Below are 72,089 nucleotides of genomic sequence, written 5' to 3'. Positions count from 1 at the left end.
CCATGAGCCAGTGGTGTACACTCATGGCAAAGAAGGCCAAGGGCCTCCTGAGCTGAATTGGCAAAGCATTGCCAACAGATCAAGGGAGGTGATCCTTCCTCTCCACTCAGTGAGGCCACATCAAGAGTGTTGTATCTAGTTTGGGGCTTTCCAATGCAAGAGATATGCAGACACACTGGATCAAGTCCAGCGAAGGGCCAATGAGATGACTAAGGGACTAGAGCATCTGACATACAAGGAAAGGCTGAGAGAGGTGGGATTTTTCAGCTGGGAGAAGGCTAAGGGGGATTTCACCCGGGCATAAATACCTGATGAGAGGAAGTAGAAAAGACAAAAACAGACTCTTGTCAGTGGTGTCCAGTGGAAGGACAAGAAGCAAAGGGTACAAAGTGACAAACAGGAAATTTCCTTTAAACAAAAAAAACCAAGTGTTTTTACTGTGAAGGTGGTTGTATAGTGGAATGGGCTTACCATAGAGACTGTGGAGTCTCCATCCTTGGAAACATTAAAAATGTGACTTACACTGAGTAACCTGCATTAGTGAACCCTGCTTTGAGCAGGGAGGTTGGACTATCTGATCTCCAGAGGTCCCTCCAACCTCAGCAGTTCTGTGACTGCATTCCTATGGCGTTGCTGCTAGGTGCCTGCCCTGAGCCTCAGCTCTGCCCATGGCAGAGGAAGCAGAAGAGCGTCGTGGTCTCCCCTTCAGTGAACTTAAACTGTCATCAGTTCTAGTGGCACCACTCACACTATACAAAAATTTGATGGCTGAGGACCTCAGTGAATGATTCCTTCTGCTGTCCTTGTTTCAGAGAGGAGCCTCTGCAGTGATGGACCAGCAACTCTGCAAATCTCTCCAGACTAACTGATCAAGAGAATTTCTCTCTGCTTTGGACTGACACAAGGAAAACGACTTCATATGCTGATAAAAACCAAGAAGTTCTTTATCCTTTTAGCCAAGCTCTCTTTCAATTGTTGAGATAAGGTGGACTAAACCCAGAGGAATTGTGAATTTTCTTTCATTAGTGGTAAAGTCTAAGTTGTTGTTGGAAACATCAAGGGGATTTAATAGGCTTAGTGACGAGCCTGCTAAATTCCTCCGAAGGCCTGTGAATTTGGCGTCCAGATTTGTGAGAGCAGGGAAGCAGCTGGCACAGCATTAGCAGTCAGCTCGGCAGCCTTTGGAGAACGAAAACCATCTTTTTGTTCAACTTTGCTGGGCAGCTTGCCAACCTGATTTTTGCTCACTGTGTCAACTGTCTCTTAAAAATGTACTCTATGGAACAACCACAGCTTCAAAACACAGCTTAATAAGCAAGCAGCAACTAGGTGGGAATCATGTTATATCACAACATCTCTTCAACAGGCAGAGGCAGTTAAGCTCCTTTGACTGACATGGTGTCCGAACCACTCGCTGAGTTTTCTTTTGTGGCGTCATTGAAAGGCACAGAGTCCATCCAGTTAAGTTATTTGGCCTCTTTCCTTCTGAAAAGCTCTGTGAGGTGGGACAGAAAGCAAGGGGCAGGAAGGGACACAGAGGGGTAGTACAGAGAAAAGGACCAAGAGGAGAAAAGCCAAATAACAGGAGCAGGTGGATAAGCAGCTGGCAAACAATCTTGGAGCTATAAAATCCCACCTGCTTTATAGGCATTTCTGCCCCGGATGGATTCCAGAGAATAATATGGAAATTCCGTGGACAAAACTCTTGGCAGAACAGGTGGAAGTCTAAGGAAGCAGCTGCAGATACAGGAGCCAGGCAGAAGTGCTGAAACCACCTCCCAAAAGGTCAGTAGTTCTTCTATTTCTGTCCAAAGCAGGGGGATAGCTCCGAGGCTTCAAGAAGGGAAAACAGATATTATCATTATCATATATCATCATATATCAGCACAGCGGCAGCGAGAGCAGCAGGAGTGGAGGCTGACCAGCCTCCCCGGCTCTCCAGCCCAGCCCCAGTCTCTTTGCAGCTCACTCTTCTGTTCCCTGTCCCCTCTCCCTGGCTGCCTCTTCACCCGCCAACTCCTTCAGTTAATCCACTCCTCCTGCTTAAAATGTGGTTGAATCTGGACCAATTTCACAGTGTGACAGAGGGCCACATGCTGCCAGATTTCACATTCATGCCTAAAAGCACAGGGATACATGAGAGCTCACCTTTCCACCATATATTTTTCCCACAATGTTCTGAGTGTCTGAAGCGTCCTCCCAAACTAGTTTCAGTGTGACCCTGGGTAGTTCTGTTCACGTGGTTGCAGACTGATTCTGACGTTACCAGGTTCTCTGAATAAAGTTGTGTTGATAAATACAAAGTGTCTACACTTAATACTCTCTGAAGAGACATAGGATATTATATTTCCACATCAATTAGTAGTAATATTGAATTATAATCATAGCTGCCATTAGTCTTCCTCCTTCCCTTTAAAAATCCTGTATTTCCATTTGTTAAATTGGCTCTGGAGAAGGTGTAGGATACTCGGATTGCCAAAGCTGACCGAGGTTGGAGCAGCTCCCCCTGGGTCTAGCCAGAGACACCCATGGTACAGGAGGTGAGAAAAGAAAGAAATATGAGGGTAAAAGAAGGGAGAGCTCCCAGATACATTTCTTGCTCTGAAACCTGGAATATTTTGCAGTGGAGTGCTCTCTATTTGACCATGCGTGCAGTGCTCTGTATTAAACATGCATCATTTGCTACCCCATTAATCACAGTAAATGAAGCAGCAAATAGATGTGATGAATGTATGATGTGTGTCAGCAAACACTGATAAATTTTTCTAAACCAAACTCTGTCTAGCTCCAGAGGAAACTCTCCAAAAGAAAGTCTGCATACTCACAGATCTAAGCAAAATGTGTGTGAGAATCCAGGACTTGGCTGGTACTCCTGCGTCTGGGAATTTGGGTGATTTGTGACGCCTCTGTTTTTTAATTTCAAGTAGCAATGTGAGTTCACTTGTTCTACAGTAAAGAGTGTGCTGGTGGTGTTATTTCTTTTGAATACCCCTTCCATCTGAAATACAACTCGTGTTCCCTTTATAATGGCAAATTACGCTCTTTCTCTCCCTCTGGAGTTTGGAAAATTTGGGATGAGATTGCCAGTGAAATAGGAAAAGTGATACCCAAAGAACGGTGAAAAAGAGGGAAAAAATGCCCTTCACTGCCCCTTCCATCATCGGCTATAAGCCATCATCCTTGATTTCAAGATGTATTTCAATATAAACTCTTAGAAAATAGCTTCCCTTCACTGTATTTGTACAGTGCCCAGCCCAATGGCACCTCAGTCTTCACTGCTGGTTCCTCCTACTGCAGTAAAACTGTGTTTGAGCTTTTAAAAAAACACACATTCACATTGATTTTCACATGAGGCATCCACTGCAGTCAGTGGAACATTTCCTCTGCATAAGATAAATCCATGCATAGGTCTTTGTAGGTCTTTGATTTAGGATATTAAAAAATAATTTGGTGTCCAGAAAAATATTTTCTCGACTAAGCCTACTTTTGAGAGCCAGCCCATTTGGGAGTTTCTTTTAAAGAAGATAAAACACACAGGTGGCCTTCCATTTGCTGTGGATGCATAAAAGGAGAATTACGCAGATACTGAAGGAGAAATGGATGGGTCTGGCAGATGGCATCATGTTTAGGGTTAGCCAAATCCACTCTCAGGCACAGGAGCCCATATGGCCAAGCAGAAACACTTTCTGCCATGAACCCTTTGCATGAAAACCTTTGCAGCATTTCTGTGCTGGGAGTGGATGCATTTCATTCCACAAACTCACTGTACAAAACAAACTCAACATATTTTGGCAAAGCGTGTTCATTCTCAGGCCCTTCTTGGCCCAGGAACTTTCCTTCCCTCCTTTGAGCCCCTGCCTGTTTCGAGCGCTAATCCCGGCTCCTGTGCACGGTCGGTGTCACGGCTTTGCTGAAGGATGGTTTGCAAAAGGGACTAAAGAGCCTCCTGGCAGCTTTCTGCACATGCACTTCTACAGTCAGCAGGGTCTGCTGGAGGAACTGGGAGAGGAAGGATGCTGGGGGATGTAGCTGCTGCAGGGACTCAGCAAGGAGGAATGTTACTGACATTTGCAAAACACTCAATTGGGTACTTATCTGTACCCAATACAATACTAGTGGTGGCTCTAATGTTTTCCAGTTTGGCATTTCAAAAAAATCTGCTCTAATCAAATTCCTTCCTGTGCTGTGTGTCTCTCCTGCTCCTGGGTACTGCAGAACCACAGCTGGTGCTTGCGGGTGCATTGGCAGCAAGTAGCCTGACTGTGAATAAAGCTCGAGGAGATGGTAGAGAGGGGTTACAAAGCTCTGCTGGGGCAGACCTCACTCTCCCTGACACATCCTTGGGCTGCCCTCACTTGCTGCATTTGGTTAATGACGGCAGATAAACACATGCAGAAAGAGAGCAAAGGGACTGGGTAGAGAAAAGAAGAAAGAAGTAAAAGAAAACAAGTGAAAATGGGAGAAAGTAGTGGGGCAGGAAAGGGAGAGAGGAAGAGGAACTTGGATCAGAGTTAAGTGGAAGAAGTATCAGAAAACAGAGAGGATGATTTAGTAATTAGCTTCAATCTCCCCGTGTCCTTCACATTTCTGGAAACCTGGCATTGCCTCCTTTCTCCTCCCTGGTCTCCCATCCTCCACACAGACCGCTGGAGCCTGTTGCTGGTGGTGCCCACCCCATCCCCAGCTGAAGGAGTCTGGCTCTTGGGCAGACTCTTGGGCTGGGCCTCCGGCAGTCCCGCCTTACCTTCATTATGCCCTGATGTGCACATACTTCCTCTCGTGTTGCCCTAAGCCACTGGGAAAGCCCCTCAGATTCTTTCAGGAAGGTTCCTCCTCTATCATGAAAATGTTCAAACATTCACATCCTTCCTTTTCTTTCCTGGAAAACATCTCCTCCAAAAAGAAGATTTGCCTTGTGCCCTTGTACATATACTTACATCAGGAAAGAGCCCTTTGCAGTCCTCGCTATAGTTTAGGGACAGCACTGATGCTCCTGAGCCTCAGGAAGAGGAGCCTCCTAGACCTGAACATTGATCCATAATTAAATCATCAGAAAGAGCCAGGCCAAGGGTGCCACCCAGCACCACGTCCTGCCTCAAGTCAAGGTGAGCACAGAGCCAGGAACCAACCTGACAGGCTGTCCTGCTGCAGCTGTGTTGGCAGTAAGCAGGTTCAGCTACATGGGCACAAGCTGAACCATGCCAGGGACCTCAGGGCTACAGGACAGTGTTTTGTTTCCTAGAATAAATGTAGCTTCTGTGAAGAACCTTCGCTGTAGTCATACATTTGTAGACAGCAAACTCCCTGAAGCAAGAAACACATCGCAATCTCCTTAGTGAAGAGCAGTGTATACTGTGAGACACACTATTTTTCATAGATTACAGACAACTTCTTTCCAGGACTGAGTTAGGACAGTCTGACACCCACACAAAAATGAGGCTGGTAATTGTTATGTCTCCATGTTCCACATTCAGCATTTTATTACTTTGAGAGAAACACCTTCCATTCCATAGAGGAGAGCTCTGCACCTCTGCATTTCCAAGGCTTTTGCTCACATCACCTGTCAAATTCTTGTTGTACTCCTTCTCCTGACACCTCAATTTTTGCAGTTCTTCTGCACAGTTCCAAAGATCAGTCTGTCAGATCCTCATAGTCATATGTGCCAAGATTAAGTCTAACTTTAGTGTTTAGGATGCTGACACTAAAATGATGAATCGAAAGTTCATTAGGACTTTGAGAGAGTGGACTTTGGGAGGGCATCTCTCAGGACATGCAATGAAGGCGATTTGGATTCCCGCTGATGTGCTGAACTCAGCATAGAGGATTATCGGGAATAACAAGAGATGCTGAAAAACTTTCTGTGACTAAATCACATTCCTGTACTTTAAATGTTAGGGACTCCTGACAAGGAAATGGCATTAAGGAAAACAAACTTTTTTTTTCTCCAGCATATTGCCTGGAGACAAATCTTCATTCTCACTTAAAAAGTTGTCTGTCTATATGTAAACAGTAGAGAAAAACTAACACTGGACGATAGATGGAAAAATCCCTATTTTGATAATATTTATTCTGCAAACATGCACTTTTATTTCCCTCTTTGAGCATAGCCTGCTGTGTCTGAACAGCTCAGCAAGGCAGGGAATAGTCTTTTACTCACAAAATCCTCTTTCTGTTCCCTGCTGGCACATGCAGCAAATTCATCACTTCAGCTTGTTTCGGTTGAGGACGGTGCGAATGGCAAGGTGACAAAGGCTGTTTGTGACCAGGAACTCCACGACTGTGTGACTCCAGGGACTTGGACATGGCTTCCAGGCTCTGGAAGTCATGTGGAGAAAAGGCAGCACCCACTACTGTCCTCCAGGTGATGGGAGCTGGAAAAGCCAAGGAACAAGTCGGGAGCTTGCTCTTGTGTAAGTTCATGGATTAAAAAGAGTTGCCATCAAAATACCTAAGCAAGTGGAACATAAACTGCAAGGAGGTGCTGAGAAACAATAAGTTATAGTAAATGAGAGGCATACGTGTTCACTGGTTTGATGGATTAAATAAAATTAGGTCTTTGTTTTTTCCTATCTTTGAGTCTGAAAGCTCTGAGAAGTCTCTGGCAGTTCATTGAGCGCAAGCACAACACTGCCACTATCAATACTGTGACACTGCAGCCTGGAACTGTCTGGTCTCCTATCCATCTGTAAACATGAGCATGGGAGAGGGTACTGCTATATTGGGGAAAAAAAAAAAAAGGTTTCTTCCAAGACATTTAATTGTTGCAACTGCTGGTTGCTTTCCAAAAGCCTGTCACCCCCAGCATGGACAGCCCTGGGACAGACACAAAGTCTCTTTGTTTGTTCCGGGGCCCTGGGCCCTTCTGGGATCAGTCTCCCACTGAACTGCCTCCAATGCTCTTTCCTGTAGTAAGCTTTGAGGTTGTTCCATTCCACCCCACTTCCTTGGGGAGTTATCCTGTATATAAAAAACGCCATAGCTCTTTCACTGACAGGTCCTTAAGATATATTATAACTATATTTCATATGGATGCAAAGAGCCTCGCAGCATTAAATTCACATGGAGCCATTCATCACCAGAGGTTAGCAAGGATGAACATTATTTAATAGCAGGACAAAATTCATGTTCTGTTATTGCTGGAACCCCAAAGCCGTGGGCGAGAACTTTTCAAGCCTGACACCCAGACCGTGCCATTTCTGAGCAACAGTCTTAGGGACAGTGCTGGAAGAAAAGCTGACATAACGATGCCAGTATGACAATCTAGGGGGTAACTTATTTTCAGAATTTTTTTGCGTCTGCCTATATTATTTCATGCTGATCAAGGAAGCTGTGAGCCGAAACCAGATGGTACTAATTTGCTCAGGGTTATTGGTGGTCAAATGACACAGCACTGCACTCCATTCTTACAGACAGCTACTAAACTGGTGATTATGATTATTTATTCATTTGTATTTCAACAAAGCTCAGTTGGGAGTGAAGCCTCACTCAGCTGGGCACTATTCATATATACACAGAGACACAGAGTTATGGGTCTTTAAAGAAACTTAAACCTGAAGTGAAAAACTCAAGAGTCCCAGACACAGTGCCCTGACCTCAGGCTGTTATCACATACTTCTCTTTACTATTTCAAAACTCCTTTCTCAGCAATATAGTTCCCCTTTTTTCTTTCTTTTCAGCTTGAGAGTCAGACTAGATATCATCTTCCAGCAACTGCTAATCCATATTGACTGAAAAGATACTCTTTCAGAAACTGTCTGGACTGATGCAGCTCCACGGCTCTATGGTCTCTGATGGTGTTTGCCCCTCTTTTCCTCATCAAACCATCCTCTGTCACATTGCCTCAAGATGTCTACATCTCCTTCACCAGTTTGAGGGCTGTTTCAATAGGCAAAACTTACCCCAAAGGACCTGTGGATGCTCTCCTAAGGCAATGTTTTTCTCCTTACTAATAAGAAGAGGAACTGTATAAAGTAGTAATGAAATATTCCCCCAAAACGATTTGTGACAAATTCACTAGCCATCTCAGAATCTGCTGTGTTTTTTAAAAAACCACAGTGGTTTCACGGTGTTAAAGTAGTTCAGCAACTAAGCTTCCAGCGTGCTGGCTCTAGGGCAGGCCTAGACAATTTGAGGGGATGGATGGGGAGAAAAGAGCACTGCAGAAAGAGAAAACCTCTCCAGAGGACTGGAGAACTGAGAAATAGAGTCAAAATTCACTTCCGTTTCTTCACTTTTCAAAAGAACTCAGCCCAACGTAATCCCAGCTGCCTGCTTTTGTGAGGCCACATTGTTTTCTCTGTTAGCCCTGACTATTTTGATGAGCAAAGCCTTAGGTTTGGATAAATAAAATCTTACCTGCAGCAGTGACTGGTTTGGACAATATTACACTTTTTTTCCCTCAGAAAGTGCTACAATCAAAAATTAATTTGAATAAATTCTAAAAAAAAAAAAAAAAAAAGTTAGCTCAACTTCATTTTGAGTTTTTCAGTTCAGAAGACCAAAAAATATCTTGGTGGGAGTGGAGCTCTAGGACTTGGCAGTATGAAACTTAGGTTTATCCCATGGTTTTAACTGGTGCAGTTGAGCTTCAGGGCTGTGCCTGTACGCGTACCCATAACATATAATCCTGTGGATGGGCCAGGAACTGCCCTGCTTATCAGCAACATGGATGAGCTGGCTGAACTCCTCGCCACCTTCACAGTTCAGTATTTGACGGTTTGCCACAGGACATCTCTAGATGGGAATTCGGGGCAGCTGTACAGATTCCCCCAGGCAGCTCTTGCTATACCTAATCCACTTTGTATGCTTAAATTTCTTTCTTATCACCCTATTGGAACATCCCAGAGATTCCCATGCAGTTTTGTTGCAGAAGTGATCAAGTGGTACCTTGATAAGATGTTTGTAAATACTTGATACAAACTATTCCTGCAAATGTAGAAACAATCTTGCAGGATGGTCTTTTCTACTTAGCTAAGATATTTCAGACATGGTTCGTATGTAATTGTCTGGGCAAAACAGTCCAGTCAGGAAATATTGCTAGAGTTAATTTACTGCCAGCCAATGCAAACTTCAGATCACTGATTCAGATAAGGAAGGAAAGAAGAGCACAGTTAGACAAACACAGTCTCAGCATCCCTTATTTTCACCACAGTTACTCTCCACCCACCAAGATTCCTCTGGCGAGGTTAGGGGCAGCACGGGGGCTGGCGGCGCCGCGGGTCACAGTTTTCTGCTGCCCTGCGCCCTGAGGTGCCACACTTAAAGACTCCTGAGGCGCCGCGCGACGCCTGCTGCCTCTCTGCACACAGCGGCTTCTGCTGCTCGTCCGCAGCGTCCTTGCTCACCCGCGGTCCCTGCCTGGGTGCAGGTTGCCTGCGGGAAGCCATCCCCCCGTGGTGGGCTTTGGTGTGGTGTGTCCTCCTCTCCTCCAGACGGCCTCTCCAACCCTGGGAGAGAACAGGTAAAGAGAGAGCCAGCTTCTCTCTTGCATGCGTTGAGTGAGGGCACCACACGCCTCGCTCTGCCTGGGTAAGTTTGGCTCATTTTTGGCACGAAGGGTGTTTTTTGCCTGTTGTTTTCACTTGCCTTGGGGTGGGCTGGAACCTTCTTCAGCTGGCACATGGCAGTCACGGCCTCAACCCCGCTCAGCACTGCAGCCTGCTGCTGATTGCAGCCCGTAATGTCTGCTCCGTAGATACTATCAGCAACAGTGACAGATTATGCACGAGCCACCATGGTCATGCAGGGCCCCAGGGCAGCTTGCAGCAGAGCTCCTGTAGGCCCCTTGCAGCAGTGCCCAAACATTCTGCTTGAGAACTGATTCCCCCAGGAGCGAAACTTTATGGTAAGTTTCCAAAATGCCAGTTTTTGTTCAAGAAGCACTCTGCCTTTCAGTATTAGTGCAACAAGGGGACACATAAGAAATCACTACTAAAATAACTGTCTAGAACTCCCTCTAAAAGATGCTCTGCTCACTGCATCACTGTGAGCAAAGCCATGAGGGTTAACTCTGCCTATCAGCAGTTGGTTCACTTAAATCAGAAATTGTAGTAACCAGCTTAGAACTACAGCCAAAGATTATCGGAGCTGAGATTTTTGTTAACGCTGCCAAGTGAAGGCAGCCTGAAGAGCAGCGGCCTGTCCATCTCTCTAAAAACATTGCAAAGGAAACGCAGCAGCCTCATGTCTATAGAGAGTGTTTCTACTTGAGCATGAGTTTCAGTCCTTCAATTGCCCCGTGTGTGCTTGTGTAACCTGGGGAATAGGCCTAGAATGCAGAATGGAGTTCAAGCTCTTACCCTCAGTTCAGTGCACGTAGCTACCAGCCTCTGTACTCTTTTAAATAGAGACCGGAGGCTTACATTAAGTGTTTTTTTAAAAAAAAATTCTTTGTGAATACATTCTGAGCTGGGGAAAAGGTCTCCTGAATATCATTTAAGAGCTGAGCAGGGTTGGTCCAGCTGTGCTGAATTGCAAGAAAGGATTAAAAGGGGTTTAATCATGTGGGGTTAGGCTGCAAAACTTCTAAATTTGGGTGAATTCCATCCTTCTAGCTTCTGCTGACTTAGTTTGAGCTTTCATTCTTGGTTGCTTTTCACATGAACAATGTTATATCTGAAGGTACAGTGATTGCTATAATTTGATTACTTCATTAAATTCTGTTTTCTGATTAACTCCTGCCAGCTGCATTTGTATTGACCTAAGTTTATAAAGAGCAAAGTCAACTGTGATAGCCATCATAAAGCCTTCAAATACCCTGAGATGCTATAGTCTATAACTGGTGCTCTGTGAAATCCAAAGATTCTTTTCAGAATATGATTTTTCATGGAGAAAACCATGGCAGCTTCTCAGAGAATGCTGTTTGTCAGGCACTTAGTTTTAATGCTGATCCCCTAATCCTACTTCCAGTAAATCAAAAGTGGAAATAAAATTGCACTATTACACAATTGCAAAAGCAGTTAATTCTGCTGTCAACAGATGTGGTGGTCAAAGATCCCCTTAATCACAGACACATGATGTCTGTGTGATACACTACTTGGGTAAAGGAACAAATACCAGTGTACAAGCAAAGCAAGAGCAAATATTTGACGTAAAATTAAAATTGCTCTGTAGTGTGCAGGGTGCCTGAGTCATAGGTATGTGTGCTGTAACATCAGCTATTGCAGACTGTGAATATGACATCCTAAGAAGAAATTCCTTCCATCCCCTCACCTAGCAGGAACACCACATTACACTCAGCAACCTGCAGCACATTGCATTTATTGACTGCTATGGCAATAGTATTTCTATTGAATTCCTATGCGTAATTTATCTCAAGAACAAGTGAATAGTTCTGTATTTGGATCTTATTACTCTGGGACAGCTGAAGACTTCTACAGTCACACGACAAAGACTCCTCAGAGGGACTCTCATATTATTGATGTTTATCAGGGTAATTACTGTCTCTCTGTATGGGCCTCTCATCCATCAGACTTTGTAAACTGAGAGAGAGTCTGCCAAATGCTGAGTTTCTTTATGCTCTCTCAAACTCCTTTAAAGATGCTCAAACTTTTAACTGTTCTTTTCAGACATGTGGCGAAAGCAGTGTTCAGCCATCAGCAGTTGTTCTGATGCATCCGTTCTTCCAGAGCTGTGAGAATGGAGATTCTTTGAGGAGATATAAAGGTAATCTCTGACAAATTCTCAGCTGGCAGGTACTTTAGCACATAATAAATATGTGGAATAAATCTTTTTTTTTTTCCTGGAGTTTTAAGAGTACTAATCAAATTGAGAACCCTTGTGCTAAAGTTGATAGGTAAAATGGTTTAAGATCATTTTAAATATGGACTGTTTTCCTCTCTCCTTATGCACTCCCTTTGTTTTTCTCCCTAATCTTTCTTTTGACTCTAAAGTCTCCAGTCACATTTTCTTTGCACATGGTTATATATGTAAAAATCTGGAAACTGAGTATTTTTTTAAAGAAAATCAGGCTATGCACATGGGTAACAGTGAAACACATGTGAGTTACTGAATTCCTCCGGAAAGCCCTGGAAAGAGCAAAGGACAATGTGCTATAGCAACTTGTGCAAGGCTGTGGATGTCTATTTAATTAGTTTGATTTTGCATTTTTCTAGTCATTTGAGATGGGAAGCTTCGAGCTGCAGACTCCTAGCTTGACTAGGCTGTCATGCAATGGCTTTGATCAAGATATGTGGGGTCTTTCCTGCATTCACAGGGGAAGCTAAGCATTTTCAGGGCTGCATTTAGCAATGCCCTGCAAAAGAATACTTAAGACTACTTCTGGTTTAGATCTTATCTTTATTATCACCAACAATGCAGAATTTTCTTTCAGCAGCTGCAACTCAACCCTACACTGGTTCTTCCCTCTTTAGTACCAGATAAGTACAAGCACCATGTACAGAGTGATTGCACCTCTATTATAAAGCATGTGCAGCAGATGACCTGTAGTTAAAAATAGCTTTCAGAAAATGTCAAATCTCTCAGTATTATGGAAAACAAAAACAAAAAACAAACATGCATCTAAACACATATTCCTCTCTGGGCATATCTGCACTACACGTTCACTTTCTAGAGGAAACTGCTGGGGAAAAAATGCTGCTGTCAAGTTGCTGTCTAGCTGGCAGCTATCGCTTAGGGTGGGAGGATGTTATTTTGGCCTGGACACCATCCTTCGTGAATGGGTTCTGGCTTCATTGCTCAGTGGCTCCTGAACTTACCACGAGCACTGCTCCCTGATGCCTTGGCCCCTCTAATGCACACCGTGCACTTCAGCCAGCTGCTGCACGTGGGCCTCCCATCATCACTAGCGGTGCAGGATCTACAGGCTGTAGTAGGGATCAGGACAAAAACTGAGAGTTTTGCCTTTGGAGCAGAAGACTGAGGAAGCCATTTTTGCACTGCCAGAAAACTCTCTGATGGCTCCTTCACAGAAAAGGCAAGCTTGTAGCTGGAGGCTCAGGAAAAGACAGAAGCCTGAAAGGTCTTGAAGGATTTATGAACCCTGTTCCTTCTCTCTGAACTGGCAGCACTGCTCCATTAGTTGTAGGCACTCAGCTACCTAGTTCACAAGGTTAAGTCAACAGACTTCTGATTCATGATCCCTGCCAGGCAAGGCTCACAGGCAACCCTTTGACTCCGGTTCCTTGGCAAAGACATCAGCTACTATCTCCATGCCCATAAAATTGGGAAGAATAGGAAGCACATTAATTCGTGCAGCTCTCTGGAAACACACAGTGCAGTGCACTGCTGTTCCTATCCGATCCATGCAGTGCCCTGTATGCCAAGGGCAGCATTTTCAGAAATGCAGCAAGAAGCTTGGGAATGACTTGCTCATTTTCTGCCTCCGTTGTAAGAAGATTAAGTTGTGGAGCAGCAAGACGTCTGAACAGATTCAGCTCAGCAGCAGCCTTCAGACTGCAGAACAGGGAGTGGAGGCGATGCAGGGAAGGGCAGAGTTAGTCTGCGCACAGTATATGAATGACACACAGTCCTGAACGCCCCTTTCCCTGATGTGACTTTGTAACCAACTCTAATCAGAGAGTTAATTCATAACCTGCTGCTGATTCGGGTAGTCCCCTAGGAAAGTGAATGGTGCCTCTGAATAGAGGCAAAGTCCTTTCCATGGTCAGTAAGGAGGACATAGTGCCTGGAGTTTTTGACATGCCAACCAATCAAGGTAAAGAAGTGGGCAAAGTTTTTTCTTAACGACTCTTGGAAGTCTCTGGATAAGACTTCTGAGATCCTTTGCAGGATTTTAGCCTCCCTATTATCCACTAGAAGGGCACACAGTGGGAGGTAAGCAATGCAGGAGATGATAACTTCTTTATACAGGTACTGAATGGTCAAGCAGGGGTGGTCAGACAAAGAACTTGGCTGTGGATGTGATGTGATTACCATCTGCATGGTGATTACCATAGCAGCCTTTTCTATAGTGATCATGCAAGAGTGAAGCTTGAGATCTTGTGGGGAGGGAGACAGGCAAGTAGGACAGTTCAGACTCTGGACTTCAAGAGAGCAAATTTCATAGTTCGGGCACCTGGCAGGTGGGATCCCCTAGGAAGCAGATCTGAAGCACAGCATCTTCCAGGTACAATAGTCAAGGCAGTAGTCGAGCAGGCTTATCAGGAGACTAGCTTGTCTCCTAAAACAGGAACTCACGATGAGCTTCAATGCAACAACACAACACATGAGGGAAGGAAACAGATATGCTGCAAACCAGGAATTTAGAAACATTGATCAGCACATAGGTATGGTTAGGAAAGCCAAAGCTCAGCTAGAGTGCAAGGAACATCAGGGTAACAAGAACAGCTCCTATCACTGCACTAGTAGTAGAAGGCTGAACAAAGAAAGTACAGGAGCTTTGCTGAATGGGACAGGATTTTAATGACAGTAAGCACACAAAAAGCTGAGTAGTGTAGTGTGTAGGTGTGAAGTGTCTTCACCACAGCCTTCAGTGACAAGGTCTTTGGGGCCTCTGCTGAAAGGCGGTATTGAAGAACTAGGACCAACAGATGAAGGTCAAGGATGATTTGAGAGAACTCAACCTATCCAAGTCTATAGGACCTAATGGGATGCATCTGAGGTTGTGAGGGTCACAGAATGAGTGTGGGGGGAGGGAGGGGAGGAGGGGAGTGGAGAAGAAATGGTGATACAATTCACTCTTGTGCACTTCAATCTTATGAAATGAATAGTAATATGTTTTATTGATATGGAGAGTGGTTTTAATGAGATTCTATGGCAAAGTCACTATTATTTCCTGCATAGAGGACAAGCTTATACAAAATTACTAGGAAGACTCTCCCATTGAGTCATGAGGTTCAGATCGGACCCCCTTGCTCTCAAGACGCCCTCTCAGAGGAGCCTAGGCATGGCTGAATCCAATCTTAGTCCCAGACTTGGTCAACAGTTTATGTCTAAGGGGTTATGTGCGCAATCGGTCCTGGATACAATTGAGTAAAACCTGCAAAGTGTTAGAAGGTTTAGCAAGCTGTGTTCACTTACCACAGATCTGTCGCTGGTAAGAGGTCTCTCCACCTTGAGAAGCAACCTTGAGGGGCGTCCCTGTGCATCCTGCAGCCTCGCAAAGACAGCTCACCGTGTTCTGGATGAGGGGGTGGGCCCCGCTATTTATGGGATGAGATGATTAACTCATAGCCATTTTTGCATTATCAGATGAATTTTTGCTGCCAGCTTAGCTAGGCCTCAGCTGTGCTGTTGTTTTCTCTCTCTCCTCAAGGTCCACTGGAACTTCCTCCGGCAGGAAGCAGCCATAGGTTGGTGTTCAGGGGTAGAGGAAGGAGAGATGTAGGGAGGCCGACACCACAACCAGATAACATCACTGGTCATGAGCACCCGAACAGGGCATTGTGTGGGAAGCCAGTCAGGCTGGGAAAGGAGCGCACTCGTCACACTGGGAGACCTGGCCAATGTCATAGCAAGATCACTCTACCTGTTCTGAAAAATCACAGAGATCAGGAAAGGCACCTGGCATCTGAACAGACGGCACTCATCTTCAACAAGGGCATGGTCTGTCTCCCTTTGGGACCTTGAAAAGTCATGGAACAAGGCCTTTTGGATCACGTTTCTGAGTAAATGAAAAATATGGTGATTAGGATCGGCCTGTATGGTTTCTACCAAAGGTAAATCATGCCAGATCAACCCAATTGCCCTCTGTGACAAAATGACTGGATTTGGCTACGGGAGAGGGGACCATCTGTATGAGGGAAGAGAAGCAGAAGCTTGACTTTAGCCAGTTTCCCTTGGTTTTCAACATGGCCTCTCACAATAGCCTTGTATTCAAGATGGGGGTTGCAGTCCCATCTTCATAGCTAGACACAGATTAGTAAAAAGCTGGCTGAATGGTTGGACTCAATGATTAATGGGTCATACTACACCTGGAGATCAGAACAAGCAGAGCGCTGCTGTGGTCTATCCCAGGACCTGTTTATCATCTCCAGCAAGGACCTGAGGGTGCCACAGACTGCACTGTCATAAATCAGATGGCACCAAATTTGTGGCAGGGGGATGAGGAAGAACCAATCAGCATGCTCAAAGACACGGCCGCCATTCAGAAGGCCCCCGGCAGCCAAGAGAAATGAGCCAGCAGGAACCTTCTGAAAACCCTCCAGGACATACACAAAGTCCCACAACCGGGATGGAAGAAAACCCTGCTGGGAAGCAGGTTGAGCACAGATTGGCTGGGGGAGCTGAGAACCTGGGGGGTCTTTGCAGACAGCAAGGTGAACATAAGCCACACTGTGCCTCCTGCTTTCACCCATCACCCCACTGGATGATATTCTTACTTTTAAAAGATCTGTAAGACTCTGCAAAACAATAAAATTACAAATAATATAGACTAAAAATTCTTCTAATCTAAAAGCTCCTTGGATTTCTGATCTCGATGCAGCAAGAGAGAGAAAAATATTATGCTTCATTTCTTGTGGAAATAAACTACTAAAAAAATCTTGCATATAAAAGTTATTTACCAAATAATGCACGTGATCGACTTTCCATTAGACAGGTACACTTTCAAAATTTAACTGCATTCGTGGCATCAGCAAAACCTTCCAAAATTCATACACAACAGCATAGTGATGCAGGCATTTCTTATTTTATTCTATACTGCAAGGCCTTATGCCATGGTAATGGCATAAATAATCATAAAGTGAAAATGCAGTCCTCTTATCCTGTCCCCTGGCTGTCTCATAGAAGATAAGAATCTACTACTGTTTGCACTCCTGCTTTTAATGCTGATAATCCCAGCCCTTGGGGGCTTAATCAGAATTAATTTAATGGGTTTCACAGAGATATGATATACTGCCACACTCATGTGACATATAGCAGCTTTATCCATTATCTGAAAAAAAAAATCTTTCCATCAAATATGTAAACAGAAACAAGTACAGGTCTTTAGTGATATCTGAAGGAGTAAATTGTCATGATTTAATTAATCTATGCATTGATCAAGAAAAAAAAATGCTAAAATGTTGTGCTAATGGAATCTTTTGCTTTTGCTGAGTCAGAGCCCATGTTCGATAATCCTTTTTACTAAAGCTATAAGAGAGAAAGTTTGAACTTAGATTTGCCTTGTATAATTCAATTTTATACAGCAGCATAACAAAACAGCATCAATATGATTACACCTATTCTGTATCACTCTGAGAATCAAACAAGGCCTAAGTGTTTGAATTTGACTCTTCTTAATGCTATTAACACAAGTAAGTGGTATACAATTAGTATGTATGAAAATATGTATGAAATAAATCTAAATTCTGTGTTGAACTGCTTTGAAGAGCAAGTCAGAATTGAGACCTCCCAAGGTCCCTTCCAAGCTCAAAGGCGCTCAGTGATTAAATGACTTGTTTGAGATCCTAAATAAGATGGTGGGAAACAAAGTGGACTCAAGATTTCCCAAAATTTCAGCTCACCATTTTTAGCTTTTGATTCGGCTCCTTCCTCACCTCCTCTCTCATCAGCTCAAAATAACATAATGTTTTTAGAGATTATGTGTTCTAATTCCAGACCTGAGTCTGCAACCACACCACATCCTGACTATATCTGGAGCTCTCATAGCACCTCTGTGAGACTAGAACTTAACTGCAGCTCCTCTTTCCTCCTTGCCCCAGTCCTGCCTTGTGCACCACACATAATAATCCCAGTTACACCTCCTGGGAATTTAGCATATGGAGTAGATGTTAAACTAGGTAATTACCAGACAGAACACCAGTGTATCACCTTGTGAATTAAAACATAAGTTAATGTACAACTTGCTTATTGATTTCCTGAGAATCTTCTCTATGATTCATTGATTACTCCAGCAGTGTTTGTGTCAGACTTCTTGCTATATTCCCTGCTTCGGTTTCCATTAAGCTCGGTTTCCATTAAACTTCCTGTTTCTCTGTAAAAGAGACCATTGGGATTAACAAATGCTGTACAGCATTTATTAGCTGGCTGCTTGTAAATTTAAAACTTGTAATCAGAATCAAGCTACTATCAAATCAATGACCTTTGTGATAGTACAAGTTGGGTGAACATATAATACATACATAATCATAAATATAATGAGACAAAAATAAATCCTCTTAAGCAGGAATCTGGATTAATATCTACTACCATGGCCAGTTATGAGAGACAAAATGTAATTATTCAAACCATATGAGGAGGTATCTACTGAGACAAAAAAAAAATAATAATTAATGACATACATTCCAATTCCCCAGCAAGTAAATGTGAGAAGCAAGAACAATTTCCTCAGATAGAACGAGACAGTGATGAGAAAGTGAAAGTAATAAGGACCTATTCAATATAGAAAAAAGCAGCAGGGACTGTGGAAAGGGTCACACTCCACTTGAAATGGAGAACTGCCATAAGCCAACCTGGGTTTCCTGGAAATTCATTGTTTCAAAACATTTCTGGAATCATGATTCTTACGTGTCACTCAATGAGCTAAACAGCTGACTTGTTAATTCTGTGCTAAAGATTATCCCTTTTCCAGGTTTAAAACGTAATACTGCCAGAGAGATGATTATTGTTTCATCCCAAGCAATAACTTCCGTGCTAATTTGTCCAATAGATGTTTACCTCTAGATGTCTGCAATCTACTGCAATCTACTGTATCTATTTTCTTCGAAATCTCAGCATTAAACCCATCAAAGGACCATCCATAAATAAGTGTGGATTTCAGGGTGTGTTTTGTTTGGGTCATTTCTGGGTAGCACTGAGGAAGAAATGTGATAATAGGCAGGAACAGAATTCAAGGGGCTTGGCAAACCAGGATGAGATGCTGGGGAGAACATTCGGTGCACAGAGGCCCATGTTGAATTTCAGTTCAATGAACCTTATCAGATTGACAAACCCCAAATGTTGCCAAAGTGAAAGGAAAATCCAGACTCTGCAGGTAGCTGCTGGGTAGCTGCAATCCAAACGAAACAGTTCAAACTGGGATCCCACATTGATTCCTGATGCAACACAAGCTGTTAACATAGCAGGATTGCCATCTCTCTTCTTACTAGTCTCAGGCAGCTTTTACTTCCCCTCCTCTTCTCAGCACTTCTTGTAGCTCCTCAAAATTTGAGGCAATTTTTTTCTTTTTAAGCTTCTGGTGTGTACTAGTCAGACTGATGCATAAAGTTCCTCCCTCCTGCCATAGTAGGCTCCGATCTCCAGATTTCAATTACTGTTTAATTACAGAGTACTTAACTAAAAATAGGACAAAGATGAGTAAAGTGCTATTTAACAGAGAAAACAAACCAACCAACAAAAAACCCAAACCCAAATACCAATCATGGAAAACTCCATGCAGCTGTCTCTGGCATAGTAGATGTCTATATCTGTCTGGCTCAAAGCCTTTTTTGATGTAATATCACCTTGCTTCTACACACGTCCACAGCTGCCCTACCCTACTCCCACACATCTCTGCCCCAAATGACACCCTACACTTACACCCAGCGAGCATTTTTACGTCACGCTTCCTGCACACTAAGGGGATGAAGCTCCCCACAAGATGCAGCTGCAGTCCATTTCCTCGTGGAGAGCGAATGCACAAAACCACTGCCATGCTTAGACTCTTGCCCAGCAGCAAGAAAACTTGCCCAGAAAGAGGAAGCAGTGGCTGCTCCCGGCGTGTGGCTCTCGAGGGGTCTTCCTGACCATCTGGCTATGGGTTGGTGCCAACCCGCTCAAGTTTGTCTGCTGTAGAGAGCATTGAAGGGGGACTGAGGCTCCAGGGGGGAATTAGAACTTGTATCTAATCTGTATGATAAGGATTGCAGGGTAGCACTCTAGGAGGGGGGTCTACTGTTCCGGCGAACGCACATTGTACATAAAGTAGTGAACAATGTCCTGTGACACATGCTGCTATACGTACTACAACAAGGCCACTTAAAATATTTTTAGAGATCATTCTGTTTAACATCAGAAAGATCCCCTGCTCCCCACAAACAGTACACACACATACATATATATACCTATTAGTTCATCACTTCTGCAGTTCTCCACAACATTAGTCTTGTTCAAATCAGTAGAAGTACTTACGTCTTAAATCTAAGCATCTGATGAAGTTTTTAGACTGTTTCGGCCTGGGCTAATATCCTTAATTGACCTCTCTTGCTTTCATTGCTGCCTTAAGAAGCAATAAAATACAAGCCTAAAGATAGATTTCCACAAGAATATGCCTGTTTGGAAGGTGTTCCCCTCCGAGAGGACTCTATTTTCCACTCTGTGTCTCCTAGCGGCAGTTCAAACGCACGGGCAGCCAGCGAGCAGGAATGACTCTGCATGTGCACGCAGGGCGTTCTCACCTAGAGCTAGGATGACTTGGCACAAGGGCCCCGCGTCCCTCTGCAGCACCACAGCTCCTGCCGCGTTACGGATCCCCTTGCTGGCGGCTGAGCGCCTCCGCTCGCCCCAGAGCCTCAACGAGCTGCTGTGAAAGCAGGCAGCCTTTGAGGATCTCTCCTGATCCCTCTACCACCTAAATATTCACAGTCTTCAGTTACACTATGAGCAAGATCTTTGCCTGATAAATCTGCGAGCTCCTTTTGGGCAGAGTACAGTTGAAAAACCATGCATTTTTCTGAACCCTTAGTGCCATACATTTTTATAGCTCTCCAGTATTTTCTTTTTTTTGCCAGAAAGCTGTCTGTTCAGTACTTTGTACCCTCAGTACCATTCCTTCAGAAAGCAGAAATAAATTATTCATTTTTCCCCTCTTTTAAGAAACAGCCTACAAAATACTGAGCTGACTAAAGTCAGAGGTAGTTCAAGGTGAGGAAGCCTCCCTGGAGAAGCTCTGAATGTTACAGGGTCCATCCCAAGTAGGAAGTGTTTGAGCACAGAAAAGACAGTTCAAGGGTAAAGCTCACGCCAGGAGACTGAGTGGTGTCACAAGCTCTGAAACTGCAACTCCTAAAACTGATGGGTTGAAGCAAAATGCTAAGTGTCAGGGACATCTACTGCTTTTTTTTTTTTCAAATGTGTTGATACATCATGTGTTGATTTTGTTTTGCTTCGAGGCATTCTCCTGGAAAACAGCATAAATAGTACAGAAACTGACCAATCACTAAATGTATTATCTTCCATGTAGCCAGAACACTGAAAACAGAAATTCAGGGGAAAGCAGTGTTTTCCAATGGTTTAGGGGAGTGGGTGGCCTCTCTTTTTTTATTTTTATTTTTGTTATGGTTGTTTATGTTTGTATTTTTTCCTCCTGAATTAATATGAAGATAAAAATAACCTTTGGCTTGTTAGACTGAATGCAAAGTCCTTGATCACCAGAAAGTCATCTTTTCTCTTTCCAAGCCTGACCACTGTCATTTGGTCCTCAGGACAACAGTGGCTGAACGTTGCCTGTTTTTGTGTCTGCAATGGTGGTGGTGGCTGTTGTCAAAGATGCATTTTCACCTAGCCGCACAATTGTACATCTCATATTTGAGAGGGCTCTTTAAAAACGCCCTTGCAAATACACACAAACCAGTGCACTTAGTTGGAGGTCTCTTATCCCTCCACCTGTGCAAGGCTCAGTCATGCCCTACGGACACTGTTTGCGGTTGTTATTATATTGGAGCAAGGCTCTGGGGAGGATCAGTCCTCACCACGGGGCTAGACATGGTCTCAACTCCAGAGGGCTCACTCACTATTTATTCTTTTGCTCTGGAGTAGTAAAAAGTGATTGAACTGTGAAGGTCATTCTAGGCAAATGACAGTAAAATCTTTACAAAATGCCCTAATACCACATTTTTTTCTTTGGCCAAACATTGCTGGAGAAACTTCTGAGAAGTACTTCCGATTCCTAAAATACATTTACTGGAATTATTTCACTCTTCTTCCTGAAAAAGCCAGATACATTAGTTATTATGAGCTCCATTTGCCTGAGCTGAGCCTCAGGGCACAGGAAATTCTGTTTTGGAGGCAAAGAAAATAGTTTGTGCTTACTTGATTTAAAAGAAACCCAGACAGATTCTGGATGTTTAAAATGCCTTGGGAACCCTGATGCATGGGCAAAGCTCAGGTAACTCAGTTTAATATTTATTTTAGTTACCTTAATTCACTGCATCCCACGCTTCACACCCAACTCTTAGCTATCTGTGGAAGGTTATTTGATTTGCACATTAATTGTGCTGTGGACACACTCTGCGTAGCTCAGAAGTTATTAACACAGAGTGTTCTGGCTCAGGTTTAACCAAAGTTAAACAGGCTGCAGCGCCAGTTCAGATGTGGAAGCAGCTTCTGTGTGACCTGGAGCATGAAGAATCACCTCACCGGATCCAGTCCAGCCCCCATCAGTGCACGACTGGGCCACAGTCCAAACCCAAGATTCAGCAGTGCCACAGACACCCTTTATCTTCACGGCGCCCAGGAAAGCCACACAAGCCCCTCTTCAGCCAGACTGCTTCTAGGCACCTACACCAAATATCCACGCACGACCACAACCTGAAATCCACCTCTTGCATAAAGCAAGGAAAGAAGTCTTGCCGCCTGCCTGCAAAGCTAGCAATAGAAGCCCAAACAGAAATGCATACATTTAACAATGAATGTTTGCTGTTCCTAGGAAGGTATAAAGAAAAACTGGCTTGCTGTGAACTTAGTATCACAAAACCTGCTAAACATTTGAATGCTAGGAGCACCAAAGGCTGAATATCACTGATCCAGGAGCTGCATTCGTATAAATGCCTCTTGACAGGCTGGAGCTCAAAGCAGAGATGCTATAGCAGGGATTGATCAGGAACCTCAGCAGAGAGACCATTAAGCAGGATTTTAACATTATGTTAGAAATATATTTATAGATAAAAATTTTACATATCAAATTGCAAATAATTAGTATAGCTGTTCACCAGCGAAATCTGTTATCTCCTGTAAATAGGATTTTGCACTAGCTTTAACCTTGCCCTAGATACTAGATAAAGTTATTTTAGGTTATTTTCATATATATTATATTCAGTTATTTATATGGTGTGCATAACAAATTTAAAGAGTATTTTATGATTTAATCAATCAGGCATCAACACATGCCTTTGGATAAACTACAGGAGAGAAACAGTGGTGCTTGCTTCTTTTGCTGAAGATGATTTAAAACAATGTGTCATTTCCATGCAAGAAAATCCACTTCTCGCTGATCCCATCTGCTTGGGATACTATTTTACAAGATTTTTGATGGATACAGTTTAGCAATGAGAATATAATTCTCAAGCTAACTAGAATCTGCTTAGATAATACTAACATCTTAGTTATGCCCCGATTAACTTCTAGAGCCCCAGCCAGGTATCCAAGACGAAAGAAGGCTGCAAGAATCCACAGAAATTATTGCAATGCTGCAGACTGCTGTAGAAGGAAAGTCTAGGAAGGATATTAGCTCTTAATCTTGGAAAAAAAAGCCTCCAGACTCCACTTTTATTTTCCTCACAACTCCACAATAATGAATTGCAGGCAGCGAGGTGGAGAGTGACAGATGACGGATAAATTCCAGCAGTGTCAACCTGGTGCCCGTCACCGAGGGACTTCTTGTCAATCATTATAAGCTTAAACACCAGCGTGAGCACTCATTGCACCAGCCTGCATCAGACCTAAATCACAAAGGAGTGCAGATAAAACTCTCTTCTTTCATCTGTGTATTTTAATAAAATGACCATTACTAAAGGACAACCTTGGCATTTAGTTTGCCAGTAGGCTTTGGAATTATAACTGGGATGAATGGAGCAAAGGGGACTGGTTCAGGCTCAGGATTAGCAACTTAAAGAATGAGATCAAAAATGTACACTCTGAACATAACCATGGTGTGTGCAGAAACTCCAGTCACATAGATTTCCTGTGCAACTGCAAAATTACTCTCATAGCCAGATAAAACAAATATTGAGATTTCTTGATAGCGATCAAAGAGGCATATAATGTAACACCCATCTATATTTGACTGTCCTTGTAAAGCATCTCAGGCATCAGTCTGAAAACAGATTTGCAGGAGGGCTTTCCTCTGAGCACAGCAGCAGGCTACATTATAAACTCCATATTCACAAATGCTGACTGGGCACTTCTACTAAGCAGACTATCATTTATTATCAGAAATCCCTGGGGAGCAAAACATGTCCCTGCATTCATATGAGTCTATTAAACCTACTGTTAGAACTTTGTTTATTGAAAATATTTGAAATGAGTACCTCTAAAAAGCTTTTACATGCCTAAGAAGGTAATTACTGAAGAGTCCTGACTCTATCAGTAGGCTGCATGGTGTCAGAAATAGTTTAGCAGAACTTATATTTAAAATGAAGAATATGGTTCCTTCTGAAGACAGGAGTTAAACACATGTACATTACAAACTCTGGTTTGGATACACCAGGTGAACAGCTCAGTCAGCTTCACAGATAATAAAGCACAAATTCAGCACAGGCATCACGTGTTTCAGGTCCCTAGGCTCATCACTCCTCCTCAGTGTAACTACACTCCCACCATCTACTGCTGCAAGAGTCGGAGTATTTAATTTTTGCGAAGTTTAAAATATGTTCTCTTCCCCAGCAAACTGATTTAGCATAAACAGTTTAGCATAATAGTGTCTTCTGTTTATACTCTGAAGTGTCCTAACATCACAATATTCCACTACAGATAAAGCTTTAGATGTGTTCATATGAGCGAAATTAAACCATTGCTTAAGTTCTGGCACGTTGCAAGATAAAATAATGGACCAGGAGGGAGAGGGGGGAAGATGCTGTTAATTAAAAATTCTGTTTGAGCAAATCATCATTGATTACGCTATCAAAGGCCTGAAGATATATCAGCAGAATCTTGTAGCATGAAATGTCGTTTAGAAATAAAACAAACCATGTAAAACTCCCCAACTTTTCTGATTTCTTGCAGTCAAGATTAACATAAGTTAAAAGACTGATATTATTTTTCTATATGAATCACTTATAATAAAAGAGTCTTTCAAAACAACAACAAAAAAAGAAATCTTCTCCTTTGCCATAGAGAATTTTCACTGTGAAAGCATGCAGAACTATAATGTAAGTAAGATCATGGAAGCAAGTTTCAGGACAAAACAAGGGAGAGCTGCATATAAAGACTATGTTATTATCATGTTCTTACAATGATGAGACACCCTGTGACAGGAACCGGTCTTCAGCAGGAACTAAGGAGTCGAGGCCAGGCCACTTCAGAAAAAGCCTTTCAAATTCAAGAGCAATGTGGGAGGACAGAGGGGCTTGCTACATTGGCATATAAGAAGCATTTTAAGATGAGTTTTACTAATGGAAAAGTATAGACCGAGTGGGCTCTGCAGCAACAAACACGAGGAAAGGAGAAGAGCTGCACAGAGCTGAGAAAAAGAAACTGGAAATTACAGTTGTTTCATTGTGGTGGGGAAGTCCATGTAGAGAAGGCCATTTCTTGTGTAGGGCCTGAACCTACACAAGTGGAAGTGGGAAATTTAAGACTGAAGAGGTTAGAAAGACTGGAAGTTATTGCAAGTTCATGGTGGAGAGATTCTGTACAGCTCCCTCACCCAAGCCATTGCAGCAAACAACTTAAAACTGCTCTTTGCAATTGCTACCACAGGCCTGTGTTTGCCAAACTGCACACCGACAAGCAGTACAGGAGAGGCATATAGGAAGCTCCTATATGCAGCTTGCTCCCAACCCTCAACTGCTTCACTGGCATTTTCCTGCTTCCAAGGAATCCCTTCCCTCCTGAGGAAAGCACTGAAGGTAGTTTCACACGACTTACAGTTGGTAAACATGGGCATTTACTTTCTACTTTGCTAACTGGAAATAGTTTAGTAGCAAATAATCACTCTTAAACAAAAGACTTGGTACATCTCATATAAATTGACATAAATCAAGGACGTAGAGAATCCGAGAGGGAAACACAAGCGTAGACAAGCAGAGCCTGCCGTTCACTTCCTCGCAGGACCGGTGTCTCACAGGGAGACCCCGAATACCGACGCCTCCATCCTGACCTCGCTCTGGTCACTTTGCGAGCCCTCTGTGTCTTTGTATGTTATTGCGGACATAGGTCGCAACCCGCCGCCCCCGCCCTTTCCCGTAACCGCCGCCCGACAGCAGTAACGGCCGCCGAGAACCGAAAGCAGCGCCGCGCATGCGCACACGCACCTCACGCGCGTGCCCGCCCGCCGGGGGCGTCACCGGCTCTGCCGAGCCGCGCGCACGCCCCGCCGCGGCGCTCCTGGCCAATAGGAAGAGAGAGCGCATCGGCCGCCCCGTGACGTCACCGCCCGGCACCGCCCCCTGCTGCTCTCGGCCCGGGATCTAATGGTGGAGAACGTGCAGGACGGGGCGCTCCCCCGCCTGGCCCCTACGTCACCGGCCGCTCCGACCAATCAGAGCGCGCTGAGCGCCGCGGCCTCGCCCCTCCCGCCCCGTGACCTCGCGGCACCGCCCCCGGGCGCCGAGGAGCGGGTCCAATCAGCGCGGCGGGCAGCGGCGCGGCGGCCCCGCCCCCCCGCCGTAATCCTTGCGGCCCCGCCCCTTCCCGGTGCCCTCCCCTCCCCCTCCCGCGCTGCCCCCCGCCCCCTCCCCTCCCGGAGCGCCTGGCGGCGGGAGGCGGCGCAGTCGGTCCGTGCCCGCGTCCGCGCCCGTGTCCGCGCGGGCGGCGGCTCTTCGGCCTCGCTCGGCGACATGGAGTGCGCGGCGGCGGGCGCCGAGTTCAACATCCTTCTCGCCACCGACTCCTACAAGGTGGGCATGGAGCACGGCGGGCGGGAGGGAGGGAAGGAAGGAAGGCGGGGGGCACCTCCGCCGCCGTCGGGGCGCCCCGTCCGCGGGGCCGGCGGCCCCCGTGCTCCGCCGGCCGCTCCGCTGTGCCCGGGGCCGTTGGCGGTCGTTGGGGTCGACCGTTGGCCCGGGGTGGCGGGGATGGGGCGGGGGGGAGGGGGCGCAGGCCCGGGGGCCTGCGCGCGGCCCGGCCGCAACCGCCGCGAGACAGAAAGTGAAAGCGGGCGCGGGGGGCGGCCGTGGCGGGCGCCGCGGCGGAGGCCGCCGGCCCGGGCAGAGCATCCCGCGCTCGGCCGCCTCCCGCACGTGCTGCCGCCGCGGGGCCGGCCGGGCGGCGCGGGCGGCTGCTGCTGCGGGGCTGCGCCGCTCGCCTCGCCCCTGTGCCGGCCCCTCGCTCAGGGCGCGCTGCGGATCCGCTCGCCCCGAGTGGGTGTTTTGTAGTCCCGTGCAGTGTGCGGGCTCGCAGGCAAGCCGCCTGCGCGCCCCGGCGCTGGCGGGCTCGAGCGGCGGTGAGCAGGCGCGCGCAGCCCGGCCCGCTCCGCTCCGCTCCTCCGCAGGGCTCGCTCGGGGCGCCCCGGCCACGTCCCGCTCCGGCCCCGCGCTGCGCTATCGCGGACGGACCCTCTCTAGGCACGGGGCAAGGCTGGCACGGGACCCCTCGCAGATGTGCCCTTCGTCACCTGCGCTTCCAAAAACCCAACTCTTTTTTTCCTTTGGGTGGTGAATTTGCAATGTCAGAAAGGTTGCTGGTGCTCTAAACAAAGCTGGAATAGATGCCCTAAACAAAGCTAGAGTAAATCTGCACTTTATCATTATCTTTATGGAGTGTTTATTAAAGATCTGAGCACTTAACATTTTTTTTTGAACTCTTTCTGGGCAGAATAGTAAACAGAAGGAAGTGGCCAGGTTCTATGACTGACTAATGACCCAAAGCACAAGCCTCAGAAAGATGTCCCCATTGCTGACTTGCATGGCTGTATCGTTGCCAGCTCATCTTTGATGACATTAGTGTTGTCTGATGCTACATAAGGGCTTTATTTTTGTGAAGAAATTCTTAATGCTTATTATTTTTTGAAGGAGTGTGTGTTGAAAACCTGGAATAAACTGATCAATCTTGAAGCTGTGCAGTCAGAGCATCTTCACACTGTTATTGAGGGCCAGGAAAACTGCCTTCAGTACTGAGAGCACTCATTCCCCAAGAGCAATGGATAAGTGCTCATTTTTAAGCTTGTTTCAAGTTTGGAAGGGCCACTTTTTCCTCCATGTATAAGACTAATCACAAGTAGGCCTTGCAAACACTACAGCCTGGAAGACACGAAAACATGAAGTGCTATAGGCTTGGGTTTAAGCATTATTCATTTTAAATCAGATTTGCATAGCACTTTTGTTAACTTTGCTTTGAGATCAGTAGCACTGAGGAGCACTGTTTTGACAGGTGAGAGGTCTGCTTCCATCTTGCTTGTTATTTCAAATCAGGGGGGGTTTTGGTAGCATTCTGTGACTGGTAGAAATCTTAAAGAGGGCAAGTTAAAGGTCTAACATCTTTCCTAACCCGAAACTGAGTTTAGATAAAGTTTGCTATGACAGTTTGGAGTATGTGTCCTTGTATTAAGAACAGTTGGAAATGACTGCTTAATCAGAGCCGCGTAGAGTGTCTTGTTCCCGATCTCAAAAGCTCTAGGTGCTTTGAATGGTGCTTAAACAAGTAGCTTCTTATATCTTGTTAGGTAAGGCAAGCAAACATCACTTATCTTCTCCCTGGATGATAAGATCAGTTCGAATCAATGAAACATACTTAGTGAAAGCACTTTTCAGTAACAGTTGCACTAAAATACCTGGTAGTTTGCAACATCAAGCCCTTTTTTTTTTTTTTTTACAGGAATTACAAAATACTCTGACTAGTATTTAAAAAAAATGAGAGAGAATTGATCTTGCCTCTTTTTTCTTTTTATAAATATTTTGGCCATATCCACAATCTTGTGTGTGCACTACCATATGTAACAAACAAAATGTGAGGAGAAACTTGCATCTGTTTTTGAAAATGCACATGGTGATTCTACTGTAGTAGGTGGTATCCATACAAAGTAATGTCACTGACAAAAGTCACGTGGAACAGCTTGGAAAAAGAATTTGCAGGCTGTCCTAAGCAGTACTGCCCTGCTCCAGCAGCTGTCCCCAAGGAAAAAATCTAGTATCTCAGGGTCATGTCTCTAGTAACTCCTAAGTCTGGGCCCAAACAGCATTAGCTTTGGTGATCCAGTTCTGTGTTGCTATAACTGGAAATGTGGGGACAGGAGAAAATTGGTTTCTGGTTCTGTGTCTGTATAGAATTGAAAATAAAGCACTGTAAGATTTATTAATTTGGTGGCTAAATAATGTTCCATTGACAGTTAATCCAGCGTGCCCTCCTTTCAAACCATCTTCCTATCTGCTCCATGATATTGATATAACAACATAAGTATTTTCCCAACATTTTTTTCTCTGTACTTCATCTTATTCTTAGGCTTCTTCAGTTCCCCAACAGGATGATCTCCACGGGTACCAAATGCTGTCCTCTGTCGTCTTACCATACCATTTCAAGAGAGTCTCTGAAATAGCAAGTGTTGTGTTCTCTCATCCTGGATCCTTAGGTTCTCTGTTCATCTGGTATTAATCCCTCACACTCTTTCTTTTCTCTCTGATGTCCATTGCTCTGGTATTCCATGTTCTCAGATCTATTTTTTTCTGCACAGGCAAAAATCTTCAGGGTATCAATAGTCTGAAACTATACTAGAATCAGCTGGGAGGATCAGCTTAGGAAAACTGTACTGCTCAACTGGAAGGTGTTAGGGACTGCTGTAAGTCAAGGCTTTTACAGAGCTCACTGAGGTTACTGCACCTCCTGAGCATGTGCCTTGAAGCTCTATATTCTCCTTCCCATTTTTTATCAAAATCAGTGATTTTCTACCCAGTGAAGAATTGAATGTTCTGAAATTTTTGGCCCACGCTGGCTGCAGCGTGAGCTGCAAGTGAGGAGGTACGATCAAAACGAGGACTGAACATTGTTCACTAAAGCAATAATAGCTTATTTTGCTTTTACCAGTAAAATGTATCACTGCTGCTTGGAATGTTTTGTAATTAAGTTGATAGCTGTAATAAGTTGCTGTGCAATTACCCTGGAGGAGGAGCTGACTTGCTATATAGACTATAAATGAGATCTTTTTCTGAATTCGATACTTTCCAGATGCTTCAGTGGGACTTAAAGGATATTTTTTAACACTGTATATCTTGCATTTTGAGTTTAAAATATTTATCGTTTTCATGGATCTTTATAGTCTGCATGGAAGTTAGAAGAATCGTTGCTTCTGAAGCGTTCTGTTTGTGTGTGTGTTTATCCTCATGTTTCCGATAGCTTGTGTTTATTTAGAAAGCTATGCGTGTGCAAAGGAAAGACATGAGCATTCTTTAATTTGTTATGATTGATTAGTACTTAATGACCATAAAATATTCCTGTTCAGATGCAGTCTTTAATTAAAATCTTTTGGTGAGGATATGAATATGTTCTTGGATCTCCTGTGATGCTGTCAGTGGAAAACACTGGAAACTTCTGGGACTGGCCTTCCCTACAAGAAATTGCCTTTGCTGTATCTAGGTCCAGTATCTTCCACATTTTGACTTAACTATTAGGTATTTAAGCCTTTTTCACTCTGTACTGTTACAAATTCCAAGTCATTGCTGTAAAGAAATGCATAGAATTGAAACAATTGTTAAATTAATGGAAAGTCCTCCTTTTTCTTTTTTTTTTGAGTCAGTGCAGCTTTTATTGTAGAAAAATTGATGTTTTTCCACATTAGTTAAGAAAAAGGAAATTTGTAGCAATATATGAAATAGTGCAGCTGACTTCACAAATGTGTAAACAGTAAACATAAGGCATTTTGTCATCTTTGTTATGATCATCTTGGATGCAAAACAGGAATTTTTGGTGGCAGAGAGATCTGTCAAAAAGCGTTACCTTTTTTAAAAACATTGTATGTTCTCTTAGCAATTTAGAATGCCTTTAGTTCTAGTGCTTACTCTTGACCTTGTTTTTACAGTGAATGTGAATGTGGTCACTTACAGCATCTCTGCTGATATGTGCAACTTCCATAGAAATTCAGGTGCTTGCATCCTGCCCTCATTTTTCTTAGTACCGCCTGATATCTTAACTTTTTTCTTCCTCAATGCCCTTATCTTTCATCTTATATATAAGAAACGGTGCATGGTGGTAGAACATAGATATCAAAAACAGTGCAGTGGGATCAGCCTTCTGTCTTGCATAATCTGCATCAGTGTGTCCCTTTCGTCTCATAAGAGCAAATATCTCCCTGCTTTCACTATTAAGTCTTCAAAAGTTTCTCAGTCTGCATTTTATTCATTTGTGCTGTTTCAGTAAGCATGCTGGAGGTCTCTGTAGAGCTACCTGTCTATGGTAATTCAAAGCTCGTTTATGACCACGATAGTAAGATTTTACTTGTTTTTTTAGTGTTTTGTTTGTTTGTTTACACTTGCACTTTTGGCTTCACTTCGTATTGTTGGATAACTTTTTATTGACTTCTGAAAAATTGATTCTTCTAGATTTCCTCTTGCATTCAGACAACCGCATCCTTTAACCCTACTGACTTCTGCTTTGGTTCTGCATTTCCATTTGGGCTTTGTGATTGCTTTGGTAACTGCAGTAGCTGCAGCTTCACTGTTGAATAGAACTGCTGGTCATTTCCACCCCCTCCAAGGGGGTCAGCAATTTGCATTACAACTGCTACAGTGAGGTACAGCTGAGAAAGCCTTCCCTTTGTTCCCAAATCCTAGTCTTCTTCTATGGTGTTGACAGTGTAGTTCTCCTTATAGGATAGGGCAACCTTTCCTTTCAACCGCTCTATTGGTTAAACCTTTACCAGGTTTAGGTGAGACAGTCTTTCAAATTGTGGCATCTTTCTGCAAGCATTTCAGATATGCCCTTGCCTTCCATGATACGTGTTTTTACACATAGATGTGCCCTGCAGAAGCATATCCGTGTTAATGCCAGAAGCACAGCTCACTAAGTCATATACCTTAGTAGGTTGCATATGGCAGGAAGATGTCCCATGTACTTCAAGTACTAGTTCTTTCAGCAAGCTGTTCTAACATTGCTTTAGCACTCATCTTTATTTGTCACTCTTAACAGCCTAAGGTCAATTTTTGCACACTGTGGAATAAGCTATTTCCATTTCAGCCTACCAGAAAGGTTTGCACTGTAGTGACCGGTCTGTAAGTTGAGCCCTAATTACTCACTGCACAGCCCAAAGTGCCCCAGCTGAGTGGCTGAGCTACCAGCAGTTACCAGTCTCCTGGATGAGGCTCCTTCGGATTATTTTCATCCTCCTCCTCCTCCTCTAATTCTTTGTGCTTCTGGCTATCCAGTGCTTTGGTTTTAACTTTTTTTTTTTTTTCCTGTACACGTTTTGCACTAGGAATCTTTTAATATAACTTCAGAAAGTTCAAATTTCATTTGATTTGAGCTGGTATTATTACTTGTAGAGTTTCAGTACATGCAAAATCCTGCTGGCTAGATATTTTGGGGTCTCTTGTTTGTTCTGTTGACCTTTTCCCTCTCACTGTAGAAGATCCCTGAAGCATCCTTCTAGTTGTTCGTGTTAAGCATCTAGCAGACCTAGCTGAGCATCAGGAATGAAAAGGAACTTGGCCACACCTGAGTTCTCTACTCATGTCAGACCTGCCTTTCATATTTTCAAAGGGTTGAGATGTATAGACTTTAATAACCTTTTAAAGCCGTTTCATTAATATGGTTGCAATCTGTTGCATAAGGCAGCTTGTAGATTATAAGCATAGTTTTTTGTGCTAGAAGTTCTTATCTAGCTTATAAAGTGCAACCTCTATCTCAATCTCTCTTTCTCTTTTTTTTTTTTTTGGGGGGGGGGGCAGGTAGATGAGTACCTGTTAATTCCTTTCCTCCCAGAATTTAACTCTTAGATGTTTGGTGGCATTTTCTTGGATGGTTGATCAAAATGGAATTTATGCTGCAAGTTTTTGCCAACTAACTGACTTGGTTTAATTAAGTAGGTGTAGTCCCATTGGAGACACTCTTTGTTCAAAGTTCAGCTATATTTTGATTAAATTTAATAAGGAATAATGGACAACTGGAATAATAATGCTCTATTTCAATCATAACATAATCTCATTGTAGATGTCATTCCATGGCTGTCCATTATGGCTTGACTTGCGTAGAAAAAAATCTAAACCACAGTCTTCAAACTCAGTATTGAAAAAGCCACTGAGCTACTCTGGGTTTTTGTTTTCTCTTGAGAATCTCCTAGTGTCAGTTAGGGCTGGGGTTTTGAGGAGGGTTTTCCTGTTAAGTTTATGGTATCAAGAGCCCATCTGTACCAGTCCTGCTTCTGTCACCCCAAACTGAAAGCGTTGATTTACAACGTCGATAATATCTATGAAATGTATTTTGAATATTGCCCATTGTCACTAACTTGTCTTGGTACTCTTGCTTGGAATACAGAAAGATGCAAAATTTCCTCTGCCAATAAAAGAATTTCAGGCATCCTTATAAACATAGTTTTCATTGTCTTAAATGCCTTAGAGTTGCATTTCAATGGCAGCCTGTGTCTCCTTTGGGAAATGTTTCTGTCCCCTAGGTCTTGAGCTTTCCCCAGACTTCTTTTTTTCTCACTGCATTCCAAATCTCCGGAACATTGCTGTGGTAGGTGCATGGTATTTCCCCGCATCCCAGTAGTCCAGAAATCCTAGTTAGCAGTTGGAGTTGCCGTAGTGCTTTTTAGATAGATGTAGCCTACTAGGTGTGGTGCCTGTGCCCAAGTGCTCGAAGGCAGAACAGATAAACCAGATAAGTAATTTCTGACTGACAGATGAGGAGGTGGGATGTAGAGGGGAGTGATTTAGCAGAGTAGAAACCTGCAGTGGAGTTTGGAAATGAATCTAGGGAATCTCCGTTCAAGTAAAACACTTTAAGAACTCCTTAGAGTAGGTTTATGCTTAATTTCTCACATACCTATATAGTATGCCTGGTATAAGTGGAAGTTGGACAGTAAGGTTTTTTTAGTGGGTCTTTGAAAAGACCCACTTTGTGAGTTTGTGAGAAGTCTTGCAGATATATCCTATGCCCCAAAGGGGGTTATGATTTTACAGACAAAACTGATAGCTTTGTGAATGTCAATGGAAGCACCGGTTATTTAGAATTACAATTCTAAAATTTGCTTAGATGTGAAATATCTTAACTGTTGCGGTGGCATGTTTTTCACTGTGCTTAAATAGATTAAAATGTTGAGGAATAAAATTGCATTTTACAGATATAACTGTTGGAAAATTAGCAAACTGTCTTCTTTAAATATTTGAACCAGTATAATTGATAAGTTGACACTTCTGTCGTGAAGTAGGTTTTTTTTTTTTTTTTTTTTTTTCTCCCCTGGACATCTAATTTAATAGGTCGGAAAAAGAAGGTAAATCTGTGACAATGTCTGTGGGACTTGGGTAGTTTTTAGGTTGCTCGACTGGCACTTTGGGAGCAGTTGGTAGCGTTCCAGGCCGATCACAGCCCAGGCACCCTCTTTTGTTCTCATGCCTCAAGGCAGCGAGGATGGCGAGTCCCTAGGGAAAACTGCGGTGAAATGCATCGGGAAGGTGGCACTAATTCCTGTGTGCACTGTATACTGTAAGCTGTAATCTGTTATAGGTAGGTGTTGGCTTCAGCCATGTGAGCTGCCTTGTGTGAGCTTCATCAGAAGGCTGAGTAACCAGTCTCACGTGGATGGAGTTTTCAATGTTTTTTGTTTGTTTGTTTGTTTGTTTTTGTAGGGGGCTCTGTGTGCATGTTCTTCCTGCCATTAGTTAGGAAGACATGTCAAATACAGCTTGTTTTTTCAAAATGCCTCATAGGGGTGTGTGGTTTGTTTGTTTCTTTCTTTCTTTTCCTTCAAGTCTGATAACATCCTGGAAAGAAATCTCTGTGTCCTGGCAGTGCGATTTACCCATTTGGAAGTTCTGTGTGGAACTGATGTGTTACAATTTATGAAAGAAGATGTTTTCTTTGCACCTAGAAATGAAGCTAAACTCAGTTGGTGTCTTTAGGTCTAACATTATTAATAGTAAGAATGCTGCTTTTGGAGTGATTATGGTACTGAAACAGAATAGCTTTCTGCTCCATTAAATGTGTCCTCTTTGCAGTGCTTCGTTGGGAGTAAAGGCAGATAACTTGCCATGACAAGCTTGGTATTTATTTCATTGGCCTTGAAAATTTCATGCAAGTAAAAATAACGAAAAGATTTTAAAATTGCATTTTTTTTATTATTATTATTTGAATGTTTCCTTCCATCTTTGGAAACACAAACACAGCTGCATTGTGCTACTATAGGAGAACCAGAAAATGCAACTGAGCAGTCTAGTTCATGGTCCAGTATGAGTGAATTGTTAAATGTAAACAGCCCTTAAGAAGAAGAAAACTCTTTTTAAAATTTAGATACACAGTTTTAGTAATACAGGTAAGGGAAACTTTCAAATATTTTATTTTGAAAGTGTCAGAGGTACATTTAAAAAAAAAGTCAGGAGAATAAGGAAGAGTTTTTAAAACTATCTGTTTTTAAAGCTATCTGCTTTCTAGTTTCTCATGACATTAGAAGCTACAGTTTTGGAATAAGAAGCAGCAACAAGTAACTTACTATGATCTCCTGCTGGAGCCTGTGAGTCTACCAGGCTTTACAGAAAAATTCTAATATGCCTTTCACACTTCTGAGTTTTGCTCTGATGTGTTATGATGCCTTAGGGACAGTTTTTCCTTATAGAATGTATAGGAGTTTTTTGTTTGTTTGTTTTTGGTCCTAATTTAAAAAAAAAGAACAAACACCTTCTGGTAGTTTTTCTTCTGGGGATAGGTTAACCTGATCTATGTATCCTATAAGTTATCAAATTTGTGTCATTGTGTATTTGCTTTGTGTGATAGGATTGTGGATTTTGCATGGATTTTGCATGGAATTTGCTTTTTACCTGTTGGGGGATACCAAAATTCAAACTGTGTTTTTTAGAGTGTAGTAGTTTTATGCAGTGTATTATCCTAAATCTGTCTTTGGGTAGGTTTGCTAGTTAGCAGTTGCTAGTTACAAGCTGTTATGGTTGAATCGGCCCATAACATCATATGTTTATACGACCAATTTTCATGTAACATAAGCTTTCAAATGGCAACTTTCCTTGCTTGATTTATGCCTAATGTGAACTTTTCTTGAAAAAGAGAAAAAGGGCCATATACCACCAATCGTTGTGTGAACTTACAATCTCTGATAGATTTTGTAACAACGTTACCAGCAGTAGCAGGTTCGTGAACTGGCTTTGACATAGTTGAAGTTGGAGAAACCCCCTGCCCTGGCAGTAAATGTCATTTTCAATGCCTTACTGAGCCTCGGCGGCTTTTTTTTCCCAAGCCATAGGACTGCTGCCTTCAAAACTGCAGCAGATCCTCCCTTTGGTAGTGACAAAGAAATTTTTACTTCTGTTGCTCTTGGGTTTGGCCAGGGCGCAGCAGGGAGGTGACTGTCCAGGCCTGTCTGCGCTCGCGGCCGCTTCCGCAAATCCTGGCCAGGGCCTCTCCGAGCTAAACCAAGTGAAGGTGTCACAGGAGCGCAGGAGCTGGGAATGGGAACCGTTTACTCCAGGGAAACGCCTGACACTGAAGCAAAGTATAATATGGTAGAGCCAGTCTTTCAGACTGAAAACTGGAGGGAGATAAAAGAAGGGGAAATACCCTAAATAGTGTTTGGCTCTCTAGAATGTGAGTGGGGGAATGATAATAGCTCCAAAAAGTTTGAGTTACTCCAAGCTTTAATATACAAGGATAGAGCTCTGCAGAAACTGTAATGTGCCCAATGACTTTGGATTTCTTCTGTGCTTTATAGTGACGCTTTGAGCTCTTACTGGAGTTTTTCTTAATGTAGGTTACACACTACAAGCAATATCCACCTAATACAAGCAAAGTATATTCCTACTTTGAATGTCGTGAAAAGAAGACTGAAAACTCCAAATTAAGGAAAGTGAAATATGAGGAAACTGTTTTTTACGGTTTGCAGTACATTCTGAATAAATACTTAAAAGGTAACTCTTTCAAATTCCAGTAACACTATACCTATGAATTAATACTTTCATTTTTCTCAGCTGCACTGGAGTCATGTAGTTGAAACAAATCCCAGGGTATTTGGTTACAGGGTAGGTGCTGATGTGCCCAAAATACTGTTTATGTGATTCTGAAGCTGAGAGATGCCCACCCTCCTATCATGGTCCTGACCTCTAAATTCAGACACCTCTCCACTGTGCTTCGTTATGTCAATGGGTTAATAAAAATGAAGAGGTGGCCGTATCTGAACTTCAGTGGGCTAAATGGGAATAATGGAAATGGAGTGAGGCTGTTAACAGAGTCACATATCTGAAGATTGGAGAGAGAATGTATTTCACACCTTGGAACATGAACTGTAGCCCGTGTTTGCTGATTTATTTAGTGTATAAGCTAATAAGTGTTTAATTAAATCTCTCCTAAGTTCCTTTTGCCACTCCATTTAGATCACTTATTTTTATTCGTAGCTGCTATATTATTTTCAGTACTGGCAGTTTTAAGAGTATCATCTAAAAAATTCCTTGGTGCCATTTAGTTTTATTTGCTTTTAGCATTATGGGTAAATATCAGCTGTTCTGACCTGAATGTGAGTTGCCTTGTGTCAAGCATTAGAAAGAACATTTTAGTCATAATTCATGTATGTTTACCTTGATCCAGACCCACAGATATCTCTGCCAATTCCTATCCAATGTTGACATTAGAAGAAAATCAAAACACATGAAAATCTTCTTTTGTCTTTAGCAATCTTAGTTTTTTTTTCCCCCCACTATTTCAAATGACGGTTTCTCCTGAAGTAGTAGCAATACTTATTTGAACAATGTGGTTAGTCAGACAGTTCTTATCACGGGAGTGGTTAATGAGAGCTTGGTTGCCAGCCCTCTCCGAAGGGATTCTCCCTGGAGCAGAGCAGCCTAACACTTGTGCCATGCAACTTAGAGCTTGTTGTGCACGCTGGAATATACAGTCATGGCACTCCTCTGCTCTTAATACTGAAACTACTAATTCTTTACAGATTACTGACCAGTTGTAAAATGGTAATGATTCCAAAATGTTCTGAGTAACTTGCAAACCACAAATTTATTGCCCTGTTGATTTTCCTAATCTGCACAATAAATTAAAGTAAAAATTGGATTAAGCATAGCTAATATATTCTGTTTGACTTAACAGCTTTTTAGGTCTGAACCTTTTTATGTTATTTATTCTGTAAATTGATCTATATTGTAAGTTGTTGAGCTTTTTCTATTTCTGAAACTACAGGTAAAGTGGTGACCAAAGAAAAAATCAAGGAAGCCAAAGAAGTGTATAGGGAACATTTTCAAGATGATGTCTTCAATGAAAAGGGGTGGAACTATATTCTGGAGGTAAAAATTAATGAAAATATTAAGAAATAATCCCAAAGGGTTTGTGAATCAACTGTAGAATAAATATAGTAGTTTCTCTGTTAAACAAAGCTGGTCTAACCATGATAGTAAGAGGTGAGTAAATTTAGCTTTTATATTCAGCCTACAGGGAGTAGCAGCTGTCAAAGAATAATGATGTAATTGTAAGTCCATAGAGAAAAATCTTTATCCTTTCAGATGCCAAATATGGCTTTGCAGGTAATAAGGTTTTACTGCTGCCTTCAGCCAGTTGGAATAAGTAGGGTCTTGTTGGCAAGTCTCTATATTATATAGTGCTTAGTAGTTGGTTATGTCATTTATCTTGCTTTCTGTAACTAATCATAACCATTTTTCCTTTAATGCAGAAAGCGTTGCAACTTCTTGCAAGTTTAAATAGTTTAAGAAAATACACATTTTATTCAATGGTTTCTATGTTTTTCCAGCAGTACTTAGGTTCAGCCTTAGGAAATACAAGGCCCAAGCACTTCTGACACACAAAGCCTCCCAAATTTAAGTCTTTTCACATTATTCCTTCCTCTTTTCCTGTTGTTTAAAAAGATGTCATTCTGCAAGTAATTATGAACATCTCTCCTCTGTAAAAGCAGCAGATTCAGACTAATAACATTCATCAGAGCTGTTCTGATCCCCACAGATTAATTCACTGTAGTCTCATTGTGGGTTCTAGCAAATACATATGTTTTGCATTTGAAAAAGCAATTTTTACTCCCTCATATTCTCCTCTGAATATCCTGACCAAATGTAACTACAGATGTAAATTCAAACCAAATTCATATTTAAGCTGCATTATACATTGGGAACTGCTTTCATTAGTAATTAAACTAATCTTGATCCCTCTTTGGCTGAACTAAATTAACATCCTTTTAATGCTGCATGCCTGTCCACCCTGAGTTTTAACGTAGTTTAACTAATCCCATTTGAACTCATGCTTTTTGAATTTAGTCGGAATAGAGTTCCCAAATACTTCTGTACACATAGTCTATTCCTTGATTTCTTTAGTCACTGATCAGATTTTCTTTCTAAAATAATGCAGAAATATTAAAACAAGTATCATTTTGCATCTTGATCTAAAATACTGCCTCTCAAACTGCCAGTGTGCCTCTCAAAATGGACATGTATGTCCTCGTTGGGTCCTTGTATGCTCCCATAGGCACACTGGATTTCTGTATGTATTCACATACATACTCGTCACTGCCTGCTCCCTGACTCCACTCTCCATTTTGCAGGCCTCACAATTATCTTTAATCCAAACTAGTCATCTCCACAACTAACAGCTAAATCTTGCTTCAGCATATCACTAAGAAGCTTTTAAAATGTAGTTTTGGAGAGACTTGTGATGGGCACTGGAGAACATCATGCTACTTAAAAATCTGTCAAAAAGTATTGGAAAACAAAATGTTTTAGGTATTTTTGCCAGGGCTCTTAAAGATTGCTTAGAAGGTTATGATTACTGATTTATTGTTTGCAACTTATTCTTTAGCCTTTCATTCCTGAAAGGCTATATTTGACAAGAGAATGAAGTTCAAGACTGTATTTAATGAATAGCTGAGATAAAATAGTCTATAAAATAGACTATTTGTTAAGTGGATCCCACTCCAATAAAATAATAAAATATACATCTAGTCTAAGCAAAAGTGGGATATTTGAAAGGAATCATTTTTTGTTTTGCTTTTTTTGAGACCTAACAGCTGAAATTTTCTAGCTTATCTCATGAGAAGGGCCTAAGGAAACTGAGCAGCAACCATTTCCTCCTCTTGTTTATGGAGCATATCTGTTTTTATAGAATAGTTAAGCCTTCCTGAATCAATTTGCACAAGGAATAAAAGCGAAACCATCATTCAGTTTGAAAAGGAGACTTTTTTCAGATTACAGGGTTTGGTTCTGTTTTTGACAGAGTTTTATGATAAATACTTGGGTGGCTATATAAGTAAACCAAATTAATTTGGGGACTGAAAGAAAGAAAGAAAAGGAAAGCTACATTCTCCTGAAAATTACAGCCTGACTTATATATGCTGCAGTCAAATAAATCAAAAACTGATTCCGATCTTTCCTGCTATCTCTTTCTCTCACAGAAATATGATGGTCATCTTCCTATAGAAATAAAGGCTGTTCCTGAGGGCTCTGTCATTCCTAGAGGAAACGTTCTTTTCACAGTAGAAAACACAGATCCAGAGTGCTACTGGCTCACAAATTGGATTGAGGTTAGTTTTGGAAAGTTACGATGTGTTTTTTCTAAATAAATTTATTAATGCACTTAAACCAAAAATGTATTCATGCTTTTAACTTAAGGGGAATATCTGGCAGCTTTCAGTTTCTGCTTTAAATAATCATTGATTCTTGAAAGATTTTTTTTCCAATCCAACAAGTGTTTATAGTAGTTTTAGGGAAAAAATGACAACAGTGCTTAAATCCACAAGAAGAGAAGGAGGAGGAAAAGAGGGAAGTGTTGTGTGTCCATGAAAGTGATGACTCCTGAGATGGTCACCACCCTGTATCTAAAGCCCAGTTACTTAAACCCTAAAGCAAACTATTGCAGGCCTTAGTACTTGCTCAGCAAGTGCTGAAAATAGACCTTTTTGTGCCTGATTAAATGCCATGTGGGGATTTTGGAGTCCTGAGCAAATATGTACCTAATAATGTCTTGTTTTTTGTTTTAGACTATTCTTGTTCAGTCATGGTATCCAATCACAGTTGCTACAAATTCTAGAGAGCAGAAAAAGATTTTGGCCAAATATTTGCTGGAGACTTCTGGCAGTTTAGAAGGACTGGAATACAAACTGCATGACTTCGGCTACAGAGGAGTTTCTTCACAAGAGGTAAAACTAATTGTCTAACAGCTTGAGAAGCCTAATCCTTCTTAGGTATACTTTAGAGCATTACAGCATGCAACTGTTAACCATTGTATCTAAATGCAGAAATGTATCTAAATGTGAAATTATGGGTTTACAGGGCGCTGTATCTGTAATTCCCGTGTGAGGGAGAGGAGAGAGAATGTTGGAGAGGGGTGCGTGCACCTGAAGTGTATCTGAGTACTAGATAGGGACAGCTTTTATCCTTATGGAAAGTCTTTCATCTAGAGGTGAATGAAGAGTATACGAATGAAATGGTAACTGAGTTAGAATCTTGCTGTTTAGAACTGGCATTAGGCAGCAGTTGATTTTTAGCCTCTATATTTGGTGTAGCAACTGAAAATCTGATCTGTTTCAGACTGCAGGAATAGGAGCCTCAGCTCACTTGGTGAACTTCAAAGGAACAGACACTGTAGCAGGAATCGCGTTAATTAAAAAGTACTATGGAACAAAAGATCCAGTTCCAGGATATTCTGTTCCAGCTGCTGAACACAGGTAGGATTTTTCAGCTAAAAAACTTCTGATAGTTTGACCAAATACAATTTGTTTATCCATCTTTGTATCCAGAAATATCTCTTTCAGTCCAAAGAAAGAGGCAGGCATAAGCTATTTCATTTATATCACACAGTCAGTATTAGTGATGAGTGATCCAGCTGTTTAGGCAGAAGTTCAATTTGCTGGCTGCCCTTATGCCGTCTAGGGGCACAGTAGTGGCATAGTTGTTTTTTGGCTATAATGAGTCTTCTTTTCAGGTCGTAATTAAATGTAGAGGTTTCTATTTACAGTTGACTTGTAATCTTACAGATATCAGATATCAATTGATATTGATAATGGAAAGAGCTGCAAAGAACTCTTTAAAAAAAAATTTAAGCATAGCATCATAAATTGAAGAGTCAGAGTTTGCAACTCTAGGCTTTGCCAGATCATGTTCCCTCTCCAGAAGAGGCAGTTGCACTGAAGCCCCCTTCCCCTTTTTTCTCTTCTCTGAATCCCGTACAAAGTTAGGAGTGAACAGAAATCTTTTGAATTTCACTTACATGTTTATACACTGAAAAGAAAATAATACAAAGGAAGGGACGTTTGCTTTTTTATTAGCAAGAACAAAATCTAGTGTCTTGATCTGGAGCGCTGGTGTAGAGCAACTCTTGAGCTCCCAGTTGATGAGTAGAAATAACAAAAACAAGTAGAAATTTCTGCAAATGACTGAGCAAGCATCTATGAAATTAACTGCAATGAAAGAAAGAAAATACATGGAGCCTTTTCTTGTGTACAGCATACTGAAGTGGTGGCAATGGAGCAAACAGCTTAAATTGTCCTAGTTAAAGTTCACATTCACAAACTGAGACTTCAGTGCCTTTTTTATTTCTTCCAAAGCACAAATGAATCTCATGCAAGTGATCCAGAATGTTCCAGGTCCTTGAGATGATGTTGGTGTCCCTGCTTGCCCCTTCCACACCACCAGAGTTGTCATACGACTGGCCAGGCCTCTTTGAGAACTTTCTTCTCTCTCTTCACTACGGAAAGCTACAGCTTGTCCAAACAGTGAAGCTAATGGTAGCATGTTATGGTATAAATCTAATGCACACTAGCTCTTACTGCACATCTTTACTTTGTGCAAGCAAGTTTTTTAGAGGTTCACACATGAGTTATTAGTGTAAGTTATATGAGCTGCTTTGTGGTAGCCACATGCAGATGTCACCGCTGATCAGCTGGCATGCAGTGACTTACTGCTTCTTTTAGCAACTCTGTTGTATGTGTGTGCTTGTACCCATGTACTAAGGGGAACACTCTGCATTCTTCTCAGAAGGGCCCTTGTATGAGTGGACAGCACCAGCACAGAGGATTTAAATCCATATATATAAAAATATATATATTATATATATATATATGCATATATATATATACACATACGAAGATGAATTGAGTTTTCTTTAAATTTTTTGTAACTTGTGTGCTAGTTTTCTACTTCTCAATCTGTAGTCTGTAATTTGGAGTGGATGTCTGTAATCATGTTGCCTTTCATTGCCTTGACCTATTGCTAATAAGAAATACTGAATGTGTGATTAACCATTTGAATCCTGCTCTAATATGGATTTTTCATTTGACTTTACAGTACCATAACAGCTTGGGGTAAAGATCATGAAAAAGATGCTTTTGAACACATAGTGACACAGTTCTCTTCAGTGCCTGTATCTGTGGTTAGTGACAGCTACGACATTTACAATGCTTGTGAAAAAATATGGGGCGATGACTTAAGGCAGATAATTGAAGCCCGAAGTCCAGAGGCACCCCTTATTATTAGGCCAGATTCTGGGAATCCTCTCGACACTGTTTTAAAGGTAATATTTTCTTACAGTCATTTGTATGCAAGATTTGGAATGGCAGTTGTTTTCATTTTGTAATGATTGACTAACACTGAAACATGTGCATAACATATAGTTTGTGTTGAATGTTTTAGACTTCTGTAAAATCTAAACGTTTATGACATTAAATATAGGTATGGAAACTCCCTTTTTCAGTCTACATAGACGATCACTTTTTTTCAACAAACTAGTTCTTGCATGCTGTACTTGAAACTGCTGCAATAGTGATCAGTTCTGCCCTCTAATGAGGGTGGATGATTCTGTGGAATCTATATACTATGTCTCTCATCATATAACAAATAAAACAGGAAACAGCTCAGGTATTGATAAATACCAGGCAAATAAAGCTTCTTACTGCTGAAGTTGGGTATCTAGAGTCTTGTAATAATGTATGTTACTGTTTTATATTGCAAATACAAATTGAGCTCTTCTCCATTTTTAAGACTTGCATTTAGGTCAGTGGCATGTGACTTTGTTGGGAAACATTTCTTGCCTTGTAGCTTTTGAGTTGTTTTTTTTTATTGTGAAAAGTGATGATAACTCTGAATTAGAATAACACTCAACACTGTTTTAATAAGAAAGTAGAGGAGATAGCTTACACAATCAGATTTATACAACTTTAACTTATCATTTGTAACTTTCTTTTTTTTCCTTTGAGACAAATGACATATAGCAAATAGAAGCTTTGAATAATCTTTTTATCAGAGCCGATTAAAAAATATCGAGGTTGAAGATTTTTTTTTTTTTAATTATTGCTGGTTAACAGAAGCCCCACAAAAATGAAAGCCCCATGTGCCATCTCAAAGGAGGTCAAAGAAAGAGCAGGATGTTATCTGACATGTTAATAGATTTTAGCAACTAGAGAGAGAGAGGAGGGAGGCATGTTTCTGATTAGCTCTTGTGGACAAGTTTGTAAGTGCCAGATGGACTGTGCCTGCTTTATCTAACGGCTTCCAGCACAATGACTGGCTTACTTCTTGTTTGTGTGTTTATGTGGATATATTTAGAGCAGGGTATGTGGGTATATTTATGGGTTTGCTCTTTTAGGCGCATGACTCAAGTGTGGAAATTGTGTTTCTTTGAGGGATTGTGGATTTGGAGTGGGGAAGAATGGGGTTTTGTTTGGTTTTGGTTTTTCAATGTCTCCTTTCTGTTCTCAATAGGTCTTGGAGATCTTAGGGAAGAAGTTTCCCATTACAGAGAACTCAAAAGGCTATAAGTTGCTGCCACCATATCTCCGAGTTATTCAAGGGGATGGTGTGGATATCAACACGTTGCAAGAGGTAGGGGATCATGTTCATGTGTCACAGTGAAGCTGGCAATGTTGCAATTTAATCTGGAATCTATCACGGCTAGTCGGTTGCTGCAGCTTCGCTACCCATCCCACCCTGCCCTTCATTCCAGACCCAGGCAGTGGTGTCCTAATTCATCAGAATTCCAAAGAGCATTATTAAGATGCATCAATCACTAAAAGGCATTTCCTAATCTCACTTTTGTAATGCTTACCCTCCCACTGTCTCTCCTTTTGTTTACTTTCATCCTTCTTGTCAAGCCTAATTCAGATCAAGATCTAGCAATGCCTGGTCTTTTCACTGATATCTAAAGTAAATTGCATGATTGCTGTGCTGTAGCAATAGTAGTAATTAATTCATTTGGTTCAGTAGTGGCATCTGAAGTGTGCTTGCAATCGAATTTCGAGGGTGTGGTTTTTGAAGATTTTTCAAAACAAGACTAAGGAGCCCATTGATTTGGCAACTAATGGAATAGGCATTGTTGAAAACCCAGACAGTGTGAATAACAGACTAATCCACCGTTCGAGTCAAATTGGACTATCTTGGGACACTGGCACTTGAATCTGGTGAATACATATAACTTTTACTAATCACGCTAAAAGCACGATTTTAGCAAGACAAAAATTAATTATTTAGCAGCTACTGCATGCTGGAAGCTAATGATAAATTTGCCACAGTTGGCTAGAGGAAGCTCCTAGCTAATATAATCCAATCCAAATGGCACAGGCTGCAGTGACTAGATACAATGAGGGTATGCAAAGGAAGACTTAACTTCATAATTTTTTTTCCTGAATATTTTCATCATTAGCTATAGTAGAACAGTATTACCTGTTCAAAGAACAGAAATAAGTTGGATAGATTTAAGAATAATTTTCCTGTGTTTTATGGATACTTGTCTTAGTTTCATAACAGCTAGAAAATGAGCTTGGTGTATCTCTTACTCTTGAATTTGAGAAGTGGAAAAATTCAGCTTTGTTAAAAAGAACCTAAATTGCACCTAGAAACCTATCTGTATACTTAACATGAGCACATAATGTGAACCTAAACCCCAGTATTCTGGAGATGCTCGTTACTCAAATCTTAAATGAGCAGTTAATATTGAGATTGCCCCCGATACACCAACCATAATGTAGTCATGCACTACACCCTTGCTCCTGCTCCAGTGGTTCTGAAAGCAAATTTGATTTTCCTGTGACTTTTTTTGAGACTATACAAACGTGCTAATGTGTTTAACGGAGCACAGGCACAAAAGGTTAGTAGCTGGAAGGAAAGTCTTATCACTAGATACCAAGGGAAGAAAACTTGCTTGATTTTTATAAACTATTTATTCTCAAAGACTGTTAAACAGAATTTAGTTATGAATTGATACCTGTATTAGGCAAAACGTGTCCTTGTTGAGATTTTCATGAGTCTGTGACAGCAAACAAATTGGACTGCTAATACGTTCTTGTAAAGAATTTGAAGATTGCCTTCTCTAAGTTATACTTGGCAAAATTTAAGTAGGTAAGCTCACACAGCATTGATTGTAATAATAATATTTAAGCTCATATTTAAAGCTTTTACATTGCAGAAAAGTCACTACTCTGTGTGTTCTCAGTTGAGTAGGGAAATAATTCCATCAGCTGAAAGGACAGAATGTGAATGGAAGGAGTAGTTCTTTGCTCAGATGATCTACCTGTTTACATATTTTTCTCAGGCAAACTATTACTGGTTATGAAAGCAAACCTACCTGTAATATGTAACAGAAAATTGCTGAGCATCTTGTTCCCCAAGACTCATGGAGTGACCTTCCTATCGTCTTCTCCTAACTCCAATCTTGCTGCACATTTCATGTCAGTTTTGGTCATTAAACACCCTAATTTAACCACAAACGTTGCAGGAAGCTAATTCAACCGGTCAATTTTTTTATTGTTCAAGTGACTGATTTGGCCCAGGAAAGGGTCCGGTAATCATCAGCCCTGTACAGGAGAGAAAACACACTTGGTTGGAGTTGGGGGAAGCAGGAAGGGAAGAAAGAGACACTGCTCATTTGGCAGTGGCAAGTTATGTTTGAGCAGATGACCATGAGCTTGCAGCCTGATTTTACTTTCACTTAACATTTTATGGAGCTGCTCTTACTCTTAGGTCAGCGTAGTCGAAGTTATCATGCAGTCTTTTAGAAGACTGTACAACAGGATGGTGTTTTAAAAAAATCCTGAAGTAAAACTCTTCCTTTTCAAAAAGGAGTTGACATGAACAAAAATCATGACCTTTTTTACCCTCCCCACACTGTTAAAGCCTATGCAAGTGGTTGTTTTAATTTCCATATCAGTCTTGGACTTTAGACGTGATCTGTTGTTTTAGATCAGATCTGTGGTAATGGCTGTGGTAGATAAGCGGAATGAGTATTGACTGAGCAGTCTCGTTTAACTATCCAAACTAGCTGAAACAAAAATATAGAAAACAAGTCGGAGTATAAACTGGATTTTAAAATTCTTTGTTTTAATAGGGGATGCTGGTAGAACAGGTAAGGAACCTTTTCTGACTTTCTTCTGGCATTTTCACTTTTTAAAATCATTCCAATCTGCTAACTCCACAATATGCTACACTTCAAAGGATATTCTTTGAACATTCAATTTCCAGCTGTTTTTAAATTATTATCCAGAGAAAATCCTCTAATCTGGAGTCACAACTGAAAATCATACCCAGAATGGTCAGAGAGGAAGGTGGTCAAAACCTGGTCAAAACCTTATACCCTTTGTATAAATTTGGAAGGGTGATACTATCAATTCTGCTGCATGGTTTTCCTTTAAGAGAACTTCAGTCATGTTTGGGATCTTTCTCTTTCCTTCCTTCCTATTGCTGTTTGCCACCTCTTCTCCTTACTTGCAGAATGTGTAATTGGACCTCTGTTGGTACCTTCAGAGCGTGTTTCAGCTCTAGCCTCAATATTCCTTCCCCGCTCCCACCCCTTATCATCCAAAGATCGGTCTGACTACAGAAGTTCCCATGGGAAGGAGTGGACAGTGGAAGCTTAATTCCTCACCCAGGTGAAGTCTGTTGTTGTGCATATGGCAAGAGATGGGCCGGCTATGTGTAAGGCAGAGCAGGAAGCCTGGCTGAACGGAGTCGACATCGCTTCGCATGCAGACAAGGGGGCTGAGCAGCCCAGCTGCTCTGCACTAGCATCTGTTAACCTACAAGTGTTAGTGGACATGAAGTCTAAGCCTTAGCAAGATGTTGTTTTTGCCATTTTTGTTTGTGCTGCGTCTCACGAATGCACTCAGGCAAGTTCTGCTTGTGAGCATTAGTGCAGCTTGGAGAGGAGAGCAACATCAGACCTGGTCTGTAAGACCTGATCAGTGCAGAGGCAGGACGTGCAGGCTCAGGCCTGGCTAGCAGTTTGTGTGGCATCAGGGTTGATCAGTCTGGACAGAACTCGCTCAGAATTTAGGCAGAGTTTACCTCTTTTTGGTTTCTCTAAAGATAGGGTAGATAAGCATAGTCCTTATCTAGGCCCAACTGAGGCTGGTTTCTTACTGTTCTTTTGGACCTTAAACTTAAGGAGAGGGGATAAAAATCCCTTTTCTTACCTTTCATTTATCACCTTTAGTTATTTCAGCTTGCTTAAGGAAGAATCTCATTCACCTATTTGCCCTAAATCCTTTATCATCTCTGTGTGCCCCTTTAAAGCTAGTTTCAGGGAACCTACTGACCTAAAAATACAGATTCCTTCTGTGCAGGGTCGTTGTCTTGGAGGATATGATGGCTGCTGCCAAAATTCACAGCATTTTCATGTATTTATTTGTTCAAGATGCAGAGCCTTCTAAGAGTTCTCTTAAGTGGAAACCATGGCAGAGGGAAGGCAGGTCGAGAGGTCTTCTGCTTGCCTTGTTGGTGAGGCTCAGTGAGCTGGCACTGTGAGGGAGACTCATTGGTGAGATCTCTCTCTGGGAGATGGCTCTGCTCGAAACCTTGTGGGAAGATGTTGATGGGCTGTGGCTCTGCAGGCCACCTCTTCTGTGGGCTGGACTCTGCCAGGCATCCAGACTTTGACAGTATCTTTCGAGAGATCTACGTGTGACTAAATAAACAAAATACCAGTAGGCATTTTTGTTTACATTATCTACTAGCTCGCCACTCTCCGTGTTTGAGGGTGAATTGCCTCTGTTTTTCTTAGGAATCTTTGCCTTGGCCAACCCTTAAGGAAATGACTTGACCTCAGTAGCTGCTAAAACAGTGCTGCTCAGTGTTCCCTGGCATTCCCCTTTATACAGAGAGGCAGCGAGTGCACAAAAGATTGGCCAGATTTTTGATGCTGTTGATTTCTGAAACTCTGCACAGTTCTTGGATTATCTCAGTCCATTCTGCTCCTCAGCTTCCTTCTCCTGGATGGTGTGGGATTTTGCTGTTTCACCCACTGTAACGTTACTCACCCTCTCTTGTTAGTAGAATATTTATAGATATAAATTCAAACACTCTCCTGTTGACCATCTTTTCAGGCCTTTGTAGGAGTAACAGGTCAGGGAAACAAATCTTGACCATTGATGAGTATGATTAAACCTGCATCCATGACTCCAGGCTAGAGGATGACCCGTGTTGCTGTGGCTAGAGTCAGGTAGAGAGGAATGGATACAGTGGGTAATAATCTGCTTGTTGATGGGCGTGCAGTCCACAGTGATCTACACCTGCCTAGGAAGGTGGCAAAACAAACTTTTCGAGTACTTTCTGGTTGGCTTATTTTGTTTATGGGAATCAAATGAGAAAATACGTGCCTGCTTTTCCCATCCTGTAAATTTTGAATGCAGCTATTTCTAGTTTCAGGAGAACCTCTCTGTTGTGGTCATTGATCAAAGTGGGCAGGTCTCCTTCTGCAGTGGCTGTGCCAGATGTTTCCTTTCTGTCAGGATGTACATTATATTTTGAGGCCTGCCCGTAGTTCTGAGCAGTCAGAAAGCTCAGAAGTGCTCCCACTGTCAGCTGCTTTCTTCGGTGCTTCCTTGTCTGGGCACTTAGTTATTTAGCTACCCTAGTTTGGGAAGGAAAAAGTGATCTTTATTGCATATGCCAGCCTGGTAACAGCACTACCATGTGATATCATAAATAGCACATGCTGGCATAACAATTCAAAAAGTAAACAGCATGCCAAATATTGTCAAAATTGTTACATACATCTCCTGGAAACTGAATGTTAGTTGGTTTAATTGTCTGTAAAAACATCTTTTTTAAGTAGTGTATTTTTTTTTTTTTGAAAAATGATATGGGTTTTTAAAAAAGATTCTATCATCATTTTCTTTTCTTTATTAGATCGTGGAGGGAATGAAGAAGAATAAATGGAGTATTGAGAATATTGCCTTTGGATCTGGTGGAGCTTTGCTGCAGAAACTAACTCGAGATCTCTTGAACTGTTCCTTCAAATGCAGTTATGTGGTGACCAACGGTCTTGGGGTACGTCCTCTACTGCTTCTACCACCATGTTTTCAACAGAAGGCTCCCTGCTTGAAAAGCTGTTTTACGTTTCCTGTTACATTACCACCATCTGCATAAAGTACAGCAGCCCCACCAAGCTCACTCCTTTTATAAGACATTCTTCTGATTTTTAGGTAAATGTCTTCAAGGATCCCGTAGCCGATCCAAACAAAAGATCAAAGAAAGGCCGACTGTCTTTGCACAGGACACCTGCTGGAGACTACGTAACCCTTGAAGAAGGCAAGGGAGATCTTGAAGAGTATGGGCAGGTATGAATTTTCAAGACTTATCAAATCACTTTCCATGCAAAACTAGCCTGAGAAGAAGCCGGTTGTAACAATTTTAGAATTTTGTTTTAGTGTGTTGAGTGTCTTTCTGTATTAAGAGCATTTGAAGCCTTTGGTGGTGGTTGTTATTAGGTCTTGGTATCCAGAGCACATATTTTCTATATATATAACTCACTACATAACTCAGTTTGCTTTCTGTCTTTAATATTTCAGAGAGCTTCCAATTTTACACTATCGCATTTTTAGAGCTCCCCTTCTTCCATACACATCTTCTTGTTATCCTAAACATGCCTTTGTGTACCAGAAAACTCGAGAAAAACTTCAAGGCTGTAAAGACAGAAGTGCAGTTCTAGAATTTGAATATTTTCAAAGTAACATATATATCTAGCATATATATGTGCATCCATTCATAAGCATATATATATGTTTATGATACACACCTGTAAATTTTATATATGGGCAGTAAATGGTGGAAAATCTCTCGAAAGAAATCAAGATCATGAAAAAAAAAATTAATTTTGCAAAGCTTTTCTTTTAAGTTTTCTTCATCTGTCAAAACATGAAGGAAATTTTCTATACTGGGATATTAGGGTCATATATGTGGTTTTGGTCCCCCTGAGAACAGCAGAAGGGCAGATGGAAGGGGCACTTGTGTGAACCTCTTTTCCTAAACCACAGATCCTTGCAGTCACTAACCAAGCACAGCTTGGTGTCTGGTACTGGTTTCAACTTCTCTGTCCAGTGCTGGCCTTTGCTCTTTCAGTGTGCTGTTTGTGAGCCCTCTTTAGGGCTCTGTTTTACAGAACATACATATGCAAAGGAGGTTGCAAAGAAAGCTTTTTTTATAGTTGCTGTGGAGGAAATAAATATTTTATCTGAGGCTCTGTAATTTAACTGCATTTAAAATTGGCTGAAGTGAACATCCTTTCTTACCAACTGCTCTAGCAGGGTATATTTAGTTTATATGTCCTTGCCTTTCACTTTGGGCATTTTACTTTGGGGACTATTTGGTATAAAATTTGTATCTATGTACAGGACGGCTTAAATTCTTTTCTGTCTAACTGTTAGCTAAAGGTACACGCTGAAACTGAAAAGGTCAAGTACCTTAACAGCCTGAGGCTCTATTCTTGACACATTTGATTTGGGTGTTTGCTTTTAAGTTTGTGCAACCTGTGTAACCTGTTGTTTGTTCATTTTGCTAATCTCCTTGCTAAAAGAGTGGTATTTCTTGCAGGATCTCCTTCATACAGTGTTTAAGAATGGGAAGGTAACAAAGTCGTATTCATTTGATGAAGTAAGACAAAATGCCAGGCTGAAGAACAGTGAACTCGAAACGGCGTCTCACTAAGTTTCATTCCATGTCTGTGTATGTGTGTGTAACAAGTATGTACTGCATAATGGGTTTATTGTACAGATTTGTGTGTTTGTGTTTTATGACATTGTAGCCAAATTATTTGTTGGTTTATGGACATACTGCCCTATCTTTTGCCAGTCTTTAGAGAAGATGAAATCAGGAAATGGTACTTACAGTGAAAAACATATTTAATGCTAAAGTGTGCTTTTTAGGGCCATTTGCCAGTAGTGATTCAATCTGGTATTGATCTTTTCACAAATAAGACAGAGCTGAGAAACTTTTTTATATATAACAGAATATCACAAAATGGATTTACATAAAATTATCATGATTGCTTTATGTTTATATTTAACTTGTATTTTTGTACAAACAAGATTGTGTAAAATATATTTAAAGTTTCAATAATTAAGTCTTTCCAACTTTTCATGATTTTTATGAGCACAGACTTTCAAGAAAATATTTGGTGTGGGGGGGAATCCATTGCCTTTTGTCCATCAATCAGCAAATAAAACATGGCCTTAAAGTTTGTTGTGACATTGTACCATTTGAAGAAAGAAATCAGGACTCGTATCTCCTTTAGGATCCCATAGACTTGCTGACCTCACCGTATCTTGTAGTTGTCTGTATTAGTAAATCTACATTAAAGAAAGTTGCTGTTCTTACTAGAAGATTTAGGTACTACAGACCTTACTGGCACAGTTAGGGATGTAAATGGAATGCCAAATTTGAAAGGATTCTCTACTGCAACTTAACTTGCCAAGTCTGTTCTACTTGGCATATGCACCTCAATATTTTAAGAGTAAAGTTTTTAAGAGATCTCCTCTTCCACTATAGAATATATGTGTAAAATACTGAAATATGGAAGCGGTGTATTTTAAAGTAATTACACTTCTGGGTTTATTTTTCATATACTGTAAGTGACATGACTTTAAAGCAAAATACTGGACTGGGTAGTGCACTTTTTTACTTTTTTGTATTTTTTTCATTGATTTGCCTTTTGTCAGACTGGATGTTAAATTGTACAAATGTTTAACTATTTTTGTTAACAACTTTAATAAAACTTTATGCTAGCCAAACTCCTACATGAATGGCAGACCTGTTTCCCCTTCTCCCCCCATTTACTGGGGGTGAGGAGGGGCTTTTTTGTTGCAGAGGATAACTGTAAAAGAATATGTATGAGAGAGGCTTTTGAACTGTCTGCACTTGATTGTATTTGCTCTCTGCAAATTAGAATTTCTCAACTGGAGCAATTTCTAGAATTGCTCGATTAGAATATCTGCTGGAAAACAAAACTGTCAAGGATTTTATGTGAGAAGCTCTGTAGTAATAGGCTCTGAGAAGCTTGATAGTACTGTAGGATGGCTCTTACTACAAAAGGAATACCTCCCTTAACAAAAATCAACAGTAAAATCAAATGGCTTCTGTATTATGTCGATGATCAACCGTCAGTCTTTGACCTACTGTACTGATGTTGCAATTAACAAATGCCAATTAGCAAATGATTTTACAGGAAAAAATGTGAGGGGTCTTTTAGAATCATTTAAGTCTACAAAACTGTATAAAACGTGCTTTTAAAGGAAGATTGAAAAGCCATACTTCATTGTTCTTATTCTGTCACCAAAAAGGGCCACATCAAAGCACTCATAGTATTTCCAGGGTTTGTGGTTAAGACACTTATGCCCAGTCTCAATAGTTCTTGTTAATAAAAATTTGTTTTCCACTCTTAGTGTATGTGATTATAGATTTAAGTGATGTATTGTTTCAAAAATAGTGCTTTAGTAAACTAAATACTGACCTTTCACACTGAAGAACTGCCTTCCCTTTGCTGTAAATTATACTGTTTGTACTTGGTTAGGAAAGGCCAAATAAATCCAGACATAGGATCAGTAGCTGGTAAATAGTACAGAGCCTATTTCACTCCTCCACATGTGTACTAGGGAATTTTATGATGTATGGTTTAAAAAAAATAAAAGTAAATGCTGCTTTCATTCTGTACCAATAAAAATTTTGATAACTATTGACTACCCATAATTGATATTTTTGTACTTGAGAACTAGGGATATGCTGTGGAAGCACTGTTTTCTTGTGTACCATGCAATACATGAATAATTGTTCAGTATTGTCTAGAATTTAGCTTATTAGTTGGAGGCTTAGAGGAAATTCTCTACTCGTGCATGTCACCTTCAGAAAGTAGTCACGTCACTCATTTTAATAAATGTTAGTGTCTTTTTTTAAAAAGAAAAAACACCTGGTGCTATTCAGATCTGAATACATGTCTTTCTGTTTGGCAGTTTGACATTCTAGGCATCAACAAATTGATAGAACTTATTGCAGTGCTTGAACCATATAATATCCTAATTCTTCCACGTGAAAGCAAACAGCATGTCTCAGTTTGCTTTAAACTGCTAGATTTGTAGCCATTGATGTTTTAATTATCCCCATTTCATAATATAACAGAGTATTTGTATTTAAAAATAGGAATTGGGAGTTTTGTGTTAATACTCTTATTTGTAACTAGTATTTAGCATAAGAAATGGATTTTGTAAAACTATTTTTTTTCCTGAGATGCATGATTATGAAAAGATGCTTTTTATGGTACCTGGAGAGATTAGAGAGAATAGAAGAGTACTTGCTCTTCGGTTTGCCAAAAAAATCAAAACAAAGTTTAAACAGTTTTTCCGATGAGTTTTTACATTCCTCTCCAACCTGTTCAGTGAAGAATAAATATTCCTCACTTAAATCCTCTGTTAAAGTAATTTCATGTACTTGGCATCGAATACCAGTATGTAAAACACATGGAAATAAAGTTTAGTTCTGGCAGTGCAAATAAGAGCCATCTGACTGTGTCTGAAAGTTGGGATTTGGGCATCAGCTTTGGGTCTTGTGCTCCCCGTTGCCCGAGGGAGGCCGGAGCTCTGCTCCGCACGCGAGCGGCTCCGGAGGACACAGGAACCTTTTCTTGTTTTTGCAGGATAAGAACACATCTCTACATCAGCATCTCACATGCACTTAAAATGAAGTATCTCTAATTGAACTTGACATAGAGCCACTGAAAGAAACCCAGCGACTGTTCTTTTATTTATATTTCATATAATCATTCATCAAGCAATTATTTGTTTATTTAGTTTTGACCTCCTTCAAAGCTGATAAAAGTGCTTGAAAGCCACCTAATTAAAGACGATGTAGCCTTCAGATCACTTCAGTCCCTGTCTTGCGTCCCTCTGGACAGGGTTTTCATAATTGGAAGAAAATATGCTTTTAATTCCTGCTTAACCTCAAATTGCAGGATGTTACTTACAAACACAAGCAAATGCACCTAGTGCAAAGATGGTCACCTGCAGCCGTAGGTTACTGCTCCTTTCAGCTCATGCTGTGACGTCTAAAGGGTCTCTGTAGCCCATCCCAATTAAAATTGGGATATGTCATCTTTATGTCATCTTTATGTCATCTCTACAAAGAGCAAATGTCGTGCAAGTGTTTGAGGCTGTTTCCTCCTCCTTTCTAAGCTAATAAAAGCACCCAGCTGCAAATCTCCAGGTTTTTCTCACTATCGCCAGTCCTTTGGAAAGTAAAAAGTGATTACAAACGTTGAACGTCCTTTCATGGGCCCCCAGATCATGGCACAAAATGGTCTGTAGGGGACTGAAACCTCAGGCTGCGCAGAGCAAGGCAAGGATCTAACCACCGTGTGTCCCCCGCTGTCTCTTCTCTAATTCTACTGTACGGGTAAAATCCTGTCTGTGCAGAGTTACTCTGCAGAGTCTGTAGATGGACCTGAGCAGGGGGGTGATGCCTGCCTGGAAATATGTCCTTTCGCTTATCTGAGCCTTAAAGTCACGGCTTTTAAGCCTAGATGTCGTGTTCATTTTTCCTCTTGTACTCATAGTGCAACTGATCTTAATAATAATTTGAAAACATCTTTTATGATAGGTACCTAAAGATCTCAGATACTTTTGCTTATCATAGCTCACAGTAAGGGAAGAAAAGCACTTAGCAATAGCGCACTGCCAAAGAGTATTTTGCTCCAGCACAATATTTTGTTGAAAGATACTCTGATTTTTGTTGTGAGACCTTCCAGAGCGGCTCATGGGAAAGGAGTCAGTAGGATTTTTCTCAAGTCACATATTTTGTTTGCTATAATTCCCTTACTGATGTTTATCTGAATGCTTATAACATTTTTTGGAATAGAATTTTTAGAATTTAAAGTTCATGGGGGAGTTTCCTGAAATCAGAAATGTTGACCTCTATTTTTCTGGAGCAGAGAGGTCTCTTAAGGAGACATCACTCATTGTGCCTCTGGCAATATTTTTTTTCACCTGCTAAAACTCTCCTGAGTAGAAGGGCAAGTTTATTACCAGTCTATGTTAGAGACAAAAATCAGAAAATTTAGATTGCATCTAAATCCATTAAGATCATTAGATCATTTGATCTCTAGATCATTAGATATAGGCAAGCATGCTGTAATTTGCCAGTTCTATAACCATTGTGTTGTCTTGTGTTTCATAGTACTGGCCCGTGGGATTTGAAGATCTTGTTCATGAACAACTTAGTTGTTCTTTTTGTGCTTCAGTCAAGTAAATATTACATTGCATATAGCAAGACAATTGTAATTTATTGAAAATTAATTCAATATTTTCCATAATTGCAACATCTGAGAAGCTCAAAAGAATGGATAAAGAATGCTTGGAAGGATCTAAGGGATGGATGTTTTCACTTCATCCTCACCAGTTTAGGTTATTAATGCAGATATTGAAAGCTGTAGCTATTGGAAGTTTGGAAATGGGCCTATTTTATCATGTCTAAGTATTCATATAACTAAAATATTAATAAAAATGATACATTTTCATGTTGGGTGAATCACATGGACTTGGGATCTTATGTGTGTTCCAACATTTATCTTCTAAGGAAAAGTGAGCAATATCAGTATCAAACTTCCTTCCCTTTCCCCACAAAAGAGAAAAGAAAAGATTAATTTCTCAGAGCGTTTCCTCAGCTTTGTGTTTCTAAAATAAAAAGGGTAGTGTATTCTTCCCTTCAGATGGGCATATTCTGAAGGTTGTTACCTGAAGCCATATTCTGAAGGTTGTTTCCATATTCTGAAGGTTGTTACCTTAGTTTCGGGGTAAGGAATGGCTGCTCATTGCAGGATGTCGCCGAAGAGTGATTTACCCTGGCAGCTTCACAGGATAATCTGTGCGCTAGAAAGCTTTGGGTCGCGTTGAGCCTGTAAGTCACACAAAGGTCAGAGCATTGCAACTGGTGTCCCCTTGTCAAGGCTGCTGCCCCGTGACTTCTGCCCCAGCCGAGCAGTCCAGGTCTCTGCTACAAGGTGCTGTGCGCGCTGCGGCTGTTCACCCGAACCAGGGGGTGCAGCAGCGACCCGGTGACGAGGCAGGGGCTCTTCGCGTGTCCCACACTAACCTTCATCCAGGTTTCAAGGGTGCAGGGACTTGTTAAACCTAATGGTTGTGATGAATTTCGTTAAAGCTACTGTTGTGTGTTTTTGCAGCCTCACCTGCAGCACTGCTGCTTGAAGACCATTCCCTGCTTTTACTGCAGCTATAAATCTCCACAAGATAAAGAGTAAGATTTCACCTCTGTGCAAGGTTTTGCAATCTTTGCACCTTCAGACTAAAGCAAATAAATTAACACAGTAAAACCAAGAGTTTTCCCTTCTGTGTCCTCAGTTGTGCTCATGGAAATGTTAATGGACATGTAAGTCTAGGAAAATACAAGAAAATAAAATTATAAAATTATATTAACTTCTTTATATTGAAACCAAATTGCATTTACAGTCTTTCTAGTAAATAATAAAACTGAGCTGATTTCTCTAGCATTTTAAACTGGTTGTTGGGGATGTTTTTGCCTCAGCAGTCTCACTCAGGTAGTGCATCCTTTGCACACAGATCCAATCCCATCAAAGACGCTGCTCAGGCACAAACAAGAGCAAAACACACTGAATTATACAGGGAGAGCAACACAAAACTTATGGCCTCTGAGAAAGTGCCACCCTTCTGCTTGATTTTATATATTAAATGCATGTGTCCTGCTTCCATCTTGAACCCAATAAGAAAAAATGTCATTTGGGCATGATTTTAAGCAGGTCAAACTGAGCTCCAGTTGTGCTTAGAGCCACGAAGCCTCTGGGGCTGTTGTGCAATAAGAAAGCGTGTGCATGTTCAATCCCTGACCTATCTTTCACAGCCCATGCTGAGTTTTGCAAGGCCAGGAGTTTCAATAGTTTCTTCCCTGCTACATGTTCCTACCCAAAGGCATTTTGAGATGAAACCCTGTATGGTTATTGAACATGTGGTGTGCAGTAAACCAGCAGGGTAAGAGGGTGTGACTTTACAGGTTGTGAAATGCTTATAAATAATTTTATTTCTATTGTGCAAGTCAGTCAATTAGCCACGAGTGCTGTCACTGAGGTGACTGTTATAAAACTGCAGTAGAGGCGAGTGTATCAAGATACATGTTGTGTTATGGCTGCTGACGGTTCTTTTCCAACTGACTGTCCACCAGTGTCATAAAACACTGAGCTTGCAAAGTGCCTCTCCGACCAAGCAACTACATGTAATTCTTCTAAAATCGTTTTTATAAATCTTTACATCAAAATGGGAAAGACTGATGCAAGATATTCTAATGCCTTGCTATCTGATCCTGTATGTGTTACAGACCGTCATGTTTCGTGCAGACGTGTCTATAGGGAATTCCATGTGTTCTAGTCCTCGGGCAACGACACCAACACGTGCAGAGACACAGACCTCAGAAGCCAAGAGCCTGCCAAAGCTCCAGACCTGCAGTGCCTCACACAGTGGTACCTTCTCTTCCACCACTACAACTACCCATGGACTTTCCTTCTCTGAATTTGTTCAGCCTCCCTTAAGCCCATGTAAAGTTTTAGCACCCATAACAAACCATGGCAGCAATGCAGCCTGATTACACATTGGCTTATGAGCTAGTTGCTTGCATTTGTGTTGACCTTGCCACCTGCCAGCTTCTTGTGCCCTCCATTTCTTCCTTGGAAAAAGGAGAGAATGTGTTTCTCTGTTTCCAAGCCATTCATGTGTATACGGATCTGTATCATATCCTCGCTCTAAGCAGAAGATTCCTAGCTCTGGAGACTCCCTGTATGGAAGTTCTTCCACGCTTCTGATCACTCTAATTTTTTTCTAATCCAAGTCTTTGTGATGAGATGAGGGGAAGAGAAATGTCTTCAGCATTCAAGATGCAAGCAAACTATGGCTTATTCAGTAGCCTAATGCTCTCTGTTCTCTGTTCTTTTCCTAACATTTGATTTGCTTGGTTGGATATTTTTGTTTGTGTGGAGTTTTTGGGGGGTTTTTTGTTTGTTTGTTCTTGCTTACTGCCATTGAGAACTGTCTTTTGTAACCCCAAGATTTTGTTTGTAAGTGGTTGTAGATGATTCATAACTTCACACATCATTTTATATGTGAGGTTAGGGTTATGTGTTTATACTGAATTTCATCTGCCATTTTAACTTGTAGTCATGCAAATGTGTTTCATAAGGTCCTTTTGCAATTCCTTAAGACCAGCTCTCATCTTTACATCCTGAGTAACTTAGCATCTCCAGTAAATTCTGTCACCTATTTACTTATCCATTTCTGTATTGTTTAATGAGTATATTGAGCAGAATCCATTCCAGCACAGATCACTAAGAAACTCCACTCGTGTCTATGAAAACTGAACATTTTTCCTACTCTATGCTTCCTATCTTCTAAAAAGTCAGCCAAGGTCTTCCCCCCTCATCTCCTGGCTGCTTAGTTTCCATAAAGATATTTAATAAGTAACCTTGTTGAGAGGTTTTGAGAAACTAGGCTGTATTAACCAGACTCCATTGCCCCCACACCTGCTGATTCCATCAAAGATCCGTGGTCTGTTAAAAAATGATTTCATCTTCCCAAAGTCTTGCTGAATCTTCCCCAAAATACTAGGTTCAATTACTACCACTGCTATTGCAAAGTTAAGTTTGTCCAACTTCAGATTTCAGTCTCTGAGTGTTTTTAGGCCCTTGTCAGCAAGATTAAAGCTCTTTCGAAAATTTGGGAAAAATTTCTCTCAAGAAGACCCATGGAATTTTTGAACTGGCTCTTTGCTTTTTTTCTCTTTTTGCTCTATTGGAATAAAATTCTGAATGGAGAATGACACGGTGCTAACAGGACTCTGCAGTTTTATTCATACGATGATGATCATCTGTTCACCCCAGGACAAGAGAAATGGCTGTGCATAAGGACAGACTTATCCTGAGTTTAGTGATGTTTCTCAGGAAGTCACAAGGGACCAGCTTTGCTCACCAGCCTTTGCACAAGTAAATAGATCTCTACGAGAAGCAGAGATCATCTCGGTTGTGCAGTGTTCCTCCTTTGACCCTGAAAAGTTTGTTATTCAACACAAATCTCTGACTAGACTAAAAGTACTTCAGAAATTGAGGCCAGAAAATGCAGATAGGTCTATTTTTTACTCTGTTTAAATATTTGCCTTATGCTATCTAAGTAAATTTGTTTTAGACCCCAACACAGTTCTTGTGGACATGTGATGTCCTCAGGAAACTGATGTATAAACCTGGTCATACACCTGTGGAATCTGTGCTGGGCATGAAGTGACCAGAAGCAATTGATCTTTTATGTATAGTGACTATATTTGTATGACCGCATATATGTGTGCATGCATACATGTGTGCATGTGTATATTCTACATATAGCTTATATATATGCTATATATGGAAGGAAATCCCCATAAAGACTACATTCTAATAGTGATCTGTCATGGTCTATGATCTTTCATAAATCTTGTGCACAGAGACCAGAGCCTTGCTGTATTTCTGCCCTTTAACTTCATTTTCTATGTGAAAGGGCTCCATAATCAGCTACTACCTGAGTGGCAGCTTACGTGGAGGTGACTGTTTATGACTTCTCCTGATCTATGAGTTACTGCTTGCCAAGACAGCCTGCAGCTCTAACCTGTGCGTGTGCCTCTGTTTTGCAAGCTGGTATTTAGCTGCCTTCCAGTGGATGACATGGGACTATGACCAGGCAAGCCAGGTTTGCCTGACAGTAACGTGTCTTTCCCTTGTCCTCTGCAGACTTGTTCTGTCATTGTCTAGTTCACTGATAAGCGAACCAATTTGTGGCCAAAAAAGAAAACAAACAAACAATGAAAAGAGCACTCTTTCGGGGCCCCTGTTAAAAGTGGCCATGCTTACTGATGTCTCCTAGATTTTGAGATCTGTGAAAGAACCAATGTTTAGTTCCTGTTAATTCCATATTGCATAAGTTTTTAAAACAAAACACAATGCTGGAGAAACTAATATTACGTTTGTAACTGTAACTAACATTACTCAACAGACCTGTGATGCCATCACTGAAACAACTGCTTTCAGACCTGCACTTCTTTAATTCACTGTGGACCTGGTAGCCAGTGCAGCCGTGCGAGCTGTGAGGATATAGGTGCTCCCTCCTCCTTTTGGCTTTGAGCAGGAAATGTTGCCAGGCAAATAGTGGCTTCTCCTGCAACTCTCATTGCCCAAGGAAATGTCTTCAGGGGAGGAATGTGCTGGGGCTGTGGCTAGAGGAAACCCTGTACCCGGATGAGAAGTGGGAGCTGAGTTTTACTAGGGAAAGGCACACACGTGGACTTCAGCAGATGCTGGGCTGTTCTAGAGAGCAGCGCTCCACAGAGAGCCTGAGGGAGAAAACCCTGCTGCCCCCCAGACCCACGGTGCGTGGAGGATGGATCTTCTGCACAGCGAGGACTGAACGGCTTTAGCCAGCACTTGCCCACCCACACTGGCACAGCAGACCTCACTGCAGATGTGGCAGTGTATTTTTAGAGTAGCTCAGATATAATTATATGCTGCATTTTGGAGGAATCATCTAGGGTACACCATAGAGAATGCACCACTTCCCAGGGCCCTCATGGATGCATCTCCAGTTCATCCAGCCCCGCTGGCTCGCTGGGAGCCAAGCTGTCCTCTCCTCCTGAGGTGCTCTTCTTCTGAGGTGCTCATGGACACCTTCACAGCCTCTGTGTTCAGCTCCCTGAGGCTGGGAGGCCACGTGCTGCTCTGCGCAGGGTGTTCTCCCGCCTTGCAGGACAGCACCACATGGAGCAGCCCTGCAGCCTCCTTCCTCCAGCTTTACATCCCGTGTCCTCCCATTCCCTGTGCTCTGTGGCGTCTGGGCAGCAACCACGGGGCTATTGGTGAAAGGCAGCGCTGATGCAGGCACAGGGCACTGCTCCTGAGGAGCAGCGTCAGCATCATCCTATCAAAAAGAGAATTTTCGCTCTTATTGTAATTGAGAGCACTTGCCAAGATATGCCAGTCGTGACAAGGCCATAACTGAAACAGAGGATTTGTCCCAATGGGCATGGCTGAGCAAGGCTGCTTGTGCTGCTGTGGACGCCTGTGCTATGATGCCTGGGGTTCGCGGTCTGCAGGAAGCTGGTGGCACCTGACACTGTGATGTTTGCAGAATGGACGTCCGATTGAGGTCAATATAAAATTCAACTACGTGATTTAGTTCCAAACCTGGTCTGATTCAGAGACGTGCAATGACAAGAGGACAGAGGGTGGGGTCTTTTCTACCCCTGATCCCACAGACCCAGCCTTGGACAGGAGCACCCATGGGTATCACCAAAGGCAGCTGCCCACATGAAATTTCTTGTAGTCATTCATGCACTTCTTTCTAAGTAAACTTCACTTTAACTAATACTACTGAGCAGTATCAGCTCAGTGCCTGTCAAGAAAGGATGGTAGCAACACCAGAAGGGAAAAATGCTTTCAAAAGTGGTAGAATCCAGGCTTTTCGAATACCTTCCTCTCCACTGAATGAATAATAAACCAACAGACCACAGTGTTTGCAACCAGACTCTTCCCCATATTTTTAGCAACTGATCTGTGAGATCATTTTGCTATTTTCAGTTGTTTGTGACTTGGGACTTTACTTCTGGGAACACGCTGCTTTGGGAAGGAATACATACCCTGAGCTTCCAGCAAGAGCCTGGGCAGTGTCTAAGTATCGAGGAAAGTATTTTCGTTTTCTGAGTGGTGTAACTGCAGAGCACCACTAATTCAGAGCGTGAAGGATGCTTTTGGAAATCTCCCCAGGGTTGTTACTCTAGGGCACAAGAGAATAAGCATGAGCAGCAGCAAGTATGAAATCCAGGGGGCCAAAATATTAGCTATAGCCATTGCAACTCTAGTGGAACATCAAACCGTTGCCCAGGTACTCACTGGGAGTGTAAATAGGTTGATTCCTCTACAAGGGTTGATTCCTCCACAGGCAGGGACTGTGATCCTTTAGGGAGCATTTGGCGCGGTTCCCCAGTTCTGGAGCTCCCAGAACACGCTGAGCCGGCGCTTCGGCCTTCGGAGCCCTGCGCGAGCTTCACCCCTGCGGCCCTTCTGAGCTAGCCGGGTCGCACGCAGCCCTGCCAGGCCCCTCGCAGTGAAGCTGCCTGCCAGCGTCTACAGGCAGGGGCTGCAGCAGAAAGAGACACTGCGTGAGACGTCCCGTGAGTGCCATGATGGTCCGAGCCCTTCCCCACAGGCCATGTCACCGTGGGCCAGCCTCGTCGGAGCCGGCTGCCTCCCACAGTGCCTGCCACACTGTCCAGCAGCAGTTTTGCCCTAACTCTTGTTCTGCCCCTTCCTACACCAGAAAAGTCCAGATGCTCTTTTGAATTACACCGAGTGTGATCATTACTTAGCGCAAGTGCAGAGCCAGGGTGGTGGGGACTGACCAGGGGGTTTGAACACAATTTAATCATTTGTCCCCGTGGTTAGCAATTGCCCTGGCAATTTCATTCCAATGGCATGTGTGGGTTCTTGGTCCCAGCATCACGTCTTGCAGGGCTGGCTGGGCTGGTTCGAGTCCTCCTTCATGCCATACGGTCCTGCAGGTAGCTCCTGCCAGTGATGTCCCCGTCCCTCCTTTGAGAGGCTGAAACTCTCCCCATGGGACGCAGCAAGCGCGTGTGGGCTTTGGCTCGCGGCCGCGTCACGCTGAAACCAGGTGCTCAGTGGGATGTCACTGGTGACCTTTAAGGCCTTTTCCAAGTATCACTTTTCCAGCCAGTCAAAATTCTGGCTCTGAAAAGGAACCGTAAATCTGAAGACTTTGATTTCCTTTGAGTAGACTTCCGAGTTGAGGGCGAGCCTCGGGATTTTGTGCTTTTGGTAAATCTCACAGTAAACACCAAGAGTTTCACTTCCTATTTCCCGAAAGGTCAGCGGGCCTGAGCACGTTGCCACATGCTGAAATATAGTAACGGCCCCAGTGACCCTTCGCAGCGCACGTAACACAAAACCCACCAGCCCCAGCTGCTGCGGCTCCTAAAGAGCAAAGAGTGCAGAACTTCGAGTCAGGAATTCAGCATTTTCAAAACTTCAGGTTTACCAGCTCAGCTGCAGAGCCTTTAAGCTACATAATTTCTATATTTACAGTATTTCAAATATATTAAGCCCTTATTGAAGTATAATATGTTTTTTTTACTACCAAAAGCGGAACATTAATCTGGTTTTATTTTCTTTTTAGCTGGAGGAGAGTGGAGGAACGTATGAAAACTTTCTGCTTTCCCTGAGAAAATAAACTGACCTTTCTGAGTGTTGTGAAAGCCATTTAGCAAAATCTGAGCAAAGTGCAGAACTGCCGGGAACTTTTCCCGTGATACATCTTTTTCCTTAAAAAATGCCAATTTTTTGTTAAAACCAGAACTGTTTGCAGAAAGGGTTGTTTCCAATGAGTGTGCCCATTCGATATGCAGTCGGAGAAGTTTCCAGACTGCTGAAACTGACTTTGTCAGCATAACTCTTCAAATATTCAGTTTATATGTATTTAGATTTATAAAAATAAATATAATTGAAATCAAAATGAAATGCTTTTGCATTATTTTCAACAAAATGTTTAAATTGGCCTAATTCAACGCATAAGCAGGGCCATGCAAAGCACGAATTCTGACTGCTTTTTGCCAAGGTAGCGTGTGGCCTTGCCTTCTCTGAAGAACTGCCCACAACATAAAGATATCTAATGCACAGATGCAAAAATCACACCAATTAGAAACGAGGATGGCATTTGTACCTTTGTTATTATTGTTTTCTCCGAGCAGCTCTAAGCTGAGACGCTGCTGTTGGGTGGTTCACCCAAGCCTCGGTGCAGCTGGGGAAGGCAGTGGAGATGCTGAGTCCTTCTCAGACTTCCTTTCTCCTGCTCTGCAGACTTTCCTAGCCTTCACACACTTATGAATTTCATTTCCTACTTATTATTTTTTGTACTTGGTTTACTAATCTGCTACTACTGGATGGATCCGTTTTACTTTGTTTCCTCATAAAATCGCATTTTCAAAGCAACAGGTGAAGCATTCCTGGCTCTCTCCCTCTTCACTAATGGCCACGCAAGAAGCTAAATGGAAAAAAAAGAGTGAATGTAATCCCAAAGGTACGTGTTGGTCTTTCAAAATAGCCAGAAGGCTCAGTAGTGTGGAGTAACTGACTTTTATCCCCAAATGAAGTATTGTGGACAGAAACTAGTATGAGGTGCCTTGAGAACAAAATAAAGGTCCAGCTCTGCACTCTGTTGAAAGTATTCTTTTTCCGGGAAATATGTTGGACATATCTGGGTAGTAGGGGAAGCAAAAGGAAATAATTAAAAACAGGCAAGTCTGCATCTCTTTTTTTCCTTTTTTCCCTTTTTTTTCTCCCTGCTTTCCACAGTAAAGGAAGGCCTGAGCAAGCCCACAGAAGCAGTTACCTCTTTCTAATTTTGCAAAATGTGCTTTCTTTAAGGCAAGAAAAGGAGTTTGTGCTGGACTAGCAGCGCGCAGAGCCTGCGCTGGTGCGGCGCTAATGCACTTCTCAGCTGGGCGACGTGAGGAAGCGCTGGCCTTCTGCCTCGCGGCCGCCAAAACCATCAAACCGCAGCTCATTACTGTGACTTAGGGCCAAGGCCTACCCTCGCGCACGGCCGTTTCATAATCCTTTGGGCTGGTAACACAACAGGTTGCGTGCAGCTGTGCCTTTTGTATACAAACTCCTAAGCACCAAATAAATGTGTTGCTTTGGGTTGTTAGGGAAGCTGCAAAGCGGCTGGTCCGCCCCTCTCATTGCTTCAATGCCGCATCTGGCTGCAACTCTTCTGGGGAGCTGCTGCCTTCTTCCTATCTCTCCTGAGGCTGAAATGGCACTTTAGAACCAGTCAGTGTTTAGTTAGTCAGTGCCCTTGCTCGGGTCCCCAGCTGGAGCAAGAGGTATATTTATTTGAAACCAAGAACGACACAACCATTCCCTCTCCCCCAGTTGATCATTTCCAAACAACTCTCACTGGCAGCTCTGCGGGAGGAACCTTCATGGGGAATTGATGTCTTTTCTTTAGAAAGACATTTTTTTCCTCCTTGCAGCTGAGTCTAAATTTTCCCTGAATACTCAGGAATAACTTACATATTTTGTGTAAGATTGCACAGCATAATTAGCGATAGCCAGGAATGAAAAGCCTGTAGTGCCTTATGTCTGGAGGTCAGGTTTGCAGCCGTGGGCTTGGGCTCTCACAGCACACACGTCCTCACATGGGCACTACGCTGGGTGCGAAGCGCCTGCTCATCCGGAGCTTCCTGATGGCGTCTGCGCCGCCAGGAGCAGCAGGCCGGGGACGGGATGGATGGCAGGGCCCAGCTTGCAGCCATGTGCCCAAGGCCTCTGCCTTGTGGGTGGGAGTCACAGCCCCGTGTGCGGCCGGTGCAGTGACCTCCCTGCGTTACACGAGCCCCGTGGCGCTCACCACCGTGGCCACGGTGTCACTGTCTTCTTAAGGAGAGCAGATGGACTCGGAAGCCCCAGCTGAGGGGCGTGGGGGGAAGGAAGGGCACTGGGAGGGGAACGGAGAAGCGCAGCCTTGGTGGAGCCCTGAGGCATTGGGGGACTGAAGCAACCAGGGCTTTTCCAAGGGGAAGAGCTGCTTTTTGCACAAGAAGAGGAAATCCGCCAGGAGGGTGAGGAGGCACCGCTTTGTCCTCTGCTTCCAGCTGCCATGTGGCCCTGGGACCATGGGCATGAGGTGTGGGATAGCAGAGGAGCCCTGGCCCATCGGCCCAGGCCAAGGGCAACCCACGCAGGCTCCCACACCAGACCAGAAGTAGCAGGCCCTGGAGCACCAGTGGCACCTCAAATCACCCCAAATAGCAGGGCCCAAAGTTACATGAGCAGCTAGGTGCCTACTACTGCAGTCCGAACGTCTTTCCTTGTCCTCTTGTATGACCGTTCACAAATAATACTGAGCCTTCCAGCACCTGTCTCGTCTCCTGCACATTGCAAAGGTGATTTAACCCGGACCTGCAAATGCTGAAGTCGGAATGTTTACAGGTAGAACATAAAACCCAGGTTAATAATGACAACTGGAAATGTTAGTACGGCAAAACATCCATCTGGGAGCCAAACCGCTGCGCCTGCACACAAGGCGATCGAGCTGTTTTGATGAGGGACATTGATTTTCCTCTACAGTCAATTGCAGCCGCACAAGTTAGCAAATACTCCCTGCTCTGGCTTGGTTCAAAAGTTAAAATTCGCCTGTGGTGCTGGAGGAAAGGTTGATTAGACAATAGCTCTTCTTGTCTCGTTTTCTTTTTTCCTCAGCAATACAGTGACAGTAATTTGCAAAGGGGAAAAACGTGCCTGCCAAGAGGACTGGGTTAGTCCTTTTTCTCAAAGGGCTGAGAGAGGCCATAGCATCTTCCTCTGAGGAAACACAAAGATCGCAGAGAAAATGACACCAGAACCTGAACCAGTGCTGGAATATGCTGAGCTGTCCCACCTGAAATGGCTTTTGGTCACCAAAGAGCATCACTCTCCTTCCAAAGGCGACACAGGAGTTAAGAGCGCGAGCAGCTGCCATCAAGTGACAGCCCTATAAATCTCTGTCTCAAGGGCACTGGAAATGAAAGGGCCTCGAGGATGATTGGAAAATCCCTCCTCGTTTCTTACTGCATTCAACTGCAACAGAATTAAATCACTATTTTTCCCCCTCTCGGGGCTGTGCATCTTGCAGATAAAGAAAGACAAATGCCTTGCAGGGCACCTCGAGTGGGCTGGTGCAGCCCAAGTGCCAGGAAAAGCCATCGCTCAGGGCGAGGTGACAGCTCCTCCACCCACCTCATGGGCCGAGGTGTTTCTGCTGATCTTTCTTTTCTTCTGTAGCTCAGAGAAGATCTGACATCAACATTGCTGTCGTAGCAGAAGCACCAGGAAATAGGTGATTTCCTGTTAGAGCATGTTTGTCCACTCGGCGCTTTAGTTTTGTGCTCAGTGACATCGCACCCTGCCTTGGGAAAGGCCCAGAAAGCACCGCAGAGGCCAAAAGTGCCACCGAATGCTCCAAATCCGGAAGGTGCTCCGAGGCAGCCGAGGGCCTTCTTGCTGAGCACCTTGCTCCCCACAGAGCTGTGCATTGAAATGCAAATGCCACTCAATCCTGGGCACAGTCTGCAGCAAAATGTTGCTGCAGAACCCTAATAATAACAGTAGTAGTACTACTACTAATAATAATAAATAATACAGCCTTCTTCCTGGCAATGCAAATGACAGAGGGAAAAAACAAACACTGACAAGCATCTTTTTGCTTTTTCTTAATAATAATAATTTCTATAATAAGGCTGCAGAGCTATTTTGTTTTATAACAGGACTAAAGAGCTAAGTTATATGCTAAGAAAAGCAGCTCCGAGTGCGGTGTGTCTGATACACGTCAAGGGCACTTGGGTTTTTTAACCCTAACTCAGAGACAGGGAAAACACACCGCAACAGATTGCAAAATTCGGAGCCCTCATCTACTTCCTCCCAGGCTTTTACACAAGCTCTGGCTGAAACTGTCATGTCCTTGTCCCAGCTCGGAGCCACGGCAGTGCCTATAGCATCTCCGGCCCGGGCTCTGCAGAGGCACCAGGAAAATCTCTCAAGCTGGCAGGGAGCCTGCGCTGGGTCCCAAGCCGAGAGCGGATTTTCTGAATAAGACAGCTGAAATAAAACACATTGTATTTAGACACAGAGCTGAAATATTGTGCTGGCTCCAAAACGGCCCGCTTTGTGTTTGGTTAGCTTCAACTCTGTTTTCATTATTAACTAACTCAGGTGAATTTCAGAATAAAACAGGTTTTCAAAATGAATAACTAAGGCACTTTAGTTGAAAACGTAAAAATGAAACCTTCTGATTTCTATAACTACGTATCTCATATATATGTGTACATATGTATTGCAGTATGCATTAATCAAAACTTTTCACATCTCTTTTTGTCCATATTGCACTGTTATCTTCATCCACCAGATACCTTCTGAGTTAGATACGGTTCTTGGGCAACAGCGAAGGGAGAGCCCCAGGCCCCAAACCCTTTCCTAGCCGTGTGCTTTTGCTGCCGCTCACTTCTGCAGGCCCCAGTGAGTCCCTTGTGCTCCGGAGCGAAGCTCAAGCCCGCGCGGAGGCCGACGTGGACGTGAGCATTGCCCGGGTGTCTGGGTGCGACGTAGGCCGCAACCTTGTGCGTTATCCTGGGGACAGGAATCACAGGAGCAGGAGGGGCTCCTGGGGAAGGTCTGCGGCGCCCCATGGTATGCAATGTGCCACAGATAGCCCTGCTTCTGCAGGCATGTGATTATGTGAGAATCCTGGCTTTCCTTACAACCCAGAGGGAAGTTTCTAACCATGGAGGAAATGCAGAGAAAAGCTGGCAAACGTCACTTCCCAAAGGCAAGAAAGATCAGAAGACAAACGAAAAAGAATCTTAGTTGAATCAAGAGGCTGATTTTCAAGCCAACTGCATAGTTTTGAGGACCAACTATTGACTTTTGAATACTCTCAGTGAGAAATTATACTACAAAATTCTTCATGAGGGGAAAAAAAATGCTGTTTCCTTGCTCCCGCCTTCTTCCCTCCCTCCTCTTCTTCCTAGGGCTCAAGGCCGTTGTTTGCCCTCCTGGATGTTTCCTGCTCCAGAGATGCCGCTGGAGGAGGATGTCGTGAACCAGTCAGATGGAGTGTGAGGACTGGGGATTTTCCAGCGTTACAGAATGTTTTCCTTGCGTCTGCCAAAGCCATCGGCAGCAGTCGCTGACCCTGGAAAAGCACAAGCGGGCTGGCTGCCAAGCGCTTCGCACAGAGGCACGTCGGGGTCTCGCAAGCGCAGAAGGACACGGCTGTGTCCGAGGCGGCACCGCAGGGCCCGGGGCTGCCGTGACCCGGCTCTGCTGGCACGAGTGCCCCACAGGTGGCCTCGCTGTGCCATGGCCACCCGCCTGCCATCAGGAGAGCACATTCATTTTTAATGGAAGCGTTTACATGGGAGGAAAGTGGCCAGCCTGGAATGAACCGTCACAGCTAACGGCTTGCTGACATTCAGCCACAGGTCACCGGGGACACCTCCAGCACCCCGTGAATCTTGTGCCAAGCCGTTAAACGCCTATAACTTGGCAAGGGGCACTTGCCAAAAATAATTAAAAAAAGAAATGCTAAAAAGAAAGCTGCTCTGGAATTATTGTGAGCACGTGAGGAGGAGTGCTGTCAGTGTGGGATGGGGAATTTTGCATTCATGCTTGTCCCATAGGAAGAGAGCAGGACTCAGACACCAGAGCAGTGTCCACACGAGGTCAGCCCAGGGTCTGCCCCGCTCTCCAGTCTGATCTCTGGCACTAGCCAAGGGCAGGGAGAAGACACCTCGGACTACAGAGGTTTCTCCCAGCCTCGAGCGGGTTGTGACCCGAGGGATTCAGCAGGGGACTCCGCTTGCTGGATGCATAGCCAGTAAGAGAACACGAAAGGAGACCTTTTCTACATCTCATGAGGAATCCTACAGCTGTCACTAGGCGTCACCCAGGGAAAAGCTGGCGGGACAGCCTGAATCCATGTTACTGAGCGAGAGCACAATTTTTGGTACTATCTGTAGTGGCAAAAATTTTGCCTTGTGTGAGCAGACGAGACCAGAGGCTCCCCTAGCAAGGCATACCCAGCGCAGGACAGCCCACAGCTGGGTGGGTGCGAGGTTCAAGGGTTTGCTTCTCTGAAGCCAGATTCTTCAATTAAAAAATCCATCTCCACGGGAGCTGAGAGTCAATGGCATCCATATTTTTAGGATATGACTTCCAGGGAGTTAGTCGTTATTTATACTGGCTTAATGAGAACCCGAACAACGCTCCATCTCACAGAAGGTTCTGTCAAAACACTTAGGTCCTAAATTCTGCCTGCTGTTAACAATATGAATTTTAATCAGGTGCTTGAAATTTATAGCTTAATGCAAATTATGTGTGAATATGTTATGTGCCAAGCATATATATACCTGTATGAGACAGCTCCAAAGAAAAATCTCTCTCTTGGATGTTAGCAGGAAAATGTGGAGAAGGTCACATTTCTGGGCCTTATGCGCAGCCTAGAACTTGGTGTGTGCTCAGTGCAGAAAGCCCAAAGAGAGGGACTGGCAGTAGATTTGAGCCTGTGCAGAACCAGCCAAACTGGGGAAGCCTCAGAGTTTGCTGCCTGTGGCCCTACAAGGTTGTTTCAGCTTTATGTTTCAGCACCACAAAAATGCTGTGTGCAGCCAACAGACTCCCAGGAAGACTGGTGAAACCAAATCGTCACCACTGGAAGAATCCCTGGGAACCAAGACAGCACAGAGCCTTTCCAGTAGTGGAGCACCCGCTCTTTTTGTTCTCAGCCCCGACTCCTGGATCTGGCTGTTTGAAGCCATCCACACAGGCCTGCACGCCAGACCAGGGCCCCGCGACGGCAGCTCGACAGGTAGCTCCTGCGGCACTGCAGAGCCAGAGGCTGGGAGCGCCGCACACAGCTGAGCAGACGCTGCTGTCCGTGCTCTACTCGCACGCAAGGATTTGCTGGAAGACTCCCTGTAAGATGGTAGCACTGTTATGTGTGAAAGACCCCAAAGTAACCACATATTTAGACAATCTCGACTTTCCTTCTAAGCTTTCTGGTCTCCTTCAAAGTTTTGTCGGGGTAAAGGGCCGATGGATGGCTCAGGCCGTGGCTTGCACAGCTGGACATGCAGTATGAGGAGAGCGATGGCTCCTGCCCGCCCAGCTCCCAGCCAGCCGCCTGCTGCCTCCACCTCCTGTGCCAGGAGGCTGGAAAATTCCTCCAGCATTGATTAATACGAGAGAGATCCCGTGAAAAGCAGAGGCGGTGTGAGGGAGGGAGGTGATGGCTGAAGAGAGAAATCCAGCCTACGAGGGCTGACATAAGTAGTTAG

At 42.8% G+C, this 72,089-nt stretch overlaps 1 protein-coding gene across 1 annotated transcript; it reads left to right on the top strand.

Moving 5' to 3' along the window:
• Window positions 1-26,562: 26,562 nt before the first annotated feature.
• On the top strand, window positions 26,563-54,666 carry NAMPT (nicotinamide phosphoribosyltransferase). The gene is made up of 11 exons (XM_088533197.1): window positions 26,563-26,675; window positions 36,674-36,830; window positions 38,104-38,207; window positions 40,316-40,444; window positions 40,901-41,059; window positions 41,451-41,587; window positions 43,206-43,431; window positions 44,619-44,738; window positions 50,034-50,174; window positions 50,330-50,464; window positions 51,717-54,666. Exons 1-11 carry the CDS (start codon window positions 26,616-26,618, stop codon window positions 51,828-51,830), a joined length of 1,482 nt encoding a protein of 493 aa, XP_088389323.1. The 5' UTR covers window positions 26,563-26,615; the 3' UTR covers window positions 51,831-54,666.
• The last annotated feature ends 17,423 nt before the right edge of the window (window positions 54,667-72,089 follow it).

This window comes from Tinamus guttatus, unplaced genomic scaffold (genome assembly GCF_059628265.1).
Source record: "Tinamus guttatus ecotype Peru unplaced genomic scaffold, ASM5962826v1 Tinamus_guttatus_pri_ptg000489l, whole genome shotgun sequence".
In the NCBI taxonomy this organism is placed as follows: domain Eukaryota; kingdom Metazoa; phylum Chordata; class Aves; order Tinamiformes; family Tinamidae; genus Tinamus; species Tinamus guttatus.
Note: the sequence above shows the minus strand (reverse complement) of the source record. Positions and strands in the feature narration are given on the sequence as shown.

Excerpts from the sequence above, each read along its gene's own strand:
- NAMPT (XM_088533197.1), top strand. The coding sequence starts at position 26,616 with ATGGAGTGCGCGGCGGCGGGCGCCGAGTTCAACATCCTTCTCGCCACC. Across the intron at positions 26,676-36,673 it reads TCGCCACCGACTCCTACAAG|GTTACACACTACAAGCAATA; the intron begins GTGGGCATGGAG and ends TTCTTAATGTAG. Across the intron at positions 50,175-50,329 it reads TGGTGACCAACGGTCTTGGG|GTAAATGTCTTCAAGGATCC; the intron begins GTACGTCCTCTA and ends TCTGATTTTTAG.